At 43.0% G+C, this 72,089-nt stretch overlaps 1 protein-coding gene across 2 annotated transcripts; it reads left to right on the top strand.

The window, feature by feature from the left end:
* Positions 1 to 13,600: 13,600 nt before the first annotated feature.
* Positions 13,601 to 58,575, top strand: BCHE (butyrylcholinesterase). Of its 2 annotated transcripts, none has more exons than XM_033957753.1 (4): positions 13,601 to 13,722; positions 19,975 to 21,496; positions 48,839 to 49,005; positions 58,188 to 58,575. In XM_033957753.1, the coding sequence occupies exons 1-4, from the start codon at positions 13,692 to 13,694 to the stop codon at positions 58,313 to 58,315; spliced, it is 1,848 nt and encodes a 615-aa protein (XP_033813644.1). In that variant the 5' UTR covers positions 13,601 to 13,691; the 3' UTR covers positions 58,316 to 58,575. The 2 variants fall into 2 exon arrangements, with proteins under 2 accessions (XP_033813644.1, XP_033813645.1); XM_033957754.1 differs by lacking the exon at positions 13,601 to 13,722 and adding an exon at positions 19,020 to 19,129.
* Positions 58,576 to 72,089: the final 13,514 nt, after the last annotated feature.

The raw sequence follows: 72,089 nt of genomic DNA, 5'->3' as shown, positions 1-72,089 counted from the left end.
ACGTCAAGGAAGAATCAAACATAAAGCATCCGGAAATTATAATTATTGGTACAAAAAAAAAAAAAAAAAAAATCAAAAGTACGGCTTCAGGGAATCTCAGTTTTACATATATCCAAAATAATGCCTGCATCTGATATATCATTTTAGAACAAAAATTTTGAACTACAGTTCTATCAGACAGAATATTTTCTAACTGAATAGAATCCAATAAATTTTAGGAATTACTGCTATAACTCCCCCCCCCCCCCCCCCCCCGCGATACAGGTTTCTACCGCAGCCCGAAGCACTAAACGCTCAGATGCTTATAAAATTCTTTCCGGAAAACCTGCCAGTGGAGCTTACAGAAGATACTAGCAGCAAGGCAGCAAAAGTCACAAGGTTCTGAGAGTGGTAGCTCAAAGGCGAGGAACACTGAGAATATAACCAGAGCTTTGAAGAAATCTTCTAATAGATAATTAGTTAATGTGATAGGGTACCCTCAGTGTGTAGGATCAGCGATGAGAGAATTTCTCCAGCGCTTACTCCACAAGGTAGAGGCAACCTTACCCCTACCTGCACACCATCATCGGGCACCGCATGTGTGCCTTAAATCAAAATGTGAATCAAAACACAGTGAAATACCTAAATAGACACCAGTGTAATCGCACATTGAGACCACTCTGAGAACCCCCCCAGCCAACTCCCCAAACAATGATAATGGACTTAGCTTTAAATTGTCTTCATGAATCAAGCAGCCAGGACAGGGGGCAGATGATACCAGGTTCAATACCAGGTTATATACCAGGTTCAATACCAGGTTATATTTTCAGTGTTCTTCGCCTTTGAGCTACCACTCTCAGAACCTTGTGACAGTGTCAGGTCAAAAGTGCACCGGGACAAAGGCGTGTGCAGACAACTAAGCGCAATGCGGAGGCACGCACCAAAGAAAATGACTGTTTTAAAGGGCTCCGACCATCGCGCTGCATTGTGGGGGCGTTGTGGGGGGTTTGGGGGGTTGTAACTCCCCCACATTTTATTGAAAACTTCACTTTTTCCCTAAAAAACAGGGAAACAGTTAAGTTTCCAGTATAATGAGGGCGTTTACAACCCCCCAAACCCCCCCAACGCCGCCGCGATCTGTATTAAGTAAAGTGTGGGGGGGGGGGGGTTCCCCAACAAAACCTCCCCGTCGGAGCCCCTAAAAACACTCTTTTTCTTCGGCGCGCGCTTCCGTCTTGCGCTCAGTTGTCGACGCGCGCCTTTGTCTTCGGCGGTTTTGTCTATGAACCCCTTGTGACTTTTGCTGCCTTGCTGCTAGTATCTTCTATAAAATTCTTTCAGCATCAGAGCAATGAGTGCCCCAGGTCACGGTAGAAACCTTTTCCACGGCTTAGAGCTCCTTTTACTAAGGTGCGCTAGCAGTTTTAGCGCACGCAACAATGCCGCACGTGCTAAACGCTAACACCTCCATAAAGCTGGCGTTAGTATTTTTCGTTTAGCGCGTGGTTAGCGCGCACTAATCTTTAATGCGTGCTAAAAACGCTAGCGCACCTTGGTAACAGGAGCCCTTAGTAAAAGAGTCTAATTTACCAAGCATTTGCATGATAAATTTTGGAAAAACGATGGCTCCTATGGCTGAAGCCTTAGGTTTAAGCCATCTGAAAATCTTCTGTTTCAGTTGGATAGATCTGGCAACATTGGGGAAAATCACCATGTTCTGATAAGAAAATAAAAAAAAAAAATTAATTCCTGGAAAATATGCCTTTAAAATTAACATTATGTATTCCTCTGAAGCCTAACCAGCGAAGTAGCTCTCTTAGCGATCAAGTACTGATTTTATTTATGTCATCTAGCCTCTGCAGGATAATGTCTGACAAATTAAGACATTTTTAAAAATTGAGCCAGGTTAGAGGGAGATAAGTTTAATTGCCATTGCTACTATTACTATTATTAATTATTTCTAAAGTGCTACCAGACGTATGCAGCGCTATACAGAGTCACAAAGAAGAAGAAGAAAGTCCTTGCGCGGAAGAGCTTAGAATCTAGATATACAAGACAGACAAACAGGATGTCATGGATACAGTTAACGCGAACGGTTAATCAGCTGGCTGGGCTGGAGGGCAGAGGGGGATACAGGACAATCAAGCTTTCTGACATCACTGATGAGGTTGGTGGAATGAGGCATTATGACATCACAGTCTCAGTTCTCCTTCCCAAAGACTGAAACTCCTCATACTACTACTACTACTACTATTAATTATTTTTATTGCGCTACCAAACACACGCAATGCTGTACAGAGTCACAAAGAAGACAGTCCCTGCTCCAAAGAGCTTACAATCTAAACAGACAAGACAGACAAACAGGACGCCATGGATACAGTTAAAGGGAACAATTAATCAGCTGGCTGGGATGGTGGGATGTCATTGGAAGTCCAAGCTGCTATTTCTTCATGCCTGACTCTATAAAAGATGCCTACATTAGATCAGTGTGCCTAGCTGATCTAAGTGCCTAAATTAATTTTTTTTTTAAATTGGCTTACTCAGTGCACTATTATTTTATTTTATTTTTAAAAAATTATTTATTGATTTTCAAACTACAAATGCGCAACAAATAAATCCCATATATGTACATTGTATAATAAGCGCAGCAAACTTACAAATATTACTGTAACAAAAAAATTTCCCCCTCCCTCCCAGCTAATATACAAACAAAAAATAAAATCCAAACCTTCATGAAACCACTCATAAAATCCCTGGACCAATTCCATTCCCTTCCCTTCCCCCTCCCCCCCAGGATGTGTGTTTACTTGTTTATAAGATAAATTAAATTATTCCTCTTTACAGTATTTAGTCAATGGCTCCCACACCTCTACAAAACTCTTCAATCTTCCCTGTTGTAAGGCCATATGTATAACACAGGGATTCCCACCAGAATGTGTGGTTCAACCTATCCCAGTTTTTCCAATTTCTTAAGATAAGCTGCATGGCAACCCCTGTCATCACCAATAGAAGCTTCTTATTATTCGTAGAAAGTTGACTTTTAGCTCTCATAAGAATACCAAATAAAATGGTATCATAAGATAAAGCCACTGGATTCTCTAACATGTTATTTACTTGATCCCAAATAGACCTCCAAAACTGCAGAATCAAGGGACAATAATAAAGTAAATGATCTAAAGTTCCAGCATCAAGATGACAATGCCAACATCTATTTGACTTGGAACTATCTAATTTATATAAACGAACAGGGGTCCAAAAAGCTCTATGTAATAAGAAAAACCAAGTTTGTCTCATAGATGCTGACACCGTACATCTCATCCTCCAAGTCCAGATTCGTGGCCATTGAGACGCAGTAATCTGATGCTTAATCTCAATGCTCCAAATGTCACAAAGACCAGTTTTTGGTTTCTTAGTCAAAAATCCAGATATTAATGTGTACCACTGAGCGGCCTATAGTCCCAGGAAGTCCACCTGAAAACATAAGACCGGCAAGCTATTATTTATTTATTTTAGTTATACATATTAATTGTCTAAGTCAGAGGTGTCAAACTCAATCACATAAGGGGCCAAAATCTAAAACACAGGCTAAGTAGCGGGCCAATTTTTTTATTAAGATACTTAGACCCTCTTTTACTAAGGTGTGCTAACTGATTAGCGCACACTAAACGCTAACATGTGCATGTTAGTCTATGGACGTGTTAGCGTTTAGCACGTGCTAATTCGATTAGCGCACTTTAGTTAAAGAGGGGCATAGTCTTAGAAGAAATATAGATCTTTCTTCACCCTGAGACCTCATTCCAGTGATCCATTTTCACCTCATAGATGTTACCATACTTAATCCCTTGACAATGCAGCATGTGCCCTTCCCTCATTCCCAACTCCAGCCCTCCCCTCTCAGCTGGATCCTATGATACGATCTGTTCCCAGTTCCTGACTGCATGAGATCTATTTGCATGCACTGCTTTCACTGTATGCTAATAGATCTCATGTATATTCATTGGGGAAATCCTGAAAACCCGACTGGATTGTGGCCCTCGAGGAGGGACTTTTGATACCCCTGTTTTACACTATAGACAACTAACTTTGGGCAACCGACGCCACAACAAAGCCAGCCTCCCACTGTCGGCCTGCCCTGGAAATATTCTTTCTGCAGCACTTCTTCTTCCCGCTTAGGCAGGATGCTGCAAAAAGAACACTTCCGGGGCAGGCCGACGGCAGGAGGCTGGCTTCATTGTGCCATCGGCTGCCCAAAGATTTTAAATTTCAGCGATGGGGAGGTGGTAGATGGAGGAGTTGGGATTCAAGGAGGCTCCTGGAGAGGATTTCACTACAGTGTAGTGTCAGGCGCACAATCACTGCGGGCCGCAAAAAAAGACCAGGCAGACCGGATTCAGCCCACGGGCCTTGTGTTTGACACATGTGATTTATAGAATAACACTTAGCATGCATCTTTTTGCGGTACCCAGTTTGGGGCCTTTACAGAAATGAGTCCAATATCTGTAAAACTGTTGTAGTTATTTGGATCTTCTCCTTGAATATCAATTTATTAGATTATAAGCCCCACCCTTTCAGCAGAGAAATGCCTACTTGAATTTGGATTTGGAAAGGTAGTAATTAAATCTAAAATCTAAATTCAATATGTCGTAGTCTATCAAACAAGCCACTTTTATTATTTTATAGGCTGACAGAGAAGTGATGATCTATTTTACTGTAGTTGACTAGTGGCTAGATACAAAAGCAAACATGTCAGGTGTTCAAAATAGAGTATTCAAATCCTTCATCAGCTAATCATTCCCAGACCGTAATCGCCTTCTACTTTGTGAGCTTATACGTGTGCTATTGTCAGTCTAGGAGCAGTTTGCAATGCTGCTAACGTAGTTCCAAAGATTTTTTTAAGAAGTTTATTCAAGTTTATCAGAAAGCATTAGCTTTCTCTATGAAACACTCGTTGCCTGTGAAGAAAAATACGTGTTATTATTACAGACCTAGAGAGAAGATCAGCTGCCATCTGCTGGACATGGTGGTGAGAATATATAGGAATATAATAATGGAAGATTTGCCATACTGGGTCAGTTCAATGGGCATCAGGCCGAGCATCCTGTCTCCAACAGTGGCCAATTCAGGCCGCAAGTTCTGGGCTCCTGAAAAGTACGTAGATTGCATATTGCTTATCCCCAGGACAAGCAGTGGATTTCCCCCGTCCACTTTAATAAAGGCTTTATGGACTTTCCCCTCAGGAACTTGTCTGAACCTTTTTATAAATCGAGCAATAAAACCAGAGGCCAGCTATGCAATAAATTAAATCAATATGCTCTCCCATTGTATACCGTAGTGATTTCATTGTATTTCCTCAGTAAACAACCAATTATACTCCATGCATTATTTTACATCAGGGGTGTCAAAGTCCCTCCTCGAGGGCCGCAATCCAGTCGGGTTTTCAGGATTTCCCCAATGAATATGCATGAGATCTATTTGCATGCACTGCTTTCACTATATGCTAATAGATCTCATGTATATTCATTGGGGAAATCCTGAAAACCTGACTGGATTGCGGCCCTCGAGGAAGGACTTTGACACCCCTGTTTTACACTATAGAGACAACTAACTCAAAATACATGTCACTAAATTCTATACTCTACTTAAATGCTAAACCAGTATAGTCATAGAACCACTATAGAGATATGGGAGTGTGTGGTGCAGTGGTTAGAGCAGGGGTGGGCAACTCCGGTCCTCGAGGGCCGAATCCAGTCGGGTTTTCAGGATTTCTCCAATGAATATGCATTGCAAGCAGTGCATGCAGATAGATCTCATGCATATTCATTGGGGAAATCCTGAAAACCCGACTGGATCCCGGCCCTTCCCCCCTTTACAAAGGCGTAGAGCAGGTTTTGGTGCCGGCAGCAGCGGTAACTGCTCCAACGCTCATAGAATTCCTGTGAGCGTCGGAGCAGTTACCGTAACAACCATGCTACACTTTAGTAAAGGAGGGGGTATGTTACTAAAAACACTGTATCTGGTTACCAGTAAAAACACAGCCGGCTAAGTTGATATTTATCGGCTGGCAGGCTAAGCTATGGCGGCCAAAGATAGACCTGCTATTTATGCGGGTCTATCTGTCTGCTCAACTTGCCTGGTCAGCCAATGAATATTGGCGTGAACCAGCTATATTGTGTGACATAGCCTACAGTTGTATGCAGTTCACATAAGAGAAAATTGTACATTTATTTGTTTATGTCCCGTTCTTTCCAAAGAGCTCGGAACGGGTTACAGTCATAGACTACTCTTGGTACATCGCTTTGAGTTGCGATTGAAAAAAGTTACACGGTTACAAGGTTATATGGAGATACAGCTTATTTTGCAGGGGGATACGGTTGTACAAAATCACAACATTAGTCCCTTGACGATATTATTGAGCGGTGTATATGGTGCTGATTATCCTATAAGGAAGTAGATAAGTGAAGATGTAGGTTTATGTAGCTTTAATGAAGCTTAAAAGTCCCTCAAGGGGTCTGATATGTGGAGGTAGGTTGTTCCAAATGTTTGGTAGGATGTGGGAGTAAGATTGTTTGTGGGCTGTTTGGAACTGGAGAGCGTGTCCTGGGGGTGTATGTAGGCGTAATTTGCCCCAGGAGCATAGCGTTCACCTTGGAGTGTAGAGAAGAAATTTAAGTGAGAGGTATCTGGGTGCCATGTTGTGGAGGGATTTGTATGCTAGAACTAGGCCTTTGAAGATGCAATATTTGGTTTTAGGCAGCCAATGGGCCACAGTCAGTGCTGGGGAGACAAGATCATGGGCTTGTAGGTTTTTCAGTAGCCCAATTGCTGCATTTTCAACTTGCTGTAGTCGATGGATGTTTTTATACTGTCAGACTGTTGAATAATACGTTGCAGGAGTCCAGGATGAAAGCATAGAGGAATTGGGTGAAGTCCTGTTCGGTGAAGGAGTTTCTTATTTTCCGGAGCTGCCAGAGATAGTAGAAAGAAGAGGAAACCATGTACATATTTAAATAATACAGGTTAACATTCCTGGTCAATATCATTCTCGGTTAAATAGCGCTGAATATCAAGCAGAGAGAAAGTACCTGCATATAATATATGTAAAGTACTTTGGTTGTACAACAGAAAGGCAGTATATCAAATCCCATGATCTATTCTGAGATATGGTAACTAGAATTTCATAGAATTCTCGCCATGGAGCAAATACAGAAGTATTATGGTATTTTCTCTCTCCGCTGGCATTGTGTTTGTTGCAGGTTTCCGAGCCTCGCTGCGTCTTCTCAGGTAGAAACCAACATTTCAGCCGCCATGCTGTGGCTTTCTTCAGGGTTTATGCTGTGAGGTCTGTAGTTTGTCTTTGTAAATAGTAGGTCCACTGACCTGATAGGGGACAGGGCAGTCCGTTTTTTCTTCATAGAATTCTTTTTTTTTTTTCCCTAGTCTGTCTCCTTATAGGAGCTGCATTTCATTTGCAGATAGCGTGAAGCACTTACTGGGGAATTTTATAAATGACCCAACCCAAAGCTGTAAATGATCTCTTCCCTCTCCACGTCAAGTCCATAGGAAATCACTCTTCGAATCCACCTTCGAGTTTCAATTTAGGAAGGCGATTCATTACAATCTTGCTATGATCCATAATGTCTGTGTTGCTAGCCTTATTAATCTTCTGTAAGCCACAATGATTTCCAGTAGACATTTGCAGGGTATAAGAAACAATATGGTTTGGTATGGCATAGTATGGTATAGGTGGTGCCTATCTCCCAATTCAATTTTGTTTTCAATTATGAGCTTGTTAAAGCTCATTATTGAAGCCAATTTATTAACTAATCCCCCCCTCCCCCCGCTATACTGTGATAGCGGTTATTAGCGCAGGGAGCCGCGCTGAATGCTCCACACTGCTCCCAATGCTCATAGAGTTCCTTTGAGCTTCGGGAGCAGTGCGGAGCATTCAGAATAACCACTATCGTGGTTTAGTAAAAAAAGTGTGTGTGTGTGTGTGGGGGGGGGAGTTAGGTGCCTAACTTTAGAAACCTAATCTGAGGCCCTGTTTTTAGAATTTCCCAGGAACTGCTTCACACTATTTGCAAATTGAATGCAACTCCTAGAAGGGCAAAGTTTTAAGTTTCAAGTTTATTTTTGACTTATTGAATCGCTTAATTTAATTTGCTAAGCGATTTACAGATTAAAAAAAATAGGTACATCAGATTAATTATAAAAGGATACATAGGTTTGGCACACTATCATACAAAATAATATATAATGTCATACAAACTAACAGATACACGGGGGAAGAAAGGGTAGAACTACAATCGTGTATATAAAAGAGAACATAAATGGTAAAAACAACAGGAAGGCTAGGAACAACCCCCTATGGTTGTCGTATCAAAGGAATACACCAACTTTCACATCTAGCCTTCAAAAGGCCTTCCTTATTTTTCAAACCTTTCCTGCACGTCTGCCAGATGGCAAGTGTGACTGGCTCCAAATCACGAAGCAACTTTATCATGGCCTGAAGAAATCTCCTGCATTCGCTGGCCAATAGCCAACTCTATCATTTCTCACTTAGTGCTGTCAGTCGAAGCCGAATACAGATAGAGACTAAAGCCCTTGAAGATAGTGAAATTACATATACTTTTGGGTACAAGAGGATCAGGCTAATCATAACTTTATCAATGCGCAGATAAAATATCACACTTTATTTTACTAAGTTTACATTTGGTTGTGAAAGGAGAATGCTTTAACTCAGTGTTTTTCAACCTTTTTACACCCGTGGACCGGCAGAAATAAAAGAATTATTTTGTGGACCGGCAAACTACTAGGACTAAAATTTAAAAACCCCGTTTCCGCGAGCTCAGTCACCTCAATAACTATAGAAAAATAGACAAATATAGTGCAAAATATAGACAGCAGATACAAATTCTCAAAACTGACACATTTTGATCACTAAATTGAAAATGAAATCATTTTTCCTACCTTTGTTGTCTGTGATTTCATGAGTCTCTGGTTGCGTTTCCTTCTGTCTGTGTATCCTTTCTTTCATTTCTTTCTTTCTGCACTCAGGCCCAAGAATTGTCCCTTTCTATTCCTTTCCTCTTTCCTTCCTATGTCCTTAGTGCCCCCAGTGCCTCCTTCCCATGTCCTTAGTGCCCCTTCCTGTGTTTAGTGTCCCCAGTGCCTCCTTCCCATGTCTTTAGTGCCCCCAGTGTCTCCTTCCCGTGTCCTTAGTGCCCCTTCCTGTCTTTAGTGCCCCCACTGTTTCCTTCCCATGTCTTTAGTGCCCCTTCCTATGTCTTTAGTGCCCCCAGTGCCTCCTTCCCATGTCTTTAGTGCCCCTAGTGCCTCCTTTCCATGTCTTTAGTGCCCCCAGTGCCTCCTTACCAAGTCCTTAGTGCCCCTTCCTATGTCTTCCCAAGTCTTTCTATGTCTTCCCAAGTCCTCAGTGCCTCCTTCCCATGTCTTTAGTGCCCCCAGTGCATCCTTCCCATGTCTTTAGTGCCCCCAGTGCCTCCTTCCCATGTCTTTATTATTATTATTATTATGTTCTTGTATACCGCCATACCCAGTGAGTTCTAGGCGGTTCACATCAATTAATTAGAATCTGCACACGATCTGCACACGGATTTACAACATTTTGTCGGAGTTACAAGCAACGAGGAAGGAAATGTTGGTACATTTTAGCAGAAATTTATCCGAGTTACAGGCAGCGACAGGTTGGATTGGCCGGGAAGAGGGAGGGAGAGAGAAGCACAGGGGGGGGGAGGAGAGTGGGGGGGGGAGGGCGGGAGTTGGCTTATTGCAGGGGAGTGAGGGTTAAGGGTCCTGTTCACAGAAAAGGTATGTTTTGAGGAGTTTTCTAAAGTCGAGGTAGGTTGAGGCCTCGAGAATCAATTGGGCTAACCAAGGGTTCAGCTTAGCAGCCTGGAAGGCGAAGGTTTTGTCGAGGAATCTTTTGAACTGACATAGTTTTATGGAGGGGAAGGCGAACAGCTGAATTCTGCGGGATTTCTTATTGGTGCAAATCATAGCGAAGTGGGGAGAGAGGTATTTTGGTGATAATCCAAATACTGCCCCTAGTGCCTCCTTCCCATGTCTTTAGTGCCCCCAGTGCCTCCTTACCAAGTCCTTAGTGCCCCTTCCTATGTCTTCCCAAGTCTTCCTATGTCTTCCCAAGTCTTCCTATGTCTTCCCAAGTCCTTAGTGCCCCTTCCTATGTCTTTAGTGCCCCTGTGCCTCCTTCCCATGTCTTTAGTGCCCCTGTGCCTCCTTCCCATGTCCTTAGTGCCCTTTCCTGTCTTTAGTGCCCCCAGTGCATCCTTCCCATGTCTTTAGTGTCCCCAGTGCCTCCTTCCTATGTCCCTCTCACTGCCTTCCACACTTTGTCCCACCCCCGAAGCCAGCCTGCCTGCCTGTCTACCTCTCTCCCTCCCTCCCTGGCCAAAGCCAGCCTGCTTGCCTGCCTACCTCCTTCCCTCCCTGCTGCGCAAAAAAAAGCCTCCCTCCTTCCTTTCCCCGGGTCGGCTGCTATCTTACCGCCCTGCTGCTGCAACTGCTAAAGCCGACACAAAGTCTTCTTTCCGACATCAATTTTGATGTCAGAGGACATTTTGGGCCAGCCAGGCAGCGACTGGCTGGCCCAGAACATCCTCTCCGACGTCAGGATGTTCTGGGCCAGCCAATCGCTGCCTGGCTGGCCCAAAATGTCCTCTGACATCAAAATTGATGTCGGAAAGAAGACTTTGCGAGCCTTCTCCAACCCCGACCCGATTCAATAACCTCCTGGCGGATCAACCTCCCACCTGATCTGATCTGCGCATGCAAAGGAGCGGAAATGGCATGCAAAGTAGGAAGGCAGCGATTCACTAAACAGAAGATGGAACACCGATTGGGCTGGCCGATCCAAAAAGAAGTGACTGCTGAGGACCAGTCGCTCATGTCCTTGCCGACTGTCCTGCTCTCTGCCGCCCTGAAATCCCAGTATCAAAACAAAAAACATTTTAAACCATCTTCCTTGTGCAAAAAGCATAAGAAGGCAAGCTCTGCCGTCTCTCCTGTTCTCTGCCGCCCTGTCCCTGCCGACTCTCTTGCTCTCTGCCGCCTTTCCCTGCAGTGCGAGCCTGTGGTTTTAACTCGTGGTTTTAACCCACGGGTTAAAAGCATGTTCTGTTCCATCTGGCTGCAGCGTGTTCTGTCTAAAGCATGTTCTGGCCACTCAAAACTGAAGTCACCCCACTCTACTTTGTTTTGACCTACTTGTGTGGTCTGCGCAATCCACCTGGATTGCTCTGCAGTGATCCGTGCAATCAGTGTGGGGCGTGTCTCCAATCAAATAATTTGCATGAAAGATTTGGCCACGGATCGCCCATGGATCGGATCGGAAAGGTGAGTTTAGTGAATCTAGGCCTTAAACAGCAAGGAACCTCTCCTGGATTTTTAAATTTCTTTGATTGACCACTTAGGTTACATTGATTTTGCAAACGCCATCAATGAATGGGTCTAAAAAATTGGCATTTATTAAAGGTTCTAATGCTTATTTTTATTGGGGTGTTTGGTGTTTTTTTTAATTAAACTAAATATATAAACTAATTTTATAAAACTCCCGCAAGCTGAGAACAATTGTGAAAACAAAAATAATTTGGCTATGCAATTTGGCTGTCCAATTCAGGAAAAAAAAAAAGATTCAGTTTAATGCGATATTGCCAATTGAGTTGATTTTTTGATTCGATACAATTCGATTTGCTTTCTATGATATAGCTTTAAAATTAGCTTGTGGGTTTATTTTGCAGCCTCTTCACCCACCACATCCCCCTTTGCCTTCTCCAACCCCATGCTGGCGCTGTCAAGTTTGAACAAAACAAATACTGTTAGGTCCTAGCTCAATGTCTAACACCATCTCTTAACAGGATACACAATTCAAATCTGACGTATTGTAATCGCATAATAGAAAATAAAATTATTTTTTCTACCTTTTGTTGTTTGGTCATTTTATTATTCAAATCATGTGGGTCCCAGGCTCTGGTTTTTGTTTTTCTTCTGTTAACTTGCTTACCAGGGTCTCCTGCCCATTTGACATTTTCTTCTTTCTCCATGCTTACCATTCATCTCTGTACCTTCCCTTCCCTTCTCTCTCCTTCCCCTGGTGGGTCCAGGACTCACCAATGGTCCAGTCTTAAGGAAATATTTCTGCCTATTCCCTCTTCTCATGTCCTCCTCTGCCCCTAGATACCCCTGGCAATTTGTGAGGGGCCAGCACTCTCTCCCTCTTCCCTTCCCTTCAGCCACCAACACCACCATCGCCCCACCTCATGTGGCCAGCATCCTCTCTCTTTTCCCTTCCCTCCAGCCCCTCCACCCTATATGACCAGCACCCTCTTTCTCTTTCCTTCTCACCAGTCCAGCCTCAACCAGCCAAAACAGCACGCCCCGCCCCCCCTATAGAGTTAGCAGATGTCCGGATTTCCCCAAACATGTCCTCCTTTTGAGGACATGTCTGGGGGGCTTTTTAAAACCCAGCACTTTATCTGGGTTATTAAAAGCTTCCCGGCATAATTGCGTCGGAAAGGGGCATTTGCACATGCATGGACACAACGCGGTGACATCACATGCATGCGTGTGATGCCAATACATCATATCCACGCATGTGCTGATGCCATCTGTGGGCAGGGCTGGAACTGAACAGGGCATGACAGAGGCAGGACTGGGTGGTCCTGGTGGCCATGGATCTGGATTTTTCCAAAGGAAAATCTGGTAACCCTACCCCCATGGGTCCAGCATTCTCTCTCCCTTCTGGGCCTTCTCTACAGCCTCCAGTTCCCCTCCCCCACTTGGGTTCATCAGTGGCAGCAAACCCCCATGTGGGTCCAAAAGCAGCGTGAATCCAATAGCGGAAGCAGCACATACAGTACCAGAGTTTCTCAGCTCTCGCTGCCAATCTCCACAGGCCTGCTTTTGGGCTTTCCCTCTGCTGGAGTCCTTCCTTCTGATGTAACTTCCTGTTTTGCAAATCCAAGAAGAGAATGACATGGATATGGCTCAATCAATGATCTCAAACAGTGTCAAAACAGAGAATTTCATTTCTGCAAATTGGCACTTAACAAAATAAGATAACACTCTTTTCAGCTACAGTGGCCAAAATAATGCTCAGAATTTAAGAAGTTAGTTGATTGGGCTGAGAACTTTTCAGCACCCCCCCCCCTCGTACATGTAACAAACGTAAAAAGTGTTTAAATAGGTCTTTCTGTGAAACAACCACCACCATGCACCCAAAATAGTCTTATGTACTTCTAAATAATACTTGACATATTTATTGAACTGATGCGAATGACCCAATTAGGAAACGTTTGAACATTATGGTCAAATAGTTTTCCATTTTTAACGTGGAAGGAATGATCGCAGATAAGTAAGGTTTAACTCCAACCAAGTGTTATTTCCGAGTTTGAAAGGCTGCAACTGTCGTAAATGACGGAGCCCTGAGATAAATACATTTCCAACTGGCAATAAAACCTACACAGTGTGTCTTAAGCTTGTGTTTTCTTAGACGTAGCTCTGAACCCTTAGCCCTGGAACAGATGTCAGAAGACTGCCTCCAGATCATGTTGCGGCTGCCAAGTCTCGCGATCCCGGAATCAAAACCAGTTGCTATTAATGTCTGTACTATCCAATTTACAAGACAGAAACTGCAGCTGCATGCTACACTGAAAACACTTATTAAGCCATTTATGACTAAGTTTATTTATATTATTGACCAGGGTAAGTGGTTTTTTTTCTTTTTTAATATCTTTTTTTTTTTTTCCCAATATTGCATGCACAAATGCAGATTTATACGCTGTTATGTGAGGGGCTGGGGTGTGTTATGTTGCGTTTTGCCCATTTGCTTCTCAGCTGAGGACAGTCCCTGCAGCTCATGCCACTGATGTATGAAACATTCCCCTAAACCTTGATAGTATTACGCTAGGATTAAACTCTGCTAAATGAATCTAACAACTTTTCTCTCTTTAAAATGATTTGTTGTGCTCTATTCTCTGTTAAGATACTTAAGCAAATAAAACCACAACAGAAGCATGAAACATTTATTGGCCAGAAATGATAATGAATTGAACTTTACTATTGCAAATATAGCATAGCCTTGTCAATGATTTGACAGTTATATACAGCATATATATATAAAATATATAACTTGAGCTTTTTACAGTTCGTTGTTCAAGAAATCATTCTAACCCGAGCTCCAGCAATTAAGATTAATAGCCGACTTACTGAGCTCTCAGTTGAAAAGCAAAGCAGTAAATAAATACAGAAAATACAGATCTATAAGCACAGTATTGCTTTATGCTCAATTCATTGTTGAAAAGTTTGGTATAAAAGCAAGTTAAAGAATGCAGTCTCCATCGAGACTTATCAGTGAATTTCCAGGGGATTTTTTTTTTTTTTTCATAAGCTATTTTTCCTACGATACGAAAAAAAACCCCAAAACCTCTGGAAACTTGCTGATAAGTATATGGCTCTCAATGGAGATGGCATTATTTAACTTGCTTTTATACCAAAGCTTTCAAACCACCCTTGTATATCTAGGAATAAGGAAAACTCTAACTGCATTCCATATGTATTTTTCATACAGTTCTTCACTGTCAGTTTAATGTCCATCCTATAAGTTCACATAGAATTTTTCTTTTTTCAACCATCTTTATTTTCTCTTCTTTATTAATTTCCAGGTACTTTAGTTAGATTGTGAGCCTTCGGGACAGTAAGGGAATTTTTTAAGTACCTTCTTACTTCTCATTTATAATCTTAATGTATATTTTCTTCAAACCGCTTAGAACCTAACGGATGTAGCGGTATATAAGAAATAAATTACATTACATTACATTACATGTTGATGCATATGACTCTCTCTGTCTAAGATCATGTCTGAACGTGATAAAACGTTCTGAAATATTTTTCGGTGGGACAGGTTTTTTTTTTTGCAGTCTCTTGATTTGTTTCTTCCCCTCTGACTCACTCGTTCCCCATGCCTCTCGTTTTGCCTTCCCGCGCTCATTCACTTACCCAGTTTCTTAAGGTCTGATCTTTCTTGCTTTTCTGCATCTTTCCATTTATAGAAGAACAGTTAAATGGTCTGTGCTTAATCAGTCAGCTTGTGAGAAGGGAGCACTCCATGCTAACAAAGAGCACTTTGTTAAGTATGACATTATGCAATGGGTACTGAAGCAGAATATAAAGAACTTTTGTGTACATTTTAATTGAAAGTAAATGACAAGATCAGACTAAAAGACATTTTTAATGGGGTTTGCAACCCCCTAGGTCTAACTTTGGCCCTCTTTTACAAAGACACGCTAAGCGTTTTAGCGCAGATTTAGTGCACGCTGAATCAATGCGTGCGCTAACCGCTGACGCGTCCAAAGGATAACATGCATGCGTTAGCATTTAGCACACGCTAAAAAGCATAGTGCTATACTTTTTAGCACGTGCTAAATATCGCACACTAAACATGCGCTAAACACCAACACGTGCATGTTATCCTATGGACACGGTAGTGCACGCATTGATTCAGTGTGCGCTAAATCTGCGCTAAAATGCTTAGCGCGCCTTTGTAAAAGAGGATCATAGTTATACTGTAGTAAATATTCTAAAATTATTTCACAAAATGATAGCAAAACATCCCCTTTCCTCATAAATGTAAAACATTATCCTCCCCCTTTTACTAAACTGCAATAGTGTTTTATAGTGCAGGGAGCCTCGTTGAATGCTGCGCGCTGCTCCCGACACTCATAGGAACTCTATCATTGTCGGGAGCCGCGCCGAGCATTCAGCGCGGTTCCCTGTGCTAAAAAAATGCTATTGTGGTTGGGTAAAAAGGGGGGTATGTTTTACAAAACTGTAGTGCGGTTTTTAGCGCCGGCTGCAGCGGTAACACCTCCGACGCTCATAGAATTCCTATGAGCATCGCAGCGGGTTTGTAAAAAGGGGAGGTGGGGTTAAATGAAATGTTGCAGCATTGATAGCTGTTTACTTGTACACACTTAGGGGGTCTTTTACTAAAGTGTGCTACGTTTTTGCACTTAGGGTGGAAGTTATCAACATGTGCTACCGTTAAGAAAAGTTATTAGTAAATTCACATCTAATGCAGCTTCATAATTTCCATCCTATTTTAGCAATGAGGCCAAATTACTAATGACTGGGGTTAGCAGTAAAATCAAATCTAATCTATTATAGGTGATTTACAATAAAGAGCCCATGTAAATCATGGGGATCTTCCTCAGATCCGGGAGAACATTAGCCAACAGAAAAACAGGCATTACAGTCAAAGGTCAAGCTACAATATGGACAATTAAAAGAACAGTCAGATGTATTTAACGAGGTTGTATAAGAGGATGCGGGGGTATGGCTTGCCCTAGAAGGTGTCCATAGGGCATTAGAGAAGATAAAATGCACACAGGTTGTGGGAATGTCTGTTGTTTGACGAGGTCGAGGACATCTGTTGTACAATGTCATTTTCGTAGAGAATGGGCTAATTGTTCAAGGTTCACCTATATCCTGGATATCCTGAAAACCTGACCTGCCTGTGGCTCTCGAGGATCGGAATTGCCTACCCCTGACATAGACTATAACTAGGAGCACAGAAAGTGGAGTCTCAATACTGTTACAACCGTGGTAGTCAAGAGCACTTAATGAATTAGACAGAATGCCTCAAAGTCTTTAATCTTATGAATTCAAATTTTATTAGTGTGACCCTTTATAAATGTGACCCAACACAGGCTACCAGAGCCTTCTTCAGGCGTCATGTGGTCAACAAACCAAGGGATGTTGGGTTATCAGAATATGTAAAAAAATACTGGTATATGTGGGCTAAAAAAAAATTATCTCTACTGTACACTGGAGAAACTGAACGCAGTCAAAATCGAATGTGGTAACAGCTGTTAGCGTAGCTGGGTTTAAAAAAGGTTTGGACAAGTTCCTGCAGGAAAAGTCCATACTCTACTATTGAGGCAGATATGGGAGAAGCCACCATTTGCCCTAGGATTGACAGCATAAAATTTTGCTAATGTTAGGGATTTTGCCAGGTACTTGTAACCTGGATTGGCCGCAGTTGGAAACAGGATGGATAGTGGGTTATATGGAATATTGGTCTGATCTAGTATAGATATTCTTATGTTCTTAAGTACCTTGGACCTGATATTAAGACTGTAGGAGGCAGCCCGGCTACCTCTTATGGTCTGCGGCGATCTCACATATTCATGCTGGGACCTTATCCAGCCACAGGCATTGTATAGCCAGATCAAAGCTTGCCAACTCAGACTTATTTGGCCATTATTCAGCAGTTGGCTGGCTAAGGCAACGTGGTAAAAGATAGGCCTGCTTTTTAGGCAGGTTTATCTAGCTGCTAGCCTTAGCTAGCCGGCTAATGAATATTGGGGGTGACTGGCTATATCATGTGACATAGCGGGTCCCCGCCAATCCAGTAAGTGTCATATTTCATGGGAGATAGCTGGCTACCTCCCAATGAATATCAGAGTTTAGACGGCCAAACTGTACTTAGCCATCTGGGAGCCATTCCCGACCAAGTCTTGCTATATACATATATGGGGGAAGGGGGGACCTTGTGCTCAGCACATTATACAGTCCATGACCATTCTCTGCCAATGACCTGCTTATTTCCTGATCTCCTAATATACCTCCACCCTGCCCCCGTCCCTTTTACAAAGCCATGGTAGATTTTTTTTATCACTGGCCTTGGTGGTAACAGCTCCGACACTCATAGGAATTCTATGAGTATCGGAGCTGTTACCACTATAGCCGGCGATATAAAAGCCTACCATGGCTTCATATAAGGGGGGAGGGAGAATAATGTGCAATTAACATATGAATGAGCACACACAAGCCATAATGTCACTGTGTTAGCTGTTAACACACTTTATTAAAAGAGCCCTTTAATTTCTCTAAAAAAATATATATAATGGTAAGAATGATCCTACTCCCCATTGAAAACAGCAATTTGATAGGAAACAGCATGAACTACAGTGGTGCCTCACACAACGAACGCCTCGCACAGCGAACGCTGCACACAACGAACTTCATGTCTTGATTCATACAACGAACTTCGTTTCACACAACGAAGTCGCCCGAGCTGCCGATGTATTGCATCCTTCCGCGCAGGCACTGCAGGCAGTCGTTAGTCACTGCGCTTAACTGCCCTCTCTCACAGCCCTTCGCCTGGCTCCCTGTGCAGTTGCGGACCGTCGGCTCGCCTCCTTTTATGGAGGGGCCCGGCGCCTACTGCTGATGCGTTGGGGGGGGCGGAGCTACTCTCGCCGCTTCCCCGATGCTAGAAAAAAAAAAAAAAGAAAAGTTAAGTCCCAGTTTTTGTCGCTGAGACTCTGCCCTCTCTCACTGTATACAGTCGTCCTTTTAAGATAAACTCAATATTTTTTATATATCATGGCTTCTAAAAAAAGCAGGAAGGTGATTTCTGTTGAAATGAAACGGGAAATAATTAGAAGGAGTGAATGTGGGGTAAAACAGTGTGACCTCGTCAAAGAGTTTGGCCTCAGCAAGACCACCATTTTCACCATTTTGACAAATTTATCTTTTTTTATGTCATCTTAGCATATTTTATGCTGCAGAACGAATTATTTTTTTTAACATGTATTGTTATGGGAAAACGCGTTTCACATAACGAACTTTTCGCATAACAAACTTGCTCCTGGAACGAATTAAGTTCGTTGTGTGAGGCACCACTGTATATTGAAAATCATTATCCACCCAGCAAAGAAACTGAATAAGTTATCTTAAATAGATGCTGTGCAGCCATTTCCAGAAGCTGGCTTGTGGAATTTGGTGTACGTGAGAAACAGCATGAGCAAAGAACAATGAATCTCAGGATACTTCATTAGGGGGGGTGGAGGTTGGTGGAGGCTAGAATCTTATCTTGGTTTAAAGTGTGATAACTCAAAACTGCTGTTTACTACAGAAACACAGAATGAGGCATAATAGTCAGTCACATAACACGTAATGTGAAGACTTGTATAAAAGGAGCAAGTGCAGGACTTTCCTCAGAATCCATCGGTGTGCCGTAAAGGGATAGTCCCACGATTGACACGGTCAATTAGCTGCCTGAAAAGGGGATTCTACAGCTGTGAGGAGTGGTGTTGCTGCAGTCAAGGTGAAGTTCTAAATCATTTGTGCTTTATATATTACTGCTATGCAATTTATGTAATGAATAAATTAGTATAATAAGCATAACCTTGTGTATGTCTCTTTGTATGCCATGAAGGGCTGACCACCTAACAAACTTGGCATTACAGATGCAAATGATCCAAAGCCCAACTAGAACCGTTTTGCCCTTCATATAAGCTTTCTCAAGGGTTCAATAAATGATGCTGCATCTATTTTTAGCTGCATAACTCCCGATAAAGGCTGGGTGCTAAACGGTGAATAGGTCCCATTGGGCATTGGATCATTTGCATCTAAGATAAGTTATTCAGTTTCTTTGCTGGGTGAATAGTGATTTATATAGAATATAAGAAGAAGGTCCACTATTGGAAGCATTTTAAAGAAAGAAATAATAAAAATTTATTTTACAATTACAGAAGGAGGGGGAGGTTTTCAGGATCAATGATTGAAACTTGGATCTTGTAAGTCTTGGCCTTGAGATCCATTCACTTATGTCAAAGCTGGTTTCTGAGATCCTCAACCACCCTGTATTAACACTCTTTGCCTCAGTCTATGAGATTGTAATTTCTTTTTGATCCCATATACCATCTTTTCATACGTTACGGTTAGTGTAATTTTTAAGTCTGTCCCCATACGACTTATGAAGAGGACCATGCACCATTATAGTAGCTGTCCTTTGGATTGACTTCAACATTTTATATCTTTTTGAAGGCATGGTCTCAAGAATTGTACACCATTAAGTGTCATGCTAGTGTAATTAAAAGATAAAATACAGAACCAAATTAATCATAAAAAATGCTTATAACATAAAATCTTTTTGTGTTCTTCTTTTAGAGATGAAAATGGCACATAACACAAAAGAAAATATCAAGCTATCCTTTTGTCTTCTTTTATTGTACCTGTTGATCCTAAATATACAAGGTCAGGAGGATGTTGTTATTGCTACCAAGAATGGAAAAATCAGAGGGCTGCAGCTATCAGTTCTTTCTGGGACAGTAACGGCTTTTTTTGGAATTCCTTATGGAGAGCCACCTATCGGAATGCTAAGATTCAGAACACCAAAACCCTATAAACCATGGTCAGATATCTGGAATGCCACCAAATATGCAGACTCGTGCTACCAGTTCATTGATAAGACCTTTCCTGGATTCCCAGGATCAGAAATGTGGAATCCAAATACCAAGCTTAGTGAAGATTGTTTATATCTCAATATATGGATTCCTACACCCAAGCCAAAAAATGCAAGTGTCATGGTATGGATTTATGGTGGAGGTTTTGAGACTGGGACATCATCTTTAGATGTCTATGATGGCAAATTTTTAGCCCGCACAGAACGTGTAGTTGTTGTTTCTGTAAATTACAGAGTAGGTGTATTAGGATTCTTGGCCTTTCCAGGGAACCAAGAAGCTCCAGGAAATGTAGGACTGCTTGACCAACAATTAGCTCTTAAGTGGGTTCATGAAAATATTGCAGCTTTTGGTGGTAATTCTAAAAGTGTAACTCTTTTTGGAGAGAGTGCTGGAGCAGCATCTGTTAGTTTTCATATCTTGTCCCCTAAAAGTCATCCCTTTTTCACAAGAGCTATTATGCAAAGCGGTGCATCGAATGCTCCATGGGCTTCCGTAAGTCCAAATGAGGCCAGAAACAGATCCTTGATCCTAGCTAACCTAGTCAATTGTTCTGATAGCAATGAAGCAGAGATCATTTTTTGTCTTCGAAATAAGACTCCCCAGGAAATAATTGAAAAGGCATTTTCTGTGTTAACACATAAATCAGTTATTGAGATCAATTTTCTTCCAACAATTGATGGAGATTTCCTCACAGAAAAGCCTGAAATATTGGTCAAGCTTGGACAATTTAAGAAAACACAGATCTTAACAGGTGTTAACAAAGATGAAGGAACCTATTTTTTAGTGTATCGAGTACCAGGTTTTAGCAAAGATAATGAAAGTCTTATAAATAGCAAAGAATTTCAAGAAAGTGTAAAACTATCTTTCCCCAAAGCTACAGAACTTGGATTGGAATCTGTCATTTTTCATTACACAAATTGGGAGGAGGATCAGAATCCAGAAAAAAATCGTGACGCTATGGATGATATTGTAGGGGACTATAATATTATATGCCCTCTACTAGAGTTTACAAAAAAATTTACAGAACTTGGAAACAAAGCATTTTTATACTACTTTGATCATCGATCATCAAAGCTTGCTTGGCCAAAGTGGATGGGAGTAATGCATGGATATGAAATTGAGTTTGTATTTGGATTACCTATGAATAGAAGACTTAATTACACAAAGGCTGAAGAGTTTTTGAGTAGAACTATAATGAGATACTGGGCAAACTTTGCAAAAACAGGGTAAGATTTTTTTGAAGTCACATATGTAAACTAGAATTGTATTAGAGAAATAGTAGGATTATATAGTCACTCGATATTCAGCACTGTTTAGCTGGATGGTAACGACTTCTGGATGGCTAAATATCCTGGCCTCCGGCTCGCCTGGTCACTAGCCAGTCAACACCAATATTCATTGGTTGAGCACCTAAGTCTAGCAGGTTTATCTTTGGCTGCTATGACTTAGCAGGCCAGCTGAATAATATCAGCTTGGCCAGATATGTCTACCATAGCTGAATTTAGACCGGACATTCAATGTCAGTGGCCAGATATGGCAAGAGGTAGCCGGATTGCCTCCCGCAGTCTGAATATCGGTCCCTAGGTGCTTATTTTAGAAGCTATGTGCATGTTTTAGACAATGCATAACTATGCTTATTACATACACAACTAAATTCCAAATTTACAAAATGCTCCAAATTTGCATGTGGCAAGAGGGCATAGTCTGGGTGCATTTGGGGTAGACTTAAGGCAGGGTATTCCCTATTTCAGAAAAGTAAAGCACATCTGTGCCCAAAAAGATCAACCTCTGGATTTTCATCTGCCCTCCAAGTTTGAGTTGCACACCATTGGAAGTTTTAAGAAAGGTCATCCCCTTAATCCTCCAATGTTTTTCCCTACCCCCAAAAGTGATACCTGACAACGTTATAAAACATAGATGTGCATGTTTCTAAAATGACTACCATATACATGTATGTTCTAGTGCACAATATAACAATGTTGGGTAATTCACCATATGCTTGACATTCACATGTAATAAATTTTAAATGAAATGTCTTTTTCCCTATAATTACTATTTCTTAAATTTTTAAAATTAATTGTGTGTTGTGCTCAGTCAACTCCACCCGGTCATATCACGGCGGACATACTGACCACGGTCATTGAAGAACATGTATGTTCTAGCACACATACATATATGTTCTAAAATTTCACTGCATACTGGATAATGTTGCTATGTGGTGCCCTTTAACATTTTAGATGGTACTAAATCTAGAATGGATGCTCCAGCTGCACATGTAACTGGCACATACACATTCATTCTTTGATTTAGCTTAGAACATTTATGTCACCAGATCATGTCCTAAATTACTAGAGGAACAGTATATCCTTCCTAAAATTATGCTCATAAAATATTGGTCATTATAGTCATGGAGGAATTCTGTGCACAATATTTGAAAATTTTGCGTTGATTATTTGTACTGTTTTTGCACACAATTCCCCAACCTAAGGCCTGAAATTCCTTCCTGTCATTTTCCCTCCTCATGCTTCAGCCTCCTCCATTCCATCTCTCACTCCAACTTCAATTCTCTCTCCCTCAAGCTCCCAGCAAGATCCATAATTCTCTCTGCCTCCAAAGTCTTCTTCCTGCGATATCCCACCTCTCATGCTCCACTTATCCTCCTTCCCCTCCCCCCCCCGGCACACACCTCTCATTTGTTCTCCTCCCCAACTATCATTGTATCACTTCCCTATCCTCCGCATGGCACACCCTCAAGCTTGATCTCTCATCATACCAGTGGCACATTCTCAGTTTACTCTGCTCCACTCTCATCTCCATGGTACACTGTCAGCTTTTTCTGTCCACTTCTTTCTCGGTCCCCCCTCCCTAAAAAAAAAAAGAAAATCCCCATGACAAACTGTTTCTAATGCACCCCGCAAACTGCAGGGCACACTTTCATCTTGCTCTGACCCCCTCCGCTCCACCCATCCCATGGCACATACATATTGCTCTGACCACTTTCACCCTCTTCATGGTTCAACTTCAGCCCCTCCCCAGCACACTCACTTGATCTGTCCCCCTCCATGGCACGCCACTTACTTTGTCTTCCCCATTTTATGACACACTCACTTGTTTTGCCATCCCCCTCCCCTCCGTGGCATATTCATCATCAGCAACTCTCTCTCCCCCTCTCCCACACAGATTGTGAGGTAGGCGAAGGAGGAAATGAACAGCAGCAGATCAGATCACTTCCTCCTCTATCAACTTTTACCTGACTGTTCAGTGAACTCTGCAAGCCTCTCTGTGGCTCCATGCTTAACCTAAACAGTTGAGTCCAAGTCTGTGGAGGAGGAAGTGGCCTACTTCCTCTTCCTGCCTTGCAGTCTCTGTGCGGCAAGGGGAAAGAAACGGAGGTCAAGCCCGATGGCAGCTCCTTTTCAGAAATTGACACGAGAATTCAGTTATGCAGAATTTCCCCAAGAGTGATTAATGAATCATTAAGGGTTACTTTGAAATATTAAGACATTTTATTTTAGCACAAATTTGTGCTATTTTATGCAATGAAAATACTAAACAAGAACTGGTGTTATCAGTAGCCCATGCTGATAACATTCCCTCCAGCAGCACAAGTCTAAAAATATAGGTTGCATCTTTAACCCTTGCCCGTACTGGCTGCTGAAGCTTCTATAGAGGAATGTTTAAGCTGTACACATCAGCTTCAGAAACACATATGTTATATGTTAAAAACATATCACATGTGTGAAATATAAGTATAATACAAAGTCCGTCTACTTTGTTGCAGAACACCTTCAAAGCGTCCAGCAACAAAGGAGAATGACCTTGTATTATACAGCGTTCCCCCCGCGAATTCGCAGTTTGCGAATCGCGGACTCAGTCTTTCGCGGTGTTTTCCGACCGCCTCTTCCTGGCACTAAAGTCAGGCTACACCAATCAGGCGCTGCTTTAACACGCCAGATAGCGTGTCAAAGCAGCTCCTGATTGGTGTAGCCTGACTTTAGTACCAGGTAGAGGCGGTCGGAAAATACTAAGCATGATCCCGCACCCGATTTTCAGCGCCCGCCGGAACCTCCAGCTGCCCTCTCCTGCCTCGCCTGCCTTCTATCCACTACTAAACCGCATTTGCGGTTTTTCAAAATTCACGGGGGTTCCTGGAATGGAACCCCTGCAAATTTTGTGGGAGTACTGTACTTGTATTTCACACATGTAATATGTTGTAACATATAATTATATTTAATAAACTTTATGTGTTCCTGAGGCTGATGTGTAACGTCCCTTCTCCACTGCTTTCTTTGTTTTGGTTTATTTCACGTGAGGTTGTTTTTTTCCTCTTTTTTTTTTTTGTGTGGATTGTATTGGCATGTTTTAACTTTCATTCTGAATAACTGAAGGTTCTTGATATTTTTAAGGGTGCTCGAGAGAAAAATTAAAGGAAGTGATGAACTTTTCATTGTTGGTAACCACAGATCAATTTCTGAAGGGTTATAACAGGGGTAGGAAACTCCGGTCCTCGAGAGCCGTATTCCAGTCGGGTTTTCAGGATTTCCCCAATGAATATGCATTGAAAGCAGTGCATGCACATAGATCTCATGCATATTCATTGGGGAAATCCTGAAAACCTGACTGGAATACGGCTCTCGAGGACCGGAGTTCCCTACCCCTGGGTTAGAAGCTTGTTTCACAGTTCGTTTGCACAATTGCTTAAAACTGGAAAATTTTCTTGACGAGGCTTTATCAGGCTTTCACCTAAATTGTAGTACAAAGACCTTTCCATGATTTTTGATGGACAATTTGCATGAACTGATCGATTATGCAAGATGCTAATTTTTTTTATTTATTCTCAATCTATTGGCCTCCTTTACTGCAGTGAACTATGATAGTAGGAGAGATCTTTGCGAAGACAGGGAGTAGGCACAGTTGTAGTCAACTGAATATTTATTTAAACATTTATATACTGCATATTGACTATACGGTTTACAGATTGCATACAAATCAACTTAATCTCCATATACGAACAATAGTAGAACAGATTACAACAGGAGTAAAACAGGAAGCTTCTTTTTCTATCCAATAGAATAGAAATGGTGACTATAAGCTCTTAAAATTCCACTTCCTATTAGACTGTGTATTGTCACAATAATCTCTTCTTTCTACAATCTTACCCGGGGGGTGATATTCAGAGCAATTTAAGCAGGCCATAGAGGCTGATTATTGGCTCTGACCAGCTGGTCAGGGGTGGGCCAGGGAGCAGTGCTGGGGAGGAGCCAGGGTTCATGCAAGCTCCAGCAATATTCATCCAGGGTCCGCATAAGATAAGTGGGTGAATTTAGGACAGCTCATAAGCTCACAACCAACATCTCAAGCAGTGTCACAAACGAGTCACAAACTAGCAATAGCATGTCAATGCTTTTATAGCTTTCATTAGACAGCATAAAAGATTATGGGGCTCATTTTCAAAAAAGATTGTTGTCCGAAGATGGCATAAGGTGGCACTTGAACATTTTTCTCGCTAAAACGTCCGAGTGCCGATTTTTGAAGCCGATTTTCTGGATATCTAGCTAGAATTCTTAGCCACTGTGTATCCAAAGTTCAAGGGGGCATGTTGGAGGTGTGTTATGGGCGGGCTTTGAGCGTGCTTAGCACTTGGACATGTTGCAGCGATAGCCAAAAACTTCCTAAGACGTCAAGAGCTAGACCTGTTTTAAAAGCATCTAAGTATAAAACAAAATATACCCAAACTGATCAGATGACCTCTAAAAGGATTAAGGCATGACCCATTACACTCCAATGACACCCTCCCATCCCCCAAACATCTGAAAGAAACAGTACATCCCTATCTCAAGAACAGCAGCACCTGGTATCGGAAAGCCTAATACAGTTGCACACAGGTGTCTTAAATAGCCTGGTGGGTGGGCCAGTAAACCTTAGAGAGGAGGACCCAGGCCCATAAGTCACTCTACCCACTACATTTATGATGGAAAGTATGAGGCCACCAAACCCTACTATACTGCCATAAGGGCGATTGGGTGGTAGACAGGTGGGTAAGTTTTGGGGGAGTTTTGGAGGGCTCACCGTAAATTTTAAGGGGTTATGGTGAGATGTACATCTGTCACCTTTTATGTGAAGTTCACAGCAGTGACCTCTAAGGTGCCCTGTTGCCATGTCTGTATAGATAGTCTGTTACCATGCTGACTCCTTCCACGTCAAAATGGCCTAGATTTGGACATTTTCAACTTGGGACATTTTTGTTGCCGAAAATTGAGAATAAAGTTAGTTATTCTAAGGTTGGACATCCTGAGGGCTGAGACATCCAAATTGATCATTAAAAAAAAAAAAAAAAAAAAATGGATGTCTAGCAGTTTTGAAAATGGATGTTTCTCTGCTCTGACTTTCCGACTTCTTGTCGGAAACGTCCAAAGTCGGACCTAGACTTCCTATCAAAAATGCCCCTACACTTGTTTTATTTATTTATTTCTAAAATGTCTTGATCGCCTATAACTATGCAGTTAATAGAATAAAGCATTTACAATGGTTCAGAGGACAACATACATAAAATACTTTCAATACACCACAACCAGGCTATACATTAGCCCACTAAAGATAGCAAACAAGGGCCCAAGTTTAACTAACCTGCGATTCAATGCATGTAAAGTCATACAAGCTTCATCTGGTAAGATTTGCCTCTTTGCGCATGATACAAAAATCTGCAATAGAATAGGCACGCCGGATGGGGTGAATAACATGAAGAAAGACTTGGCGAAGCTTAAAGAATGGTCTGAAATTTGGCAGCTAAAATTTAAGGCTAAGAAATGCAAGGTCGGGCATTTGGGCTGCAAAAACCCGAGGGAACGGTACAGATTAGGAAGTGAAGAGCTTATGTGCACGACAGAAGAGCGGGACTTGGGTGTGATTGTATGTGATGATTTTAAGGTGGCCAAACAGGTTGAAAAGGTGATGGCGAAAGCTAGAAGGATGCTAAGTTGCATAGGGAGAGGAATGGCCAGTAGGAAAAAGGAGGTATTGATGCTCCTGTATAAGACCCTGGTGTGACCTCATTTAGAATATTGTGAACAATTCTGGAGGCCGCACCTTCAAAAAGATATAAAAATGATGGAGTCGGTCCAGAGGAAGGCTACTAAAATGGTATGTGGTCTTCATCATAAGGCATATGGAAACAGAGTTAAAGATCTCAATCTGTATACTTTAGAGGAAAGGCAGGAGAGGGGAGATATGACAGGGATGTTTAACTACCTACGTAATGTAAATGCGCATGAGTCGAGTCTTTCATTTGAAAGGAAACTCTGCAATGAAAGGGCCTAGAATGAAGTTAAGAGGTGATAGGCTCCGGAGTAATCTAAGGAAATAATTTTTTACGGAAAGGGTGGTAGATGTGTGAAACAGTCTCCCGGAAGAGGTGGTGGAGACGGAGACTGTGTCTGAATTCAAAAGGGCCTGGGATAGGCACGTGGGATCTCTCAGAGAGAGGAAGAGATAATGGTTACTGCGAATAGGCAGCTCTATGACCTCACAATGCAGGTGCACAGAGCCTTAGCCTATAGGAAGAGGAGATGCAAATGTTAAGAGCCTTAGCCAATAGGGAGAGGAGGAGATAATGGTTATTGTTGATGGGCAGACTAGATGAGCAATCTAGCATTTATCTGTCATCATGTTTCTATGTTTCTATCTTTCTCACTGTTTAAATATGTGCTTTACTTGAATAAGACTGTGGGGTCCTTTTACTAAGGCGCGCTTTCTATTTTAGCGTGCGCTAAATGCTAAAGCGTCCATTATATTCTATGGACGCATTAGCATGTAGCGTGTATCTGGCACGCCTTAGGGCTCCTTTTACTAAGGTACGCTAGCGTTTTTAGCGCACGCAGCACTATGCACCCCGCACTACGCGGCTAGAACTAACGCCAGCTCAATGCTGGTGTTAGCGTCTAGCACGTGCAACATTGTAGCGTGTGCTATTCCGTGCCGTTAATGCCCTAACGCAGCTTAGTATAAGGAGCCCTGTATCAATGTGCAATAAGCTAAATTAAAGTGAGGGCATATCTTTTTTTACAATTTATTCTGAAAAGCATAGAAAGCCTCTAAGTGTATCAAAACTGACCTCTGATAAGGAATAGTTGTAGCAGTGCTATGTTCTGCTTGTTCTGAGAGGCATCCAAAAGGTCTTGCAGTGCTTGTTTTAATGGACATTTATGTGAATGTCTGTGTAATAATATCACATCTAATGCACGGCGAGTCCTTTTTCTTATGACCCTGCCCAGACTTTTCTAGGCCAGGACATTATATTCTATGTTTTATCAAAATGTTCCTTAATATTTACTGTCCGACAGTTTTTATATCAAGTACCCCGTAGAGGTCACAACCAAAGGTTTGTTGAAAAGATTACAAACTGTGCAGAACACTGCGGTGAGGGTAATTTTTTTTTTCCCATCTCTAAATATAATAGAATTAGATCATATTGCATTAAATTATGTTGGTTGCCCTTAAATGCAAGGATTTATTTTAAGCTTTGCATTATGGTTTTTAATATTCTATATGGCCAGGTGCCATATTATTGAGTGGAATGGATTTTGTTACTAGCAGGAAGACCAGGTCATATTGTACGGAAGCAATTCTGTCTTCAATTTCCCTCACCAAAGACAATTAGATCATTTGTTCAATGGAAGGCTTCCTTCTTTTATCAGGCTCCTTTAATTTGGAACGATCTCCCCATTTTAATAAGATCAGTAGGTCAATATACTGTTTTTAGAAAACTTTTAAAAACATTATTTAAAAAAAAAACAAAACCATTATCTTGAGATTTATCATCTTCTACTGTCAATGGTCTATTTGAATTCTTGTCATTGCATTATGTTTAACTGAGTTTGTTCCCAGTAATAGAAATATATTGTTATCTGCCATGAATTCGTAAGGGCTTTGGCAGAATATAAGTCCGAATGTAATGTAATTCAGGTAAGGTCCCCAGGTATGAGCAACGATTTAACAGCCCTCTAAAGCAGTGGTCTGAAACTCAAACCCTTTGCAGGGCCACATTTTGGATTTATAGGTACTTGGAGGGCCTCAGAAAAAATAGTTAATGTCTTATTAAAGAAATGACAATTTTGCATGAGGTAAAACTCTATAGTTTATAAATCTTTCCTTTTGGCTAAAGTTTTAATAATAATGCTGTCATTTATAGCTAAAGACACTTATGATCAAGAAACTGTTTTATTTTACTTTTGTGATTATGATAAACATACCGAGGGCCTCAAAATAGTACCTGGCGGGCCGCATGTGGCCCCGGGCCATGAGTTTCAGACCACTGGTCTAGAGGGAACACCAATTTTGTTTGTAAAGTGGGCTCTATAGTATAGCTCTTCTCCTTCTTAATACTGGCAATTTGAAATGTGAATGTTGACAGTTGACTTCTTGATTTGAAACAGGTGACAGAGATAATGCAAATTTATAAACCAGCCACCCTCTGCTGGGAAATAACATAGAGAAATGAAGTTAAAAATGTTTAACCTTTATTACTAACAGAGAGCAAAAATATATTTACAATATACCGTATTCTCTCTAATAGTGGCCTGGGCAGTTATTAGAAACCATGGCCTGGATTCTCTAACCGGCACCATTGTTGGCGACTGCCATAACAACAACCACCAATCGTGTGTCAATTACACGATGACACTGGTTACAGAATCAGGCTTCTGGCAAAGGTAGACACTGTAAATGTAGGCCAGGGTTTTCCAGGCCTACATTTCTGCCACCTACCTTGGGTGTGAATCGTGCATCCCTAGGTGTTTTGGGCCTCCTAATGCCACATCCATCATTAGCCACGTCTACAGTGGTGTTAGGCAGCCTAAAACACCTACAAGAGGCACAATTTTAGTGCCAATGCTTTAGGCATCAGTAAGCGACTTGACACTCAGTTAAAAATGTCTGATAATGGGTGTGTCTAAATATGATCATATTTTACCATTTCTCAATAAATTACATTGGCTTCCGGTTGCCTTCAGAGTCCAATATAAAGCAGTGATGATTTGCTATCAATTCTGTATGGAAACATCCCAGAATTACTTAAAAGTAATATTCTCAGCTATACACCAAAAAGATCTCTGCGTTCTGAGAGTTTAGCTTTACTGAAGACGTCCGTGAATCCAAGACTCGTTGAGACTGGTAAAAAGACTTTCTGTTGTGCAGGAGTTAAACTAAAACTAAACTAAAGCTTAACTTTGTTTACCGAGTCATCATAATGAGAAGGCTCGACTCGGTTTAAGGCAATTAAATAAACAGGGAATAATTTACAAATGATAAATATTATTATTATTATTATTATTATTATGTTCTTATATCCCGCCATACCCAAAGAGTTCTAGGCGGTTTAGAAGATAATTGCAAAATTTTGAAAGAATTAATTTTCAAAATGTTTGGCAAATAGAATAATTTTTTAAAGATTTACGGAAAAATTGAAATGAACTGGAACTCCTTAAAAAAAGGGGGGGAGATCATTCCAGAGTTGAGAGAGTTTAAAGACCAAAGATTGACTGAAGATCTTGACTCCTTTAATCCCTTTTTTAGAAGGAAGGGAGAGTTTGAATTGTTGGATACCTCTTGCAAAGGAGAATCGGTAAACGTTTCACAATAAAGGAACTCCCTGGTGGGTCAAATACGAGTCTAGGTTGAGTTAAGGGAGGCAAAATTTCTCTCCTCCACCCTGCTTCCCTGTAGTAACCAAAAATCTAAAACCCTCTCTCGCCCCAAGAAGGCAAAATGATTAAGGGAAAGAGATGAGGTCTACTAATTGCTCAAACTAGCCGACTGTGTATTATACTTTAATTTTTAATTTTTAATTTTTGACGGGAGAACCCTCAGTCACACAGCAACCCCTGGAACGTCCAGGGACAAGCTGCCGCGGGTTTACACTCAAAAAGGTGTTAACTGCGAAACATCCCCGGGCTCTCTCCGTGTGAATAACTAATGTGCACAACAAAAAGTGCTATGTGTGAAAAACAATATATGAAAAAACACACATCAAATATAAATAGAGATAGAATTCATCTCTTTCCCCTAATCTGGGTGCCAAAAGGAAAATTAGTGTCCAAATCTAACTGAGCAAAAAAAAAACACAACTGGAAGAACTTAGCTTCTCCGTGTGTGTGCAGTCAGCAGGCAGTGTCTTCGTCCAACGGGACTCCGTTTCGGGGGTGTACACCACCTTCCTCAGGAACTGGACTGCGCTGGATATTTCAAGTTTGTTGATAAAGCTGGTAAGGCAAGGAGGAAATGGCCAGCTTTATCAACAAACTTGGATCAAGCTATCGGGGAGGGGGGAGGGAGGTGGAGCAATGCCAGTCACTTTGACTTCTCGGGGTGGGATATTATTGGAGGAATCTAAATGTGAATTTTAAAATAAAATTTACAGGGTTTTTAATGCTGAAACAGAGGAGTGAACTATTATTAGAGGTAGGTTATTATTAGAGAGAATACGGTATATCTAAACAACCTGGCACCAGTATCCAGAACCAAGATTACACATCCCTAAAGGCATTGACAAGCAAATGGCTCTTTGTCAAGGCAGTTAGCTTATACTGTGCAAATCTGAGTTGGTGCATTTTCTCACCAAGGGTTCTTTGGACGGTATGCACTGGACATGTTCTGCCCTCTCTCCCCCCACCAATCCATGTTTAATGTGGTGTTTAACTGTTAACAACATCATAGTGTATGCATGCATTACAAGCTGAATTAAACAACTAGCAGAGGTTTCCGTTTGCTAAACGGTGGCAAAACGTGGCCTTAGCGCGCGCCTTACGAGGGTCTTTCTTGCACATTAAGACCTCTTTTCCTGTGGATGGAAAACAGCCGATTTTCCATTTTCTGAATTAATAGCCATGCACTAATTTTTCCATTATTGTGTGAGTCTCTACCATCTCCTGTTTTAGGGGCAGTTTGCCCCTTGCTAAACCCACATTAGTCCATTAGAGTATAATAATAATAATAGCTTTATTTATATCCCATCATACCTGTTCAGTTCAAGACGGTGTACAGTAAGGTAGAGATACAGAGACAAAATAGAGATACTTTGTGGTTATCACGGGTAGCGATATAGATGGGGAGAGTAGTGGTGTAGCAGAGGGTATGGGAGGGGGGAGACAGGGATTGTGGTGGCATTGGGGAAGAGCGTGGGAATGAGAAAGGGGGGGTGGGATAGTTCAGGGATCTCAAAGTCCCTCCTTGAGTGCCGCAATCCAGTTGGGTTTTCAGGATTTCCCCCAATGAATATGCATTGAAAGCGGTACATGCACATAGATCTCATGCGTATTCATTGGGGAAATCCTGAAACCCCGACTGGACTGCGGCCCTCAAGGAGGGACTTTGAGACCCCTGGGATAGTTGGAGGGTGGCTTCTTATTATTCGATGAATTTGTTGAATAGGTGGGTTTTCAGGGATTTTCTGAGGGATTGGTAGGATGGGGAGTTAAGGATGAGAGAGCTTAAGGTGTTGTTCCAGATGCCAGTCTGGAAGGATAGAGTCCTGTCGAGGAATTTTTTGTGGCAGCGTCCCTTGGGATTGGAGAATGAGAATAGAAGTGTTTTCGGGTGGGGCGAGGATGGTCCTGTAGAATGAAGTGTTTCATGAGGTAGGCGAGTGAAGCACCAAACACCTCCCCCCCCCCCCGTCCTTTACCTAAATCAATGCACAACAGTTAACAGCTTCCCCAGCACACACCCTTCACCCAAAACAAAATGCAAGTATTTTTTCCTGCCCAGCAAACTGGTTTTTTTTTTAAAAAACAACAAACAAACAACCTTTTCTTCAATGTCGGTGCCTTCGCCAGCAACCGTTGAATGTGCATGCTATTACCACGGAGGTGTTCCAGCTGTAAGGGTATTTTGCTCGTTAGAGTACTGCACGATCTTTGTTTTTGTTTTATAAATCTTTATTCATTTTCTTATGTTACAACAAGTGTTTTAAATAAATTCATTCTAAACTTGAATAATCACACTTGATTAACTTACAGATTAATATCAAATTTAAAATTTCTTTAGAAAATCAATATTTTATAAAGTTATAATATTATGTAAGAAATTTAAATTAATATAATTATTATTGAATATAATAATCTCCCCTCCCTCCCTCCCTCCCTATCAATACTGAATGAGAAATCTTTATTCATTTTCATATGTTACATCAACAATATAAATTCATACTAATATTTCAGAAAACTAAATTTATATAATTCTTAGTTAATATAATAATATTCCATCCCCTCCCCCCTCCCTTCTATTCAGTAATACATGAATAAAATTTTTAAATGCTATTCTTTCCATATTTCATATTATAAATCAAGTATTAATATATTATATAATATTTAGAGATATGATCCCTTTTTCTTCTAATCAAATTCTATACATGGGAAAATTAATCATTCTTTACAATATTCAGTTAATGGTCTCCATATTTTTTGAAATTTATCTATATGTCCTTTTTGTGTTGCTATAGTGAGCTCCATTTTGTATATATGACATACAGAATTCCACCAGAATGTATAATTTAATCTGTCATGTTTTTTCCAATTGAATGTGATTTGTTGTATACTGCACGATCTTTGAATTAAGTGAGAGCGGGTATGTGGTGCAGCAGCGGTATTTCCCTCCCCCCTCCACGTCGTCCCTTGCCGGATTTTTTTTTTTAGTCTAAAGGTGGTCAGCGGCTTCTCTCAGGATCCCCGCCTGCCGCGGCTTTGAAATAAACTTCGGTCGTGGATTGAAAGTGAGTCGGCCAGACCGCCCCTTGGAGTACTGCAGAAAGCTCAGTGCAGCTCACGATCTTTTGAATTTAGTTGAGTGCGGGTATGTGGTGCAGCAGCGGTATTTCCCTCCCCCTCCACATCGTACCTTGCCGGTTTTTTTTTTGTTTTTTTTTAAAGTTTAAAGGTGTCTCTCAGGATAAAGTTCGGGCCTGGATTGAAAGTTAGCCGGCCAGACCGCGAATGTGGGGCCGTTGTAAGCGCGGATGCGCACTCCTGCCTACCACGGATCAGGGAACACGCAGGTAGGAATGCGCATGTGCGCTTAGCATTTTATTATAGTAGATGTTTTATTCTCAAGTGTTTCTGTTTTCCTTCTGAGATTCACATTATCTAATCTAATCTAAACCTTAAGTTTATATACCGCATCATCTCCATGAGAATGGAGCTCGACACGGTTTACAAGAACTTAAAATAGTGGGTAGAGAAGAAGAAAAAGGATTACATGAACTTATGTGTAGAAGGGGGGAGAGAAAGGGGGGGAAGGTTAGAGCTACAATATGCTGAAAAGCCATTATCTTTAATTAAGGACTCTTGTAGTTGTTTAGAAGACACTAACCCCCTCTTTTACTAACCGATTAGCGCATGCCGAATGCTAATGCATCCATAGACTAACAGGCACGTGTTAGCGTTTAGTGCACGCTAAATCAACTAGCGCACGCTAATCGGTAAGTACACCTTAGTAAAAAAGGGCCTAAGTCCTGTTCAAATTTCTGTACAGACTTGGAGGCAGTCACTTCTAATTTTAAATCTTTCAGCTCCTTTGAATGTTGAATCAATTTTCCTTCTAGTTGCACGGTATTTTTGATTTCCTGGGTTATTGCTAAGTGTTACTTATTATTGGGAGATTCCTCTTTTTTGTGCTCTAACTGCTGCGCCACACTGGTCATTTGCTGGCTAAATCACTTTGAACATCGGAATCTAACAATTTTGCAACAGACTTTGCAAGATAGTTTACAGTATTTTTTCCCCCAAACTAAAGAATCAAATTCTTTAAACATAAAAATTGTTTCTTACAATTAATGTGCAGAGGTTACATCTAGAAAATTAATTTTACGTTCCTGAAAACAACTCACTATTAGGCCTATTTACTAGTAAGCTGCGATAATTAATAACAGATATTAAATGCCAAAACTGGCATTCAACACACATTAAAAATGCATTCTCATGTGATATCAATAATGAGCTTTTTTTTTTTTTTGCATTTCTGATCCTGCTAGAAAAAGTATCTCCAATATGAAGCAAAAAAAATGAAGGATCTCTGCTTGCAAATGCATTCAAAGAGGCTCATTAATATACACATTGACTAAAGCAACTCATGATAATTACGACAATTCATGCTAAAACCTGAAAATTAATGACATCTCAAGAGGTGTTTTTAACTAGTCTAGAGAACATTGACAGACTAACATAACTTGCTGATGCCCTTGGATCAACCTGTTTCCCTCTTGGTAATATGCAAGGGGCATTAAATGGCAAAAAATAAAATTATTCTTTGAGCTGGTACTGAAAGTTAAGTGCCACTAATGCATCCGGTTTATAGAACAGTAGCGCTACAGGTATGATTGATGTTTATAGGAAAGACTTCTATTTGTACAAGTAATAGGTGGAAGTAGGCACGAAATGTCATAGAGACTCAGCTTTTTGTAGTGTTGATTTTATATATGCTTTATAAAGAAGTGAGTGATAAGCAGGAGCACGCTACAGGGCTTCAAAGAAGGTTTGGATAGGTACCTAGAGGACAATGGGATTGAGGGGTACAGATAGGAGTAGAGGTAGGTTATAAGGATAGGATTAGAAGATTAGAGGTAAGTTACAAAATTAGTCTGGGACCACTGTTCAGGCGATAGGCCTGATGGGCCGCCGCGTGAGCGGACCGCTGGGCAGGATGGACCTCTGGTCTGTCCCAGCGGAGGTACCTTCTTATGTTCTTAAACTCACTACTGGGTATGTTTTCAAACAAGAAGTGTCCTGAAGGAGCAATCTAAACTAAACTATACTAAACCTTTAGTTTATATACCGCATCCTCTCCATAGTTATAGAGCTCGGCACGGTTTACAAGAGTTTAAATAAAGGCAGGAGTAGCATAGAGCAGTGTTCTTCAACCACCGGTCCATGGACCAGTGCCGGTCCACAGAAATTTTCTGCCGGTCCACAGGGCCAGCACATGCATCAGGCCCAAAACAGTGTTCTTCAACCGCCGGTCCACGGTGCTATCGATGCGGCGTTACCTTCAAGCCAGCTCCTTCTTCCTAACTGATTCAGTGCACAAAGCCATGGGCAGCGGCTCCTATGGGCATCCTGCGCCTGAACCGGAAGCCTTCTCTCTGCCGTTGCAACATCAGAGGGAAGACTTCCAGATGAGACACGGGACGTGCAAGGTGCAATTAGTACTATTATGGGGGCGAGGTCTGGGGTGGAGATTTGGTAGAGATGGGCGGGGTCTGGCCCACGACTTAGCCCTGTGTTCTTCAACCGCCTGTCCATGGACTGATGCCGGTCCACAGAATAATTCTTTTATTTCTGCCAGTCCATGGGTGTAAAAAGGTTGAAAAACACTGGCATAGAGGGGTTGGATGTTGAGTCCAGAGAGGAAGAGAACATTACAATTTTGTGAAGAGCCTAGTTTTCAGGTGCTTACGGAATAATTGGAAGGAGCCTAGACTCCGTAGTGGGGCAGTATGATTATTCCAGAGCTCTGTGATTCTGAAAAAGAGAGATTTGACCAATTTTCCCGCGTAGAGGATACCTTTTAGCGAGGGGAAGGATAGTTTAAGTTTTTGGATGGGTCTGGTGGTGTCAGGGCTCGAGGAGTTTCAAGAAAGAGGGATTAGTGGAGGGAGGATGCCATGTAGGATCTTAAAAGCTAGGCAGGCACATATGAAATTAACTCTGGAAATTATTGGGAGCCAGTGAAGTTTGGACAGAAGTGGGGAAAGATGTTCGAATTTGCGTTTTGCGAAGATCAGCTTGGCTGCAGTGTTCTGAATTAGCTGAAATCTTTGAATACATTTTTTAGTTAGACTTACCATATTTTCACGTAGATAACGCCCACCCGTGTAAAACGCGCACACAGATCTAGCGCGCGGAAAACCGAAATATATGTAAAGAAATTTTTTTATACCGCGCACACCCGTATACCGCGCATGCTGCCCCAACTCTCCCGTCGCCGCCCGACTCTCCTTTCGCCCGCCCCGACTCTCTTCTCCCCCTTGAAGTCCTGTCCCCACCCTGAAAGCCTGATGCCCCCCCCCCGACATCCGATTCACCCTCCCCCCGCAGGACTGCTCGCACCCCCACCCCGAAGGACCGCTTGCACGCACTCCCACCCGCACCCCCACCCTGAAGGACCGATCGCACCCCCACAGCCTCCCGACCCCCCCCCCATCATGTAGAAGCTCCTACTGGTGTCCTGCTGCTTCCTCTTGGCGGTCCCAGCCCTTCTGTGAGCCCTGCGCCTGCGCTGCTTCCTCTTCCAGCGGTCCCGCCCGAGAAAGGGCGTGACCACCGGAAGAGGAAGCAGCGCAGGCGCAGGGCACACAGAAGGGCCGGGACCGCCAAGAGGAAGCAGCAGGACACCGGTAGGAGCTTCTACATGATGGGGGGGGGGGTCGGGAGGCTGTGGGGGTGCGGGTGGGAGTGCGTGCGAGCGGTCCTTCGGGGTGGGGGTGCGAGCGGTCCTGCGGGGGGGTGAATCGGACGTCGGGGGGGGGGAACTATGTAAAAAAAAAGTTGTAAAACGCGCTCACGCGTATAACGCACAAGGTTATGCACGGTTTGTAAAATCGTGTATAACGCATGCGTTATATGCGTGAAAATACGGTAGATAGATGGAATTGCAATAGTCTAGTCTGGAGAGGATGATAGATTGAACAAGGACGGTGAAATGTTGTTGGCAGAAACAGAATCTTACTTTCCTCAACATGTGGTGGCTAAAGAAGCATGATTTTATCAGGGAGTTGAGGTGGTCGAAGGAAAGAGAAGAGTCAATAATGATGCCTAGGACTTTCCTAGAGAACTCAAGCTGCAGTGTGGCTCCAGAGGGTAGTGAGAAGAGGGTATGTAGCTGTTCTAATTTTGGGCCAAGCCAGAGTAGTTTCATTTTGGACTCGTTCAGTTTCATTTGAACTGAGAGGGACCAGGATTGGAGTTTCGTTATGCAGGCTGTGATGTTCTCAGAGAGGTTGGTAAGGTTTGAGTGTGTCTCGAGAAGGACAAGGATGTCATCAGCATATGTATAGATAGTTTTGAAGGGAGATAAATGGAAGAGTTTCAGGGAGGATATATAGATGTTGAAAAGAATAAAGGATAGGGGTGATCCCTGCGGGACTCTGCAAGTCGGTTTCCAAGGAGCAGATGTGGTGCCATTTGTGTTGACAGTGTAGGAGCGAGAACGTAAGAAGTTTGAAAACCACTCTAAGACTGTGGAGTCGATGCCGATCTCAGAAAGTTGATAAATTAGAATATCGTGGTGGACAACATCAAAAGCTGCAGAGAGATTGAATTGTAATAGGACAGCAAATTTATTGTGAGAATGTAATTGTTGTACCTTTGAGATTAATGAAACCAGTAGGGATTCGGTGCTGAAGTTGGGTCTGAAGCCATGTTGGTAAGGTAAGAGAATGGAGAATCTCTCTAGGGAAGATGAGAGCTGGTTAGATATGATGGCCTCTAGCATTTTAGTCAGGAGAGGGATATTTGCTAGGGGGCGATAGATGGAGAGGAAGGGTCAAGATAGGCTTTTTTCAGTAATGGGGACAAGGCAATATGTCCCATTTCTGCAGAGAATAGGCCTGATAGTAAAGCCTGATAGTAAAGCAATACTCATCAAAACAAAAAAATAGACACTCATGCTTCAAATCCTTTAAACTTACTGTGGGGCTCAGAACCAAAGGTGGTAAGAAAAAAATCACAAATGCGGACAAACCCCTAAATGCACTTTTCAGAGTCTATCATTGCACCATCTTATTGCCAGTGAAAAAGATTGTTTATCATGCTGTGGTAAGTATTCAATTAATAAAGTGCAAAACGTATTTTCAAAAAGTGCAAAGTACTGGCAATAAGATGGTGCAATGATAGACTCTGAAAAAGCGCATTTAAGGGTTTGTCCCTGTTTGTGATTTTTTTTTTTTTCTTGCCACCTTTGGTTTGGAGCACCACAGTCAGTTTAAAGGATTTGAAGCTTGAGTGTCTATTTTTTGTTTTGATGTGCTTTATATGGAAACCATCTAGATCAGGGTGTCAAAGTCCCTCCATTGAGGGCCGCAATCCAGTCGGGTTTTCAGGATTTCCCCAATGAATATGCGTGAGATCTATTTGCATGCACTGCTTTCATTGTATGCTAATAGATCTCATGCATATTCATTGGGGAAATCCTGAAAACCCGACTGGATTGCGGCCCTCGAGGAGGGACTTTGACATCCCTGATCTAGACGGTGCATACATTTTAAAAATAAATGAATATGTGTAAGCACCAGGTACTGTTTTATAAACAGTGCACCTAAATTATATAGTATGTGACTAAGAGGAAGCAGTACATATGGACGGAGCAAGGGCATATCAGCAAATGATGCGTGCAACTTATAGAATATTGTCAGTTGTGTGTATTTCATGGTGTAATTAGATGCGGCTGCTTATGGCGGCAATTGACCTGTCATAAGTGGACACTTAGGCCCTCTTTTACAAAGGCGTGCTAAGCGTTTTAGCGTGGATGTAGCATGCGCTCAATCAATGCTTGCGCTAACCACTAACGCGTCCATAGGATAACATGCACGCGTTAGCGTTTAGCGCGTGTTTAGCGTGCACTAAAAAGCTTAGCGCACCTTAGTAAAAGAGGGGGGTTGCATTTTGATATGCCTATGTGGCTTTGTGCTAGTATCATATAATGGTTTGGATACGTTCTTAGGGTGTTACAGAATTGTTGCTAACTGCACCTATTTCTAGTGTCTAAAATGGTGTCAGGTCAAAGCGCGCCAGGACAAAGGCACGCGCAGACAATTGAGCGCAGCGCGGAGGCGCGCGCCGCAGAAAATTACTGTTTTTACGGCTCCGACGGGGGGGGGGCGTGGGGGCACCTCCCCACTTTACTTAATAGAGATTGCGCTGCGTTGTGGGGGGTTGTAACCCCCCACATTTTACTGAAAACTTCACTTTTTCCCTGTTTTTAGGGAAAAAGTTAAGTTTACAGTAAAATGTGGAGGGTTACAACCCCCCAAACCCCCCACAACGCCGGCGCGATCTCTATTAAGTAAACTGGGGGGGCTCTCCCAAACCACCCCCGTCGGAGCCCCTAAAAACTGTAATTTTCTTCGGCGCACGCCTCCATCTTGCGCTCAGTTGTCGGCGCGCGCCTTTGTCTTTCGCGGGGTTGTCTATGAACCGTCTAAAATAATAATAATAATATTAGAAGCTTATATACCGCAGGATCGTGAAGTTCTATGCGGTTTACAAAGATTAAAAGATGGTACAATGATTAAAAGATGGTACAGGTTGAAGAGGAGAGAGATCGAGTTTATAGCTCAAGGTAACCGATATTGAAGAGATAGAGTTGTATGGCTCAGTTGTTTATACAATTGCCAACTAAATTACAAATTCCTCACAGCTGGCATTAAAAAAAAAATAAAGCCCCTCTCCCTCACCTTTATGATGATCTCCTTGCAGAGTAACATCAATAATTGCATGTTAAAATGCCAATTCTCGGCGCTTGTTAACTTGTTATTCAACAAAATTGCGCTCTCTTTTTATACCATTAGGGGGAACAGCAGGGGCCCAGTTATAAAATTTGCTTTTAAATATACAAATTACAAAGTCATAGGGCTCCTTTTACAAAGGCGTGCTAGCGGTTTTGGCGCGCGCTTAGCATGCGCTAAAATGCCGTGCGCACCAGCCGCTACCGCCCCCTTTTAAGCAGGCGGTAATTTTTCGGCTAGCGTGTGCTAATCTTGTGCGTGCGCTAAAAGAACGCTAGCGCACTTTAATAAAAGCAGCCCATAATGCTCACTGGTTGCCAGTAAACTTATACCCATTTGAAAATTGATAGCACGAAAAAGAACACGGGGGGAAATATCACGAAACCAAACAAGGAAAGTGGAGAGTTCTTGCCTCGATATATAATAATAATAATAATAACAGTTTATATACCGCAATACCGTGAAGTTCTATGCAGTTTACAAAAGATTAGAAAGGTACAGAATAGTTGGACTTAAGTGGGGAAAGAGGGAGTGAGTAAGAGGTCAGGAGGACCGTTATTGAGGAGAGAGAGAGGAACGGGTCAGTTGTCTAGGCATTTCAAGAACATGTATGTTTTTAGGCGCTTCCTGAATTCCTTGTAAGTAGTGGGCGAAAGCAATTGGTCTAGGTCTTTACCCCATAAGGCTGCTTGGTGTGAGAGAAGGTGTTCATGGTGTTTTTTCAGTTTGCAACCTCTAACTAGAGGGGAAACGAAGATTGAATGTGTGCTTCTCTTCTGTCTGTTGGTGGAAAAGGAGAAAAGGTCCGTTATGTATTTGGGGCCTAGTCCATATAGTACTTTGAAGCAGATGCAGGCGAATTTAAACTTTACGCGTACTTCCGTCGGCAGCCAGTGCAACTGCCGGTAATAAGGTTTGTAAAAATTATTTGCATTTTAAGGTTCATATTTAATTTCAGATAAACAGGTGCAAATGTCAAGCAAAGCAAAAAAGCAAGCGAGATGTCCAAAAGTTCAGCCAACGGGACTATTTATTAAAACTGCAATGTCAAAGTCACAGAACTGAAGGTATTAAGGTTCCAACTGGGGGTCCCTGTTTCAGCATCCTTAGGTGCCTTTTTCAGAGGACAATCCATTGACTAGATTGCGCTGGTTGAAAAACCCGGTGTAATAGTCAAAACAAACTGCTACAAATCGTGTTGGTGTCTTCGTGAAATTGCTCGCATGCCTTTTTTGTTTTGCTTTGAAAATATCAGCCATAAACATGCAACTTTCTGGCTTACAGACCTCAGAAATATAGCAATGCCAACCAATAAGGAGAAATGGAAAGTGACTTTTCTTACCAATTTTGACAATACCTGACCAATATCCAAAGTGAGTGGCTGTCGGTGGTTTTAAAGTCTCTGATCACCCATGGGAATCCAACATGGATATTCAATGCCAGGTGTAAAACTGGCATGCATTTATTATAGGCAGGTACATTTTCTGCCCCCTAGAGGACTCACGCAATCTGTTCCTGGGGCAAAGGAGGGTAAAGTGACTTCCCCAGGGCCACAAAGAGCTGCTGTGGGATTTGAACTTGGGTCCCTAGGTATTGGGCATAATGCATTAACCATTAGACTACTCTTCCACAGGCAGCATGGAAGAATATTCACATACCATAGATATGACACTCAAGATGCCAGCACAATATAAATTAATTCCATGTCTTGACATAATCTTTTTAGATAAAAAAAAAGAGTAAGACAAAATAAAAGATCTCTACCATTTTATATTCCTTACTAGTCTTTAAGCCCGCTACATTAACGGGTGCTAGAATAGATTTGTGTGTCTTTCTTTCATTCTTTCTTTCTCTCTCCTTGGCCGCTTTCTGTCTGTCTGTCTTTTTCTGTCTGTCTGTCTGGCTTGCTTTCTTTTTCCTTCCTCGGCTGTCTACCACCACCCCTTGCCTGCTCCCCCTGTCCAGCAGTAGCCCTTCTCCCTTCCTTTTACCTCCCCCATGTCCAGCAGCAGCTCTTCCCTGCTCCCCCTGTCCAGCAGTAGCCCTTCTCCCTTCCTTTTACCTCCCCCGTCTCCAGCAGCACCTCTTCCCTGCTCCCCCTGTCCAGCAGTAGGCCTTATTCCTTCCTTTTACCCCCCTCCCCCCTATCCAGCAGCACCTCTTCCCTGCTCCCCCTCCACTTCCCTGAGCATTTGAGAATGTTTACCAGCATGGGACGCCTCACGACACCCTCCAGCCGTTCCTCTAGGCAGTGAAACCGCCACCGCCTCTCAAATGCCTGCACCGCCGACTGCTGTTGCAAGCTGGCGCATGCGCCGGCAGCCACCTCAAGCCGTCGTGCGCCATAAATAGAATACGGCCACGGAAGGACAGAGCACGCTGTCATGGATCATATGCGCACTTAGGATTTTATTATAGAGGATATCCAATGCACATTCTATCATACAAATAACTAAATAAGATGTTTAAAAATTTGAAAAAAACCTCCCATATAGCACAGTTTATACTATATTCATGATCTTTAGTTCCAGAACTTGTTAAATGATATGCGCATTTGTTATGTTAAAGGAAAGAGTTACAACTATTCAGTAACTTAATGCCCTCTTGTTTTTGATAGCACACATGGCGTAGAAGTGGTATGCTGTTGTTGTTTTGGCTTTCTTTTCCTTGTAACGGATCCTATTGGGCTCTTGCCAGACTAGAATTCCTTGGCACTGTTCCTAAAATAGGATGAGACTGAATCAGAAAGGAAACTTTGCCAAACCACAGCTGAAAGGGACAAGACAGCACAAAAAGGACTAGCTGGAAGTTTTCTTTCACAAAGCATGTTCTCTGTATGAGGGAGGGGGTGCTGAAAAGTTCTCAGCCTGACCAAGAAGAGAATGGCGGGGATATGGTTCAATCAATGATCTGAAACGATGTCAAAAAACATAGACTTTCATTTCTGCAAATTGGCACATTTCAGCTAGAGTGGCAAAATAACGCTCAGAGTGTAGGAAGTTGGTTTTCTGGGGCTGAGAACTTTTCAGCATCCCTTCGTATGTAATAAAAGCGAGCCAGGTATAGGATAATCAAGCCATTGTGACATCACTGATGAGGTCGGCTCTATTGGTGGAATGATGCATTATGACATCACAAGGACACTGAAACTCTTTACACTACAAGGGGATACTGAAAAGTATTTAGCCCAACCAAGAAGAGAATGAGGTGGATATGGTTCAATCAATGATCTGAAACAATGTAAAAATCATAGAATTTAATTTCTGCAAATTGGCACTTAACAAAATAAGATAACACTTTTTTCAGCTACAGTGGCAAAATAACGCTCAGAATTTAGGAAGTTGGTTGGTTGGGACGAGAACTTTTCAGCACCCTCTCGTAAATCCTTATATATATAGGCGCTAAATTCATCACCTTCTCCGGAAAGGAGGAGTATGTGATGGCTAATGCATTATTTTCAATGAATTGAATTCTTAAAAATGTGGACTGATGAAAGTCTGTTGTTCCAATTAACTCTCCCTTTATGTCAGCATAAACTTATCAAAGATATTGTGTTTGGGGTTTACTATGTGCTGATCTTATGCAGAAAGAGCTTCCTGCAAATTTTAAACAAGCTCCGAGTGTTGGCACAAACATTCATACTCATTTGTTTGCAGGAAGGGTATGGTTGGGTGAATGGGAGACAATTAAATAACATGCATGGTTGCATAAACACTGATAAAAATAGTTATTTGTTGCTCTGTGTATCTCTGGTGAAATGCTAGTTGAAAAACTGTATTCCGTTCTAAAGATCACCCCTATAAAAACACATCGGTAAGGCACAGACCATTCAAGGAAGGTCCACCAAAATACTGTACAAATTGAACTATTAGTCGTACAAAGATAAACTGACATCCTTAAAAATGAACTTACTAGAACAAAACAAGGAAAAAGAAAGATATGATAAAATATTCCAATGTCTAACAGGTTTCGGCCATATGCAAAATTAATTATTTACGCAGAATGGAACATTCACGCTTATCACATACGTTTCAGGCACTGTAGGTGACCTTTTGAGAATTACCCTGTGTGTCTCAATACGAGGGGCTGCTGAAAAGTTCTCAGTCCAACCAACAAAGTAGGGGCAGTCTCCATCGAGGGCTCTACACTAGGAGGGGCATTTTTTTGATAGGACACCTAAGCCTGAGCTTGGACGTTTTGGGAAAGATGTCCAGAAATCCAGTAGAGAAAATGTCTATTCTCAAAACAGCAAGACGTCTAGCTTTATTTTTGGAAACTGACCTATGTAGATGTTTTGGTCCTTAGTATGTCTATCTTTTTGGGGCCATTCTCGAACATACGTATGACCACATGAAAAATGCACCAAAGAAAGTTTTTCAGACCTCAAAGCAAACTGTTTACAGAGAGCTAAGCACAGCGGAGGGGGTACTCTAGGGCAGGGGTAGGGAACTCCGGTCCACGAGAGCCGAATTCCAGTCGGGTTTTCAGGATTTCCCCAATGAATATGCATGAGATCTATGTGCATGCACTGCTTTCAATGCATATTCATTGGGGAAATCCTGAAAACCCGACTGGAATACGGCTCTCGAGGACCGGAGTTCCCTACCCCTGCTCTAGGGGATACTGCAGTGACTATTACATTTCAAAGTCCCGGGCACATGTCAATATACACTGCTTACATTGTATAGGGAGCCCTCCAAAACGCATCCCAAACTTATTATACCCACCTGTATACCACAATAGCCCTTATGCCTGCAGGTATCATCTTAATGTAGGTACTGTACAGTAGGATTTGGAGGGTTCACCATAAAAATATAAGCAAGATATGTTGCAATCTGTACCTGGAACATTTCCCCCCTCTTTCACTAGCGCGCACTAAACGCTAACGCGTCCATAAACTAACAGGCGCATGTTAGCGTTTAGCTCTTCTGTCTGTGTTCATACGTCTGTGTTAGTATCTGAAGTGGTTTGGGCTGAGAACTTTTCAGCGCCCCCTTCTAATACAGACTGGAAATGTACTGTTTTGTTTTTGTTTGTTTTTTTAAGTTCAAATAATTTTTATTTTGAATATCACATTCAGACAGGATATTTCCAAGCAACAATCATAAACTTAAGCTAGGGATACATATGTAACTTAAACAGATAAACATCCCCTCCCCCCCCCCCACAGAGTGCATTATCATTCATATTAGAGAATGACACGGTGACAAAATTCATCACCGTTCCCGTCCCCGCGGATAACCGCGGGAAACCATCTTCATGTCATTCTTTAAGGAGAGAGGGAAGAATCAGAGTATGAATGGCCACAACCACTGACCCGCAAGCTTTGCTTTGAAGAATGCTGGTGTAGAAGGACTGAGGTTGAAATAGACACTACAGAATGACAGTCTCTGGTATCCAGAGCAGATATTGTGATGTCATAATGCCTCATTCCACCAGTGCCTAAGAGCCAATCACATCAGTGATGTCACAATGGCTTCATTATCCTTAGCTCCCATAAGAATCAGAGTATGAATGGCCACAGCCACTGACCCGCAAGCTTTGCTTTGAAGAATGCTGGTGTAGAAGGACCGAGGTTGAAATAGACACTAGAAAATGACATGGGATTATTTCCCGCGGTTATCCGCGGGGACGGGAACGGTGATGAATTTTGTCACCGTGTCATTCTCTAATTCATATCCACACATACACACACTTATCACGTCCATAACATTTAATACTTTGTCAACTTTTGCTTTTTTTTTTTCCTCTTTTTTTTCCCATAATAGCTGCTTCATATTTCCCAATCATCCATACTGAATTCCACCAGAACGGGAATGACAATAAAGTTGAATCCTTCCATGTTTTAAAAATTAACCGAATGGCTACCGCGGTCAAAATGGCTATTAGTTTTATGTTATCTTTACTTACGTCAACAGATTCATTAGAGATATTAAAAATAGCTCCTGCATATGTTAATGGTGATTAACAACTTTGGTTGATGGTAGGGGAGGTCGGTGACCACTGGGGAAATAAGGGGTGTCATGCCTTAATCCCTCCAGTGATCATCTGGTCAGTTTGGGTTAGATGCTTTTAAAAACAGGTCTAGCTCCAAATGTCTAAGGTTCTGTTTTACAAAGGCGTGCTAAGCGTTTTAGCGTGGATGTAGCACGTGCTAAATCAACGCATGCGCTAACCGCTAACACATCCTTAGGATAGCATGCACATTGCTTCTCGGCCTTTTGGCTAAGATCAAGTGTAGGATAACATGCACGCATTAGCGTGTTTAGCGCGCGCTAAAAAGCTTAGCGCACCTTTGTAAAAGGGGGGGGGGGGGTAAAAGAAGCCCAGGACCTTTTGTTAATGGTTTGATTATGCCTGACCAGCATCCAAGTCCTAAGCCCGCCCTAAGCCCACCCAAAACACACCTCTAACATGTCCCCTTAAGATTTGGATGCACTACAGACAAAACAACCAGAAAGACGTCTAAAACGTCTGTTTTAAGAATGCCCGCACGGACGTTTTGACAAGTAAAACATCCAAGTGCTGGTTTATGCTTTGTTTGTTTGTTTATTTATCCCCGGCCCGTATCCAGGGCGAGTTACACATTTATATACAAAATACAATACAATTTACCTATCTAAACAACCGCCTAAACCAGATCCTCACCTCAAGACAAAGAAGAACTCCAAACCCTTTTGCCTTCCCTCCACTCAAGGGCACTCAGCGCAAAAAGATGTTTGATAACCTCTGGCGACGCAAGCAGCAAAACTTAACCACTCCATCTCCAACCTGTTGACGGCAACGGGCGACTTCAAAACTTTTCGAAAAGAAATCAAACCCCTACTTTTCAAAAAATTTATCCAGGTATCTTAACCCAACCCTTTCCCCTCCTCCTAGATAAATTCCCCCTCAAAACCTCCACTTAAATAATCTCTTCCTCCCCAAAACACCAGCCAAGTATTCAGATCCCTGAAATGTAACGTAATCTTATTTGTACTCCAACTGTAATCTATTTGTTATATCACACAGTAACGTACAGTCAATCGAATATCCAATTTGCAAGTTCTTCCGGAATTAATCCAGGGACCTCTCCTCCCTTGTAACCAAAAAAAACAAAAAAAACTGTTGTAACTTCACTGGAAATGTCCAGTTAGCTCTTTTGTAATCCGCCTTGAACTGCAAGGTATAGGCGGAATAGAAGTCCCTAATGGAATGTCATGTAATTTACATTTGATACACAGCAACAAAAACATCACCATAAAACAAATACACACAATGTTCTTTTGGATGTCTAATCTTTTTTGAGAATGAGCCCCTTGGTCCGGTGATTTTCCACTTTTTTTTGGTTTTTTTTAAAATTGTGGGAACAAGGAGAAACGATATGTTCTCTGTTTTAGCTCCTCAACTCTGGAACACTCTGCCTCTTTTTATTAGAAAGGATAGAGATCTTGTTTCTTTTAAAAAACTTTTAAAAACTTTCTTATTCAATGATGCCTTTATCGATTAATTAATCTCTTTTTTTTTTTTTTTTTTTACTATTTTCTTTTTCTTTTTCCCCTCCCTTTGTTTTTTTTCCCTAATATATGTTTTTTCCTCCATTAAGAGAAAAACTTGTAACTTTTCCCCCCTTTCCCTCTTTTCATGTTTGTTTCCCCCCTTTCCCTCTTTTCATGTTTGTTTTTAACATTATGTATAGAGATCTTTTCTGTTTTATGTAATTATTTAACAAATATTTATTTTGCTGTTATTAATGTATTACTAATATGATTGTATGTTCTCTTATAATCTGTTTTTTTAATTGTACATCGCTTAGAATGTTTTAAATAGGCGATTCATCAAAAATAAAGTGAACTTGAACTTGAACTTGGTTCCGTTGGAAAAATCACAGAACGAGAAAAGTGGAAAATTGTCAGACCAAGCGAATAGCCCTCGAGGGAGACTGCCCCGACTTTGCTGGTTAGGCTGAGAACTTTTCAGTGGCCCTTTGTTTCATCAAAAATTGTTGTTGCTTGAGATAACCAAATACCCAAAACCTTGTTTTCTATCTTATAGAATTAGACCAAATCCACAGAGACTAATGTTTCTATTTAATTGCTAGAAATCCAAATGGAGCTCCCCCTCATGAAAACAAATGGCCAGTCTTCACCAGCGATGAACAGCAGTACATAACATTAAACACAGAAGTGCAAATGAAAAAATCAAGACTACGCGCCCAGCATTGCAGATTCTGGAATACATTTTTTCCCAAGGTTCTGCAAATAACAGGTGAGTGACAATGCTGTGAAGGTTTTACATTTGCATTTTATAGAAATCCAATTAAGTGAGCGTAAGAATATGAAAAACGAAACCAAATCTGAGGGTACACGTAGGCACAATTCCAGGTATTTCACTTAGAGCAGGGGTTTCAAAGTCCCTCCTTGAGGGCCGCAATCCAGTCGGGTTTTAAGGATTTCCCCGATGAATATGATCTATGTGCATGCACTGCTTTCAATGCATATTCATTGGGGAAATCCTGAAAACCCGACTGGATTGCGGCCCTCAAGGAGGGACTTTGAGATCCCTGACTTAGAGCACAGGTGTCAAATGCAAGGCCCACGGTCCGAATCCAGCGATGCAATGTTTTCGTTGCCGCCCCGGGTGTTTTCATCTTCTGACCGTCTCCCTCCTCCTCATTTCCGCAGGGTGCACAAAGCCACGGGCAGCGGCTCCTCGCGTGTCCCGCGCCTCACCCGGAAGCATTCCCTCTGACGTTGCGACGCCAGAGAGAAGGCTTCCGGTTCAGGCGCCACAAATTATAAATAGATTTCCAATTTTCATAGGACACAAAAAGCTACAAAAAGACTATTTAAATGTTATTACAAAACATTTAAAACACTTGAGATTTTTTAAGACCAATGAAAGAAACCTGAACTGCCTTAGAGACAAAAGAAAAGTTACATTTTTGACTAGAGGTTTCTGAGGTGTTTTTTTTTCTCTCTCTCTTAATAACATGGTGTGAAGATTCAAATTAAACTACATTGTTGAATTATTGGAAGCTATAGGGCTCCTTTTACGAAGCCGCGCTAATTTGCCAGCTGGCGGTAGTTTTTCGGCTAGCGCGCGCCAAAACACTTAGCACACCTTCATAAAAGGCGCCCACATAGTTTCACTAATGGTGTCGGGACTTGGATTATCTGCATTGTGTGGAGGCCATGCAAAATCCCCTATTGCTAACAACCAATTCAAATCTCTCTTCAAGTGAAGTAATGCTTCCGTGAAGACAGATAAGAAAGGTTAATGGGCACCCTTCGCACAACGAAACTATCTTGTGCTTGCAAACAGATGCCTTCGCCATTCTCTTCCAAAGACATTTCCACAGTAGAAAAGGTTAATGCCCACTTATGTCGTTACTTGCATATCTCCCCCATGTTGCTTCTCACATGACTGGTATGCGTAACAGGATCCTGGTGGGCAGAGCAGATTCAGAATCACAATGTCCGACTCCAGTAACCAAGATTTAGAGCTCCTTTTATCAAGCCGCGCCAGCGGTTTAATACGCGTTAAACCGCCGGCTGTGCCAGCGCGGTTTTGTAAAAGGGGGTGTTACAGAATAGCGCTTAGAGTTAATTTCTGCGACAAACTTTGGGTGCGAAGATTTACCCCCAACTGAAACCTGATCTAAACCTTGGTATTTTATTTAGGCGGGAATCCTCCGTATTCAGTAGATTGTACACATCTTTACTGAATGCCTCTGCACTGCCCAAGCCCCACCCATGGCCACGACCACCTTCGAGAACGGTGCTTAGCAAGATGTGCATGGAAATTCACATTGGCCTGGATTCACTAACCTGCCCGATCGGGACCGATCCGGGCAGGTCCAATGAATTCAGGAACAAAAAAATATGCAGATGGGGGCGATAAGAGGAACGCCCCCATCTGCCTGGAGAGATTCGGAGACGATCGAGGCAGAGCAGGGCGGCGTGAGGGCGAACAGCAGAGATAAGAAGCAGGGCAGAGCAGGGCAGCATTGGGGGCGAGCAGGCAGGAGAGATTGCAGGGCAGAGAGCAGGGCTTCCAGTCGGAAAGACGTTTTCGATTGGTCCCCAGCAGTCGCTTCTTCAGGTGATCGGCCAGCCCAGTCGGATCGGAAATTTGGTGTAGTGAATCGGGTCGCTGTCCAATTTGCATTCGTTTCACCTCATTTGCATGCAAGGATTCGAAGCTGATCGCAGGAGAGGTAAGTGAATCAGGCCGGATGGAAATTTGATAGTAAAGGGGTCGCAAACCGATCGGTACCCGATCGGTTTGCTTTGTGAATCTAGCCCATTGTTGCCAACTCTAGTAATTGTTGGCACCCAATTACTGGTGTTAATTGGCTCATTAGCCAATTCAGTTGTGCAAGCCTCTCAGAATAGGGCGCAATTTGGGAGCTAATTATAGTGCACATAAATACAGTTGTAAACTACAAGTAAACAACTTCTTGGTCCCCTGACCAAAAGTTCCTAAACTGATGAACTTAGGGCTCCTTTTACTAAGGTGCGCTATGCGTTTTAGCACGAGGTAACCACACGCTAAACACTAACGTGTTACTCTGTGGATGCATTAGTGGTTAGCGTACGTGTATATTTAGTGCGTGCTAAACGTGCACTAAAACGCATAGCACACCTTAGTAAAACTGGGGGGGAGGGGGGTTGTTAGGTTTATTCCTATTCCTATTACCGTTATTATTATTTCTTGCCTCTAGAAGTAAAAGGAGGTTAAAACTGTGCTCTGCATCCAGGAAAGTGCACATACTTTTTATTAGGAATTGACCCCTGTACTGATGACACGTTTTTGTGGTCTCATGGAATTGTAAGGCTGGGGGACCAGGATACGTTTTCCACCACATCAGAACAGAATCATCCACCGCGAAGAAAACAAAAATACCCCCCCGGCATTCAGTACATTTTAAAAAACTTAGGGCCACGTGGGGGATCTATTTGCTTATTCGCATAAGCGCCGGGAGCCTTAACTGGCTGCGTGTGCGGCAGCAGCGGCAGCGGCCAAACCCGTCTCCCTCACAAGGGGGAGAAAACGCGATCGTACCCTTTACCGCTGATATATGGGGCCGGTGATCGACGGAGAATAGTTGGCCGCGTGTGCCGCGACCCCTTGCCGTCTAAATTGGGGGCTTGTGAATTGTAGTAAGCCACGTGTGAAGTGGCCCAACACACTGCTGTCTACATTGGGGGCTCGTGGAATGCACTAAGCTGTGTGTACTGCGGGCCCACTGAATATGGGACGTGCTTACCTCGCCGGCCGAGTGTGCGAAGCATGTCGAAGGGCGGCCTACACTCTGCGTCCCCGCTAATGATCTCCGATACCTCAGGGGGAATCCGACGTGCCCGATGCAATGCACGCTGTGCATGCCTCCGTGGGAGAGTGCTCAATGGTAGGCCGGGTCAGTGCCGAGGGCCGGAGATGCTGTTCGTCGATGGAGGTATCGCAGGGGCCGCTGAAAGGAGCAGGCCAGGAAAAGGGGATCTTGCCGGTGTGGAGAAACAGAAAGCCGCGTCTGTCTCCCATAATCGCCGGATCGAAAGGGGCGACCTCCCTTCCGCTCACCCCTAATCTATCACGCCCCCCCCCCCACGCTCCCCCACTACTCTTTGTAGATTGGCTCCAAGGCTTCGGCCGATTTGTCCGCGCTCCTCCCCATCCGGAATCGGGGCTTGTTTTAAAACTTAGGGCTCCTTTTACTAAGCTGTGCTAACGTTTTTAGCGCATGCTGCAGATTAGCGCGCGCTGCCCCCGCGCTATGCATAAAAACTAATGCCAGCTCGATGGTGATGTTGGCATCTAGCGCGCACGGCAATGCGGAACGCATTAAGCGTGCACTGAAACCGCTACCGCAGCTTAGTAAAAGGAGCCCCTGGGGTCCTTTTACAAAACGCACGCCAAGCGTTTTTAGCATGCGCTAAATATTAGCGCGCGCTAAATGCTAAAGCGCGCATGTTAGTCTATGGACACGTTAGCGGTTAGTGCGTGAGTATATGTAGCGCACGCAAAAAACGTCTGCCGCACCTTTGTAAAACAGGGGGTTAGATTTCGATTCCTGGTTCTGGGAGTCAACACACAAATGCATTGGTAATAATTTTATTGGATTAAAGTAGAACATATATAACTAGAGGCTCCTTTTACTAAGCCAAGCTAGCGGTTTTAGCGCGCACACTAGACGCTAGCGCCTCCATTGAGCTGGCGTTAGTTTTTTCTGCTTAGCGCAGGGGCAGCGCGCGCTAAAAACGCTACCGCAGCTTAGTAAAAGGAGCCCTAGGTTTTTGAATATTATGCCTTCTTAATAGTAAAAAAAAAAAAAGAAGCAAAACATGAAATAATAACTTAAAAGCTGGTAGTTGGTCTATGCTGAACAGCAGGAAAAGTGTGAACTCGTATGAAACTTGACATTAGGCTAGCACAGTCATCACTGATATAATTAAATTTAAATTCCTACTGTTAGAAACCATTCATTAAGTTGCTTTAGGAGTGCTGCAGTAGATTGTGTTCAAGTGTGATATATTTTAATTATTGGTCAGGCAGAATCTCTCTTGCCTTTCAGATAGCAGTCCACTTAATTCATGGATGACTGACTTAAAGAGATTGATGATGCTGGTGATAATGGGATGCATTGACTTGTGACTTCAATTGTCTGACCTTATCACTAGAAAGGAGTAAACAAATTAAAATGAAACGTCCCGACATCAGGTCTTCGGTTGCTTCCCTTTATTCTTATCTCGTATTAACATCGCTTTTTAATTTTCCAAGTTCACTTGGACTTTTTAATCATTCCCTTTCTCTGTATTGTGTCTTGAGCACACTGTATGATCTTATTGTTCATGGCACAAATCAATAACTTTTAGTTAGAGATACTGATTGCTTACGATTTGAATGGGTTAGTCTGTTCTACAGTAGTGCATATGGATGACAATAAGAACATAAGAACTGCCGCTGCTGGGTCAGACCAGTGGTCCATCATGCCCAGCAGTTCGCTCCCGCGGCAGCACTTGGGTCAAAGACCAGTGCCCTAACTGAGACTAGCCCTACCTGCGTACGTTCCGGTTGAGCAGGAACTTGTCCAACTTTGTCTTGAATCCCTAGAGGGTGTTTTCCCCTATAACAGACTCCGGAAGAGCGTTCCAGTTTTCTACCACTCTCTGGGTGAAGAAGAACTTCTTTACATTTGTACGGAATCTAGCCCCTTTCAACTTTAGAGAGTGCCCTCTCGTTCTCCTTACCTTGGAGAGGGTGAACAACCTGTCTTTATCTACTTTGTCTTGAGTCCCTGGAGGGTGTTTTCTCTTATAACAGACTCCGGAAGAGCGTTCCAGTTTCCTACCACTTTCTGGGTGAAGAAGAATTTCCTTATGTTTGTATGGAATCTATCCCCTTTCAACTTTAGAGAGTGCCCTCTCGTTCTCCCTAGTTTGGAAAGGGTGAACAAACTGTCTTTATCTACTACCGGTAAGTCTATTCCATTCAGTATCATGAATGTTTCAATCAGGTCCCCTCTCAGTCTCCTCTTTTCAAGGGAGAAGAGGCCCAGTTTCTCTAATCTCTCACTGTACGGCAACTCCTCCAGCCCCTTAACCATTTTAGTCGTTCTTCTTTAGGCCCTTTTGAGTAGTACCGTGTCTTTCTTCATGTACGGTGACCAGTGCTGGATGCAGTATTCCAGATGAGGGCGTTCAATGACTCGGTACAGCTGCATGATAACCTTCTCCGAACTATTCATGATCCCCTTCTTTATCATTCCTAGCATTCTGTTTGCCCTTTTCGCCAGATTCACTAAGCCCACCTTACTTTGCCGGTCTGTGTCCGGGCTCCCTAATCTCAACGCATCCATATGCTAATTAGGATGATCAAAGGCATGCCCCCAATCAGCCATGCGGATCGCAGAAGAGCGATCCTGACGTGTGCGCATACCATCTTCTTTGCTTGTAGATGGTCTGTGCATGCGTCTAAGATCCCTTTGAGCCACAATTTTTTTTTTTAAACTTTACTTTTTTGTAGCCCAGCAAGCCCGTGGTTTTAACCCGCTTTAAATCTGCGGGTTAAAACCACCGGCTCGCAATGTAGGGAAGAGCAGAGCAGATTCAGGGCGGCAGGCAGGAGAGATCCAGGGATGAGCAGGGCAGTGATTTGGGAGAGAAGTAGGCAGGAGACATCGGGGAAGAGCAGAGCGGCGATTCGGGACAGAGCAGGCAGGAGAAATCCGGGGAAGAGCATCGGGGCAGCAGGCAGGAGAGATTCAGGGCAGCAGAGAGTGGGGCAGAGAGCAGGGCTTCAATGGAGCTGGAGACATTTGCGACTGGTCCCCAGCAGTCGCTTCTTGGGTTGATCGACCAGCCCAGTCGGTTTCAAAAATTTCTTTGGTGAATCGCGTCCCTGTCTACTTTGCATGCGTTTCCCCTCATTTGCATGCACAGATTGGAAGCGGATTGCAGGAGAGGTTAGTAAATCAGGCCGCAGGGAAATCGGTGTCAGGTCAAAAGCGCGCCGGGACAAAGGCGCGAGCAGACAACTGAGCGCAGTGCAGAGGCATGCGCCGAAGAAAAAGACTATTTTTAGGGGCTACGACAAGGGATGTGGGGGGGAACCCCCCCACTTTACTTTATACAGATTGCACCGCATTGTGGGGGGTTACGTTTTCACTAAAATATGGAGGGTTACAACCCCCCACAATGCCGCCACAATCTGTATTAAGTAAAGTGGGGGGGCTCCCCAACAAAACACCCCGTCGCAGCCCCTAAAAACAGTCTTTTTCTTCGGCGCGTGCCTCCATCTTGCGCTCAGTTGTCGGCGCACCCCTTTGTCTTCCGCGTTATTGTCTATGAACCGGGAAATCTGGTCACACAGGGGTCACAAACCGATTGGTCCACGATCGGTTTGCATAGTGAATCTAGCACATAATTCAAAAAGTTGATAAGCAGGTAGCTTATCCAACTAAGATAAGTTTACCACCGAAAAAAAAAAAAAAATGTTTTGCATAAAGTTATCTGGATAGCGTTAGGAAAATCTCTCAGCCCTATCAGACATGGAGGACATTTTGAAAAACACCTACGCACAGTATATAAATAATATCATTACATATTTAAATTTGTTTCATGCATAAGTAGCAATTTAAAAAAAAAAAAAACTTGTCTATACAATAGCAAGTCAAGACCAATATCTACACATGTGCCCCCCCCTAAATTCTGTAAATGGCGCCTTATGCTACGTGCAGAAATTTCAGACATTGATTACTACAATTCATTATACTGTACAGTGTTAAAGTCAAGGATAGACAATGATTTCATATTATCCAAAACACCGCCATAAAGTTAATCACCATTCACTGTAAATTTGACCACGTCACTCCCTTACTTGTACTCAAAGCCGCCCACTTGCTCCCCATCTTGCAACAGGTCACTTGTCCATTGCCACTTATGTACTGTCTGTATAGAAACCTGCAGTTGTTCAAATACTTTCCCCAATGATGCTACATAAATATTAAACAAACGCTGATAAGGCAGATTAATTTGTTCTTCAGGCAGTCCAGGGCATACGTGGTATTCTTTCTCACCACCACAATTTGAAGGCATCAACTTTCTTCCTGTTTCCCTTCTTCACTTAGAGCGGTTGACTGCTATCTGGCTCGGTGCCCGCGTGGCCGCTTGAGGTAGGAGTAGGGCAGCCGGGAGACAGAGATGGGGCCTTGGGCGGAGGCCGCGGAGCGTGCCCACCCCCCTCCCGCACGCAGCGGACGGGAATGCCGCGTGGCCTAGCGCGGCCGTGTGGGGTCGCAGGCTGCTATCGTGCCTAGTTCGGGGCAGGAGTAGGGCGGTGGCCTGCCGCCGCGTGGCCGCCAGAAGTCGGAGACCACAATCCCCCCTCCCCCACAGCCGGACTGCCCAGGGAGGGGAAGGACGCCAGCCACGCTGAGCAGGAGAGACGGCGGCGGCCATACTCCCCTTCCCCCTCCCCGGCGACAAGGTGCTGGGCCGCCGGAGACGCACAACCCCCCCTCCTCCTGTGGCTCGACTAACCGGCTGTGCGCACCTAGCCAAGTCAGGCCAGCGGCCCGCGGCAAGGACTGCACCTGTCCGCAGCCGGCCGGAGATTCCCCTGGCGTGTACGGCGGCCCTCTTGAGATGCTCCCACCTCGCAGGAACCGAGGGAGTGCAACGGAGCGTCGGGGGGCATGCGACGTGACTCCGCAGGAGTGAGTGCACGCCGGGAGCAGAGCAAGCCGGCCATGCACGGGGGGAGACAAACCCGCCAACTAGGAGACACGCCGCCATGGGTCGGGGACCGCTCCCGGCCACGTGTGCAGCGGCCCCACGTCCCAGCCCACACTCGCCCACAGGACACTGGAGGCGCCCCAAAGACGCCCCGCCAGGCTCCAGCTCCGCGGGAGCGCTCCAGCAAGGCGAGAGGAAAACAAACCCGCTGCAGTGGGTGAGCGGAAGGGAAGCCGTGTCCGCCTCGTGTGATGCCGGATCGAGAGGGGCGACCTCCCCTCCGCTCACCCCTAATCTATCCTCCCCCTCCCCCCCCCTACACCTAGCCGATTGGCCCCCAAGGCTTCGGCCAATTTGTCATCGCTCCTCCCTATGTGGCTCGGAGCTTGTTCTGTCTTCCTTCTTCACTTTTATATCCATATATCATTATTGAAAATAGCATAGTTTGGAGAGGTCAAAAATTTCCCCCCCTCCATTACAAAGCCGTGCTAGCGTGTTTAGTGCCAGCCCCAGCCATAAAAGCTCGGACGCACATAGGAATTCTATGAGCGTTGGAGCTGTTACCGCAGCGGCTGGCACTAAAAACGCTAGGGCGGCTTTGTAGAGGAGGGGGTTTGATTGCAGAGATACATCTTTGCACTTGAAGGTCTTTTCTGTGAACTTCATAGCGATTCTTCCAAGACAGAGACTGGGTCTGAATTCAAGAGGGCCTGGGATAGGCACGTGGGATCTCTCAAAGAGAGAAAGATAATGGTTACTGCAAATGGGCAGACTAGAGGGGCCATTTGGCCTTTATCTGCCATCACGTTACAATGTTTCTAGAACCATGAAGTTCTATGACATCACAATGCAAGTGTAAAGAGCCTTAGCCAATAGGGAGAGGAGGAGAGAGTGGGTGCTGCGGATGGGCAGACTGGATGGGCCATTTGGCCTTTATCTGCCATCAAGTTACAATGTTTCTAGAACCATAAAGTTCTATGACATCACAATGCAGGTGTTTAGAGCCTTAGCCAATAGGGAGAGGGGGAGATAGTGGATGAGGCGGATGGGAAGATTAGACGGGCCATTTAGTCCTTATCTGCTATCATGTTTCTATGTTTCTAGCAGTACATTGTTAGATTTTATTAACTGTTCATTGTTTCATCATTGATTATCAATCCAAGGAGGTAATAATACTAATAATTTCTTTCTTCTTTTTTTTATTTTTAACAGGGAATATTGATGAAGCAGAACAACAATGGAAAGCAGAATTCTATCGCTGGAACAATTACATGATGGACTGGAGAAATCATTTTAATGATTACAGCAGCAATAAGGAAAGCTGTTCAGTGTCTAATTAATATTTTTATTCCCTTAGCCAGTGCTCTTGTTACTGGTAATCGGCACATAGACCCCAGTAGTTGTCTCACGTGAAGCATATTATAAAGAGTGAAATAGAATGCCAGAATTATGCTACTGTTCTCTAGATACTCAAGACCGAACCTCATTTTATATCTTTGATAAATAAGAGAAAAAAATAGAGCTTAAGAATTCTAAAGATGTGAATAATTATGACTAACTAACTACAGTATTATAATAATAAAAAAAAATTCTTACCATATTCTACTGGACTCTAAATTGTCATCAGTGCCCGTATGGGTCCATCACGATGTATTTGCTATTATATTATTAAAAGCTTCGGAGCTTTTACCGCAACTGCCAGCGATAAAAACCCTAACGCGGCTTGATAAAAGGGGACTTAAAAGATGCTAAGGGTTCCTATGTTAGATGAATTAGCACCTCAGTGCCCATTCTGAACCTCTGATATGCCCCCTCGCCCCCAAAATATAAAAAAAAACAATATTTAACTAGTTTGGAATGTGTTTGTGTGTCTTAAATTAGTCATTTATGCTGTATTAGGCATTTGTTAATGCCTAACACAGCTTAATAAAAAAGTAAGAATAGATTGTAAAAAACGAAAGGAATTGACCCCAAAATATCCACTGAGAAGAAAATCCAGAGCAAACCTGTATAACGCACGCAAAATATCTGTGCCGTGGAAAAAAATGAATAAAAATAGACAGGCAAGTCTGTCAAAAAACCTGCAGACCTGTCGGTAACTCAGTTACCAACAAAAACCAAAATGAAAATGCCTTTAAAGCTCGAAGGTGCTCAGAACTAGTATATGGTAAGAAAGTGACCAAACCAGGGCAACAACCCCTGTAAGGGCTTTCAAAGAGTCGTATCATTGCATCATTGTATTTAAATTTTGATGAATATCTTTTTTTTTTTACTTTTTTCTTCTTTTTTCTATTAAATGTCCATTTAAAGTGTCCAATACTTAAATGAAAACTATGATCCTCAAAGTAGGCAAAACTTAACTGTGAGAATTTAGGAAGCCAACTTGCTACAGCAGGTACAGTGGGTCCTTTTTCGTTTTCGTTAGTTCACAGTCCTTTGGGAACTTTTTTTGTTTGAATTTCACCCAGTTGTTATATTGGGTTTAACTCAGTTACCGACAGGTCTGCAGCAGTCGGGTTTGTCAGTAGTACACAGCCCGACTCAGAATAGCCGAGCAATTGTTAGTGAATCAATCGCTTGGCTATTTTGCATGGGGTTGTGCTAATTTGCATGGGAGGATTGGGGTTGGGATCGCTACTGCCTTTAGTGAATAGTGCAGGAGGGAAATTTGGTCGCCAAGGGCTCGCAAACCAATCGGTGAATCTAGCCCTTAGTGCCACTGAATATCAGTGATAAATGCTAAACAGAAAACCAGCTATTTTGTGACCAGTGTGTGTGTGGGTGTGGGGGGGGTGGGGGTGGAGTGGACATGTGGTTAAGTGTTGTCATTAGTTATGGTTATCTTTTATTTGATATACTGCCTTTCCTCCATAGATATCAAAATGATTTACACTACATTGACTAGTAAACAGGTACTCTTCTGGAAGTCCCTCCATGTAAATCGCTTTGAGTGTGGCTGTAAATTACAAAAAGGCAGTATACAAGTCCCAATCTCTACCCCCTACTCTTAAGTATTTTCCCTATCTGTCCTGGTGGGCTCACAATCTAACCATAGTACCTTGGGCAACGGAGGGTTAAGTGACTTGCCCAGGGTCACAAGGAGTAGCACAGGGCTTGAACCCATAACCTCAGGACCCTTTTATTAAATCTTAGCGTGCTAGTGGAATTATTGTGAATTAAATTCATTTTATAGCTAAGGGCTTCTTAGAATTTAGCACTCACTAAGGGCTAGATTCACTATGCAAACCGATCGTGTACTGATCGGTTTGCGACCCCCGACCCGATTCACTAACCTTCTGGCCGCACCTGATCCAATCCACGCATGCAAATGAGGGAAATGGAATGCAGATCTAACATTTTTCAGGCACACCGATTGGGCTGGCCGATCCAAAACCAAGCGACTGATGAGGACCGGTCGCTCACTCATTTCCTGCTCTCTCCCGCCCTGAAATACCAGCCCTGCAGCCCTGAAAGAACCCTACTCTCTGCCGCCCTGCCTGCCTCGCATGTTCAGGCAGCAAGCCTGCCTCTCCGTCTGTTAAACCTTTGCGTCTGTAGGGAAAAGTGCCGTCCCGACTCTCCTGCTCTCTGCCGCCCTTCCCCACAGCGCAGCCCCGCTTTAAACCTGCGGGTTAAAACCAGAGCCTCGCACTGCGGGGAAGGGCAGCAGAGAGCAGGAGAGTTGGGGGCAGGTTTCGTGTTCTGTTCCGTAGTCTAACTGCCCCACAGGTAAGCTGGACCGTAACCCCTCTCGGCTTTTTTTAAAAAGAGGCTGTAGCGAGTCCCGTCGGGAGACGGGATCGGGCTCGGCTCAGCCCTCGACCACGTCTGCCTTTGCCTGCCATTACTTCGCCACCTCTCCCGCTTTGTTTTGACCTTGCTAGTGCAGGAGAGCGGCGCATGCACGGATTGCATGTACAGCCATCAATGATGGTCCGCGCATGCATCGCGATCGGTCTTCAGCGATTCGTGGAATGCTTGTGGGTGTGTTTCCGTTTAGGTCCTTTGCATGGGGAGCCTTTAGTGAATGGGTCGCCCAGCAAGACTGGGAAACGGATCAGAACCGGATCGGACAGGTAAGGGGGCTTTAGTGAACCTAGCCCTAAATCTGTTAACATACAGCAAACTTTAGTAAAAGAGCCCCTAAGGTAGCAGGACAAATCAGATCATAAGAATAGCCATATTGGTTCAGACTAATGGTCCATCTAGTATCCTGTTTCCACAGTGGACAATCCAGGCAGAAATCCAATTAGTAGCAACATTCCATACTACCGGTTCCAAAGGCAGCAGTAGCTTCCCTCATGTCTGCCTCAATAGCAGACTATAGACTTTTCCTCCAGGAATTTGTCCGAACCATTTTAAAACCCAGATATGCTAACCACTGTTACCATATCCTCTGGCAACAAGTTCCAGAGCCTATTTATTGAGTGAAAAAAAATATTTCCTCCTCATTTAACTTCATTGAGTATCACCTAGTCTTTGCACTTTTTGAAAAAGTAAAAAATGGATTCACTTTTACCCATTCTACACCACTCAGGATTTTGTAGACCTCAGTCATATCGCCCATCAGCCGTCTCTTTTCCAAGCTGAAGAGTCCTAACTTCTTTAGCCTTTCCTCATATGAGCAGGCGTTGCATCTCCTTGATCATTTTTGTCGCTCTTCTTTGAACCTTTTCTAATTCTGCTATATCTTTTTTTTTTTTTTTTTTTGAGATACAGCAACCAGAACTGAACGCAATAAGATGTTTTTTGTCATCACTATCACCAGTTTCTCTGTTCTTAATTCAACTACAACCAAATGCAACTACCTAAACATTTGCCACACTTCAGTTGCTTCATTTCAACATACCTTGAAAGCAATTAGGCTGTTGCCGTGACTACACAGTAATTAATGGGTTACAAAGGATATATCGAAAACCAAAAATAGAGACCAAAACTTACACTCAATAATAAAGAAAATCCCAAAACTAACCCTCCCTTTTACAAAGGTGTGCTAAGCTTTTTAATGCACGCTAAATATTAATGCGCTAAATGCTGACGGGTGTCAGGACAAAGGCGCGCCCAGACAATTGAGCGCAGCGCAGGGGTGTGCGCCGCACAAAATTACTGTTTTTAGGACTCCGATGGGGGGTGTGGGGGGGGAACCCCCCCACTTTACTTAATAGAGATCGCGCCGCATTGTGGGGGCGTTGTAGGGGGTTTGGGGGGTTGTAACCCCCCACATTTTACTGAAAACTTCATTTTCCCTGTTTTTAGGGAAAAAGTTAAGTTTACAGTAAAATGTGGACGGTTACAAACCCCCATAACGCCGGCGCGATCTCTATTAAGTAAACTGGGGGGGCTCCCCAGCAAAACCCCCCGTCAGATCCCCTAAAAACTAATTTTCTTCGGCGCGCGCCTCCGTCTTGCGCTCAGTTGTCGGCGCGCACCTTTGTCTTTCGCAGGGTTGTCTATGAACCATGCTAACGCGTGCTTGTTATCCTAAGGACGGGTTAGCGGTTAGCACACGCATTGATTTAGCGCATGCTAAATCCACGCTAAAACGCTTAACGCGTCTTTGTAAAAGAGGGCCTAAGAGCAAAGTTAAGCAAATGATACACTGATATACAGCATTATAAAACAACCACGGAAAAGGACTTCAAACACCTAGAAACTAAACTATTCGCTTGTGTCTTTGCTGGGGTAAGGTATATTATCATCAGTCCTCAAGGAAATTTATTGTTGTATAAAATAAACTCTTCATTGTGCAAAGTTAATTTCAGTGAATGCCCCAAAACTGCTGCTCAGCTAATACGTCTCTCATTGAAATCTTAGGAAACTTAGGCCCTCTTTTGCTATGGTGCGCTCACTGATTAGCGCGCGGTAAACGCTAACACGTGTATGTTAGTCTATGGCCGCATTAGCGTTTAGCGTGCGCTAATTCGATTAGCACGTGCTAATCGGTTAGCGCACCTTAGTAAAAGAGGGGGATAGGGGCTGATTCTATAAACGGTGACCAAATCAGCCGGCGCCAGCCGAATGTCGGTCGCACTTAGGCACCATTTACAGAATCATGGCTAATGGGGCCTATGTAAAAACATAGGCGCCTGAAATGTAGGAGAGGTTTTTAAAGGCCTACATTTCAGGTGCCTAAGTTTTTAGAGAATTGCGCTTAGCGGCACTTAAGGCGCGCTCCGCCCATAAAAACGCCCACTTAGGAGTTAGAATCAGATAGGCATCTATCACCCAATTATTTTTTTTTTCTAATTATTGAGCCTATTAAGAGTATTTTGCCAATTAAGTGAGGCGCTTAAGATTCACTTAACTTTAAGCACCCTTTATAGAGTTTCCCTGTTAGCTTTTATCTGACAGTGACTCAGCCGTTTCACTTTTAGACTTCCTCAGGGGTAGTGTTTCGAATACTTATATCCAAGCACTGAGTACAGAATTCTAGCTTTCAAAAACATCTGTTGTGTTGCTATTCACTGTCCAGGAATAACCTTAAAAAAACCCCAAAAAACCAATAGCTAAATTGCTAGTTGACAGGTTGGCAATACTGGTTACCATTTGTACAAAAAAAAAAAAAGCTTTACAAAAGTTAAGTTTAAAAAACAGTTGCTATTGGTTTCTTTTTTTATTGTTGCTTGATATACCGCCTATAACAGTGGTCTCAAACTCGTGGCCCAGGGGCCACATGCTGCCCGCCAGGTCCTATTTTGAGGCCCTCGGTATGTTTATCATAATCACAAAAGTAAAATCAGTTTCTTGATCATATGTCTCTTTAGCTATAAATTACAATATTATTATTAAGACTTAGCCAAAAGGAAAGATTTGTAAACTATAAAGAGTTATTTAACCTCATGCAAAATGGTCATTTCTTTAATAAAACATTAACTATTTTTTCTGAGGCTCTCCAAGTACCTACAAATCCAAAATGTGGCCCTGCAAAGGGTTTGATTTTGAGACCACTGGCCTATAGGAAGAGGAGATGCAAATGTTAAGAGCCTTAGCCAATAGGGAGAGGAGGAGATAGTGGATGCTCTGGATGAGCCATTTGGCCTTTATCTGCCATCATGTTACAATGTTTCTATAATCATAAAGTTCTATGACATCACAATGCAGGTGTAAAGAGCCTTAGCCTATAGGAAGAGGAGATGCAAATGTTAAGAGCCTTAGCCAATAGGGAGAGGAGGAGATAGTGGATGCTCTGGTTGAGCCATTTGGCCTTTATCTATCATCATATTACAATGTTTCTATAATCATAAAGTTCTATGATATCACAATGCAGGTGTAAAGAGCCTTAGCCTAGAGCTGTGATCTCAAACCTGCGGCCCGCCAGGCACTATTTTGAAGCCCTCGGTATGTTTATCATAATCACAAAAGGAAAATAAAACCGTTTCTTGATCACATGTCTCTTTAGCTATAAATTACAATATTATTATTAAGACTTAGCCAAAAGGAAAGATTTGTAAACTATAAAGAGTTATTTAACCTCATGCAAAATTGTCATTTTTTTAATAAGACATTAACTATTTTTTTCTGAGGCCCTCCAAGTACCTACAAATGCAAAATGTGGCCCTGCATAAGATTTGAGTTTGAGACCACTGGCCTATAACATCCTAAGTGGTTTACATTAAAACAATAGAAATTATATACTTACAAGCTTAATTAATTTTTTTAAGGATAAAAGGGGAGACTTCACATGAGAGAGTAGGAGAACTGTGAGGGTTACATTGTTTCAAAAAGAAAAAAAGAGGATGGGGAAAGGAAAATACATTGGAGGGAACAAATAAGCATGAGCTAAACTAAAGATATACCCCCTCTTTTACAAAGGTGCGCTAAGCGTTTTAGGGCACACTAAATATTAGTGCACGCTAAACACGCGTTAAACACTAACGCTTGCATGTTATCCTATGGATGAGTTAGCGGTTAGCGCACATGTTGATTTAGCGTGCACTAAATCCGCTTTAAAACGCTTAGCGCGCCTTTGTAAAATAGGGCCATAATCTTAGGCCATACGATGAAAGCATCTTTGAAAAGAAAGGTTTTTAAGCCAGATTTGAATTTAGAGGCATTTAATTCTTGTCTCGGGTGCAATGGGAGAAAATTCCAGACTATGGGGATGACGACAGAGAAAATTGTCTTGCGGGTTGAATCATAAAGGCCTCCTTTTACTAAGGTGCGCTAGCGATTTTAGCCCACGCAGAAGATTAGATGAAATTAAATGAATCTAAAACAAAATTACTCTGGCTCGGCCCAAAATTATTACACCTGCCCACCCTCTTCACACTGCCCACAGGCCCTGCTCTGCACCTTGAATTCTCAAGCAAGGTCCTCGGCATCACTATCGATTCCTCCATCTCCCTCAACGATCACCTGAATTCCTTGGCAAAATCATGTTTTTTCAGCCTCCACATGCTGAGGAAAGTGAGATCCTACTTTCACCAACAACATTTCACCGTCCTTGTACAATCCATCATCCTATCCAAACTCGATTACTGTAACGCCATTTATTTAGGCCTAACAAAAAAAAAAGTCTTCGCAGACTACAACTTATCCAGAATACTGCAGCCAAGCTGATTTTTGCTAAACGAAAATTTGATCACGTCTCCCCTCTACTTACCAATCTCCACTGGCTCCCAGTACTTTCCAGAATTCATTTCAATTGCTCCTGCCTGGCCTTCAAGATCATTCACGGCATCCTTCCGCCCCTAATCCCTCTACCCTTCCTCGTCCGGACGCCTGCTACCACCAGATCCGCTCACAGATATAAACTATCCTTCCCCTCTCTACACGGCATCCTCCACGCTGGCAAACTGGGAAAATCCCTTCTCTCCAAAATCACAGGCCTTTGGAATGATCTCACTATCCCGCTGCGGAACCTGGACTCCCTCCAACTTTTCCGAAAACAACTGAAAACCTGGCTTTTCTCTAACATCTAACATCTCTTCCCCTGTCCACATCCTCCTCTATTCACATGCTCTTGTAAATCTTTCTCCTCTCTCTTCCTATATTTTTAAACTTTGTAAACCGTGTCGAGCCCCACTTCCGTGGAGATGATGCGGTATATAAACTTAAGGCTTAGTTTAGTTTAGTTTAGTGCTAACTGATTTAGCATGTGCTAAAGATTATCACGCGCTAAATGCTAAGGCGACCATAGAAGAGAATGGGCGCCTTGGCATTTAGCACGCCTTAGTAAAAGGACCCCTTGGTGGCTGAAAGTCACCACGGCTCAGATAGTGCTCAGAAAGTGCCTTACTTCACCACAGAATCTGGATATACAGTACAGCGTCAGTCACTATTCAGATGCCGCCATTCAAGGTTTTCAATTTTTGGGGCCGTGGTGGCTGGCATTTAAAAAAAAATACGCCGACTGCCACGGACTGAATCTTGATCTGTCTGTGTATGACGGTCAAAATTAGACAGTAATTACGGAGACTGTAGTACCTATATAAATATCTTGTCTTAATTAAATATCTTTTCGTATCCTCATCGTCCAAGCAATACTGCATATCAAGGTGAAAAATCAATTCACAAATGTTTTTACAACATGTTTATATTCTGAGATATTTCTCCTCTGCATCATCTAGGACAGAATATCCCGATCGCGTGGAATTGCCCTGTCCGTAGCAACCTAGATCAGGAAGGGTAAGGTAACTGCAAAGAGGATGCACGCCTGCCTGTTACCTTCAATTTTCGTATACTCCATGATCTAAAGATTAAAACACAGAGGGAGCACCTTAGAAACTGAATAAATCTAATGCATACATGTGCAGTCCCTTTGACCATCTGAAAAGCTTCAATGTTTTTCTTCCTGTAAATAAATCTTTTATTTTATGCACTAGTCTTTAAGCCCGTTACATTAACGGGTGCTAGAGATGTCTGTCTGTCTGGGTTTTTTTCTTTGTCTCTCTCTCCTTGGACGCTGTCTGTCTGTCATTCGTTCTGTCTATGTCTCTCCCTGACCCCCTGCCTACCTGTATTTCTCTGTTGCGCCATGCCTGCCTGTATCTCTGTGGCCCTTCTGTGTCCCCTCCCTTCCCAGAGCAAAGCATGATTGTTTTGTGCCCCCTTTCCCTCTCCCCTTGTTCTGCCATGCCTGCGTGCTCCATGGCCCCCTTCCTCCCAAAGCAGCCCCCTTTCCCTCTCCCCTGGTCCCCTGTTGTGCAATATCTGCCTACTCCGTGGCCCCCTTCCGTTTCCACACTCCCTCCCATTCTTACTCTCCCTCCTTGCCTCCAACTGGAGCTGGTCCTCTCAGCGCAGATCGTCGTGCAGCAGGCCCGGCGTCCTACCCCGGTACTGCTCGCCGAAGGGAAGGTGAAGAGCGGCCTACAAGGTTCGCTACAGCGGCTGGCGAACCTCATAAGGCCGCTTTGAAGAGGAGCAGTAGCGGGAGGGAGAAGTCGCTGGCACACGCACCTCCAGCTAGCGCAGGCGCCGTGAGGACTGGCACAGAAGCACACCTCACGCCACCAGGACTCACGATTTTTCAACAGTGCATGTGCGCTCTAGGGTTTTATTATTATAGATATTTTATAGACTGTGTTTATTTATTATACATTGTTGGTTTTGTATGCAATGTGTTACCAGACGTGCTATCAGGGTAGAAAGGATATGAGGGTTTGACATATAAGCTGACATGGGGATGATTAGGCTGTACGATTTTCAAAACTTACATGACAAGACACATATGATTTACTAGGGTCCAGTGGTGGTGTCTGAAAATTTTCCAGCCTCCACAAAAATAGTTCTCAAATCATCCACATTCTGGGCAATTTCTTGTTTTTATATGCTTTCCTATCAATTTACATGTTTTTAATTTTATACTGGCTTCAGCGGTGACATGTGGCGTTCAAAAAGCTTTCATTATGCTAAGATTTAAACACCCACCTCCTCATTTGCCATCATCAAATAATCTACTTTCCATAAACCACTCTTATTAACTTTCATAAAATTTCTTATCTGATATACCTCTATTGCAGCGGTCTCCAACTCAAACCCTTTGCAGGGCCACTTTTTGGATTGGTAGGTACTTGGAGGGCCGCAGAAAAAAAATACTTAATGTCTTCTTAAAGAAATGACAACTTTGCATGAGGTAAAACTCGTTATAGTTTATAAATGTTTCCTTAATTGCTTCTGATCATTTTAGCTAGACACAGCTGAAAGCAGTGCAACATGCAGAAAGTGAAATTTAAATAGATTTTCACGTTCTGCTGTGTATAGCTGAAATGATCAGAAGCAATTAAGGAAAGATTTATAAAGTATAAAGAGTTTTACCTCATGCAAAATTGTGATTCAGATTCTAAAGTATCAGCTGCAAGAGACAAGATTTTGTTGTAGTTCTCTAGGCTTTTTTTGTAGAGGGGAGAATCAATATCCGACTTGTGCCTGGAAAACTTGTGTCTTAAGTGTCCGATGGTCGCGTCCGCAACTGCCATCAGCTCTCACCTCCTCCAGCACTGAACACAACTGCCATCCTACATCAAGCAGTCACGGCTAGGAGAGGTGCCGAATTTCGCAAGAGCTCATGAGATTACGCGCACACGCACAAGCTGCACTGCCTCCAACAGCTACCTTACGTTCCGGAACGTTGCCCGCCCCACTGCTGTAACCTCACGCAAGCGCTTTCCTGCGTCTGTATGCGATTGCCCTCACCACTCCACCTCACAATCGCGTACAGGCACAGGAAAGCCCTTGCGTGAGGTTACAGCAGCGAGGCGGGCAACGTTCCAGAACAATGGTAACATACCGATGGCCTCAAGAGAGTACCTAGCGGGCCGCGAGTTTGAGACCACTGTTCTAATGCATATAACATCAAACTTTAACTTCTCTTAGCAGATTTGGTCCATTGGTCAGGGGAGAGACGTGCAACATGTTTTGCCAATAGCATGGCTTTCTCAAGGACATCCCCTACGGACCAAAGACGAGCATAGGAAACAAGTTATTCTCTCAGCAAACTTCTACTCACAATCCACTTTCATACACCCCTCTTCAATCTCTCAACTCACCATCCACCGTTTACAACCCCGGCTTAATTCGGACATAACCAAACCTCAGACTCCACCCACCTCTTATACCTCACTACCTTCCGTCATGGCCTTACCTCACCCCCTACAAAAGTCCTGCTCAAAACAGTGACGCCCACTCGATCTCCAAATTAAGTCTTGTAATAAGTCTACAGGTAAGTATAACCTTAAAGGGTGTTTAAAAATTTTTTTTTTTGCTTAAGGGATCAGATTTAATGTCAAAGCACTTTCCAGATATCAATAGCTTAACCATCAGTCCACAAAAATTTTGAAGACCACCACCCCACATGCTGTCTTTAGGTTTCTGCACCATTAAATTGTTCCTTTTCCATATCATATGTCAGTCAGGGCAGAATTAACCAATAGGCCAAGTAGGCACGTGCCTAGGGCCTGAAATGGTCAGAGGGGCCCGATGAAGGAGGGCATCAACATTGTTTTTTCCAAACGGCGATGGGTCCCTCCAGCATCGATCGGCAACGCGGACCCCCCCCCCCCTGATTGGCAATGCAGGCCACACCCGGATCATCAACGCGGTTGCCCCCCATCGACGGAAAGTAAGACAAGCAAGCAACGCGGGTAAGAAAGGCAACGGGAACTGTAATTGTGCAAGCGGTGCTGCTTGCCCAAAGCTTCCCTCTGAGGCAGCTTCCTGTTTCCGCCTGGGCGCATGGTGGGGTGGGGGCGGGGCAGGGGGCCCAGTGTACTTGTGTGCCTAGGGGCCCTCGACGAATTAATCCTGCCCTGATGTCAGTTGTCCACTCAGAGTTGCGTTTGCTCTCATTCGTTGGCACACAGTACGTTTGTTTATACGGAACTTCGGTGTTTTTGATTGGTTGAATTTGCTTTGCCTCAGACAGTGGTGGAAATATACACATTGCACCAAAATCTCAGATTCTTAAGGCGGAAAAAGCCTCAGAGGTCCCAGTGTATAAAGTCAGGGTGACTGAATTTCACAGTACCGCAGGACTAATGTCATTCATTGGTAAAAAAACAAAACAACAAAAAAAAAACCCAACTCCTTTTACTTAGGGGTTCTTTTATTAAGGTTCGCTAACCGATTTAGCGTGCACTGAAGATTAGCACGAGCTAAATGTTAAGGCAACCATTACATCCTATGGGCATCTTAGCATTTAGCGCACGATAAATCGGTTAGCACACCTTACCAAAAGGACCCCTTATTCAAAGTCATTTGACTATTAAACATTTGCATAGCTGGCTGGCAATCCATGTGTTAATATATCTGCAGACACTCGTCCTACCCCCTCTTTTATAAAGGTGCGCTAAGCTTTTTAGCGCGCTCTAAATATTAGCGCTTGCTAAACACGCACTAAACGCTAATGCATGCGTGTTATCCTGTGGACGCATTAGCGGTTAGCGCACACGTTGATTTAGCGCACGCTCTAAATCCGCGCTAAAACGCTTAGCGCGCCTTTGTAAAAGAGGGCCTTAGTTTGCTTTGCTACCACAACAATAGTTTCGTCAATATTTCAGACTCCTGAGGCAGGTCTCGCGGTCGAAACAAGAATCGTGTTGAGTCAACCTTTCTGCATTAATAAATCCATCTGTAGGTTTTACATCTCCTCTGCTGTTGCTTTGCCTTCTAATCTGTGTTGGATTGATCTTCTGTTTTGCGCTGGGCTGAGTTGTCCATTTTTGCACCTCCCTATTTTTAGACCTGGCAGAATGTTAATATGTATGAAACATTCAATTCTATTGCTCTATTAATCATCGCATTGGCCCAATTATAATGTAAGATTTATATTGCTGCAGCCAATTGATAAAATTAATCTTGCAGCCTCAGCTTGTGCTTCCCTGCAGTTGGTTCTTCTGATTTCTAGCTCCAGAAAACCTGCCTCGACACGTCTTTCCCCACCAGGCAGAAGACTTCCATCTAATACAACCAACCGACCGACCCACTGAGGCTCAACACTTGCTTCCCACCAAAGTGGATCGGCAGCAAATTTGTTGCTGCATTGCAGGGGCTGACAGCAGGTAAATTAAATCATTGTTCGCATAATGCATAGTTTGAAAAAAAATGTTGTGCAGACTCCACTGTTTTGAGTCTTTATTTATAACTTCATCAGATACTTATTTTTAGCTCTCTGAAACTGCATTCTGTATTGTAACACATCTGCGTGAAGTTATAGTGTGTGATTTTTAAGGATGTGCAATTTGCCAGAGTACATTTCCTGAATTTTTTAAGAGTATGATGTCTGGGTATCAACCATTAAGATCACTGCGTTCCGAGAGTGCGGCATTGCCGAAAACGAAAGCTAATCCTAAATATGCGGAAACGAATGCCTTATGTCTTAAAAGTGCCTTATGTAAAATTAAATAGAGGGCTATTTTTGAGAAGGACGTCTAAGTCCGATTTGGAACTAAATTGTACAAAGTCGGAAGCATAGAAACTTCCATTTTCCAAAGCCGAAGCGCTAGACATCCAAAAATATTTTTTTTAAAAAAATAAAAATTGTCTGTTTGGATGTCTAGGCCAACAGTACGTCCAACCCTTAGAACGTCTAACTTTATACCCCATTTTTGACCAAAGATCCAAGTTGAAAACGTTCAAATCCAGACCACTTGATGTGGGAGGGGCCAGCATTGTGATGGACTGGCCACACAGACATGCCAACAGAGCAGTGGGACACCTTAGAGAGAACTGCTGTGAATTTCACATAAATAGTTCCAGAAGTACATCTTACCCCCCCCCCCCAACCTACTAGACCCACCTGCCTACCACCCTAATAGCCCTCATGGCTAGAGGTGGCATCTATATGACAGTATCAAGGTTTCAAGGTTTATTAAAAATTTGATTAATCGCTTATCAACATTCTAGGCGATCTACAATACAGTTAAAAATGAGGGGAACAAAATTAAAATATTTAACAAAAGACAAGACATGGACGAGACAGACGGACGAACAGGAAACAAGACGGGTGAGAGTGAAATACGATATAATCAGAAGAGATCACAATGAAAGGTGGGGACAAAGTCAGTTCAGGGATGCCTTTACAGAAACAGTGAAAGAATCCCGAGTCAAGGAACGAAAGCATCTCTATATAAGAAGCTTTTTAAAGCTCCTTTAAATTTATCAGTGTTTGATTCC

Source organism: Geotrypetes seraphini, chromosome 9 (assembly GCF_902459505.1).
Source record: "Geotrypetes seraphini chromosome 9, aGeoSer1.1, whole genome shotgun sequence".
Taxonomy (NCBI): domain Eukaryota; kingdom Metazoa; phylum Chordata; class Amphibia; order Gymnophiona; family Dermophiidae; genus Geotrypetes; species Geotrypetes seraphini.
Note: the sequence above shows the minus strand (reverse complement) of the source record. Positions and strands in the feature narration are given on the sequence as shown.

Coding starts and splice junctions, on each gene's coding strand:
- BCHE (XM_033957753.1), top strand. CDS start 13,692: ATGACTAAGTTTATTTATATTATTGACCAGG. Junction 21,497..48,838: donor GCAAACTTTGCAAAAACAGG/GTAAGATTTTTT, acceptor TTTAATTGCTAG/AAATCCAAATGGAGCTCCCC. Junction 49,006..58,187: donor CAAGGTTCTGCAAATAACAG/GTGAGTGACAAT, acceptor TATTTTTAACAG/GGAATATTGATGAAGCAGAA.